Source organism: Gossypium raimondii, chromosome 9 (genome assembly GCF_025698545.1).
Source record: "Gossypium raimondii isolate GPD5lz chromosome 9, ASM2569854v1, whole genome shotgun sequence".
Classification (NCBI taxonomy): Eukaryota; Viridiplantae; Streptophyta; class Magnoliopsida; order Malvales; family Malvaceae; genus Gossypium; species Gossypium raimondii.
In genome coordinates this window covers 29,990,594-30,062,682 of record NC_068573.1, presented here as the reverse complement: position 1 = coordinate 30,062,682, position 72,089 = coordinate 29,990,594, and the positions used below count along the sequence as shown (strand labels likewise).

General features: G+C 33.2%; 2 protein-coding genes and 1 pseudogene across 5 annotated transcripts; all 3 read left to right on the top strand.

Annotated features, from left to right (window-relative positions):
• The first annotated feature begins 5,577 nt into the window (after positions 1 to 5,577).
• Positions 5,578 to 7,559, top strand: LOC105797624 (O-fucosyltransferase 15-like; annotated as a pseudogene).
• A 36,202-nt stretch (positions 7,560 to 43,761) lies between these two features.
• On the top strand, positions 43,762 to 46,655 carry LOC105798922 (solanesyl diphosphate synthase 1, chloroplastic). Of its 2 annotated transcripts, XM_052620749.1 has the most exons (4): positions 43,762 to 43,906; positions 44,045 to 44,395; positions 44,500 to 44,548; positions 45,947 to 46,655. In XM_052620749.1, the coding sequence occupies exons 2-4, from the start codon at positions 44,120 to 44,122 to the stop codon at positions 46,375 to 46,377; spliced, it is 756 nt and encodes a 251-aa protein (XP_052476709.1). In that variant the 5' UTR covers positions 43,762 to 43,906; positions 44,045 to 44,119; the 3' UTR covers positions 46,378 to 46,655. The 2 variants fall into 2 exon arrangements, with proteins under 2 accessions (XP_052476709.1, XP_012484626.1); XM_012629172.2 differs by having other exon boundaries at positions 43,798 to 44,395; positions 45,947 to 46,654.
• Positions 46,656 to 49,075: 2,420 nt separating this feature from the next.
• LOC105798919 (sister chromatid cohesion protein PDS5 homolog A) lies at positions 49,076 to 71,029 on the top strand. 3 transcript variants are annotated; one of them, XM_052621520.1, is made up of 33 exons: positions 49,076 to 49,411; positions 52,180 to 52,383; positions 52,958 to 53,139; positions 53,584 to 53,710; positions 53,813 to 54,031; positions 54,346 to 54,562; positions 54,639 to 54,784; positions 54,891 to 55,036; positions 55,532 to 55,681; positions 55,790 to 55,838; positions 55,938 to 56,129; positions 57,038 to 57,220; positions 57,458 to 57,612; positions 57,691 to 57,817; positions 63,529 to 63,678; positions 63,771 to 63,830; positions 64,015 to 64,151; positions 64,292 to 64,409; positions 64,506 to 64,640; positions 64,758 to 64,954; positions 65,557 to 65,713; positions 65,901 to 66,047; positions 66,414 to 66,494; positions 66,594 to 67,253; positions 67,355 to 67,408; positions 67,633 to 67,712; positions 68,842 to 68,893; positions 68,992 to 69,078; positions 69,170 to 69,213; positions 69,483 to 69,545; positions 69,621 to 69,757; positions 70,054 to 70,478; positions 70,569 to 71,029. In XM_052621520.1, exons 1-33 carry the CDS (start codon positions 49,319 to 49,321, stop codon positions 70,620 to 70,622), a joined length of 5,028 nt encoding a protein of 1,675 aa, XP_052477480.1. In that variant the 5' UTR covers positions 49,076 to 49,318; the 3' UTR covers positions 70,623 to 71,029. The 3 variants fall into 3 exon arrangements, with proteins under 3 accessions (XP_052477480.1, XP_012484620.1, XP_012484621.1); XM_012629166.2 differs by having other exon boundaries at positions 49,078 to 49,411; positions 67,352 to 67,408; XM_012629167.2 differs by lacking the exon at positions 49,076 to 49,411 and having other exon boundaries at positions 52,299 to 52,439; positions 67,352 to 67,408.
• The last annotated feature ends 1,060 nt before the right edge of the window (positions 71,030 to 72,089 follow it).

Genomic DNA, 72,089 nt, shown 5'->3' with positions numbered 1-72,089 from the left:
TAGGATCATATATATCATGGCATAGTATGAAAATGTTTAGTATTGATTGGTTCTAGAAAATAATTGTATAGATCAAGATTTGGATTTAAGTGGAGTTAATAGGGAAAAGTTAAAATTGCAGATTACTCCTTAAAGTATCCACTCTTTTCACATTTTGAACAGTAAGTTCATATAGAATTTACTATCTTACATGAAATTTTGTGTTTGATTTCATATATATATGTTTGAATATAATTGGAACACTAGTGAAATTGGCATATATAGCTAGTGATGGACTGAATTGAAATGTTACGTGGTAATTGACTATTATGTAATTGTACAGGGTACAAATACGAAAGTTTGATTAATTATGGGGCGTGTAAATGAAACATGTGTTCATGTACAAGGTATGATATGAAATATGGATAATTATAGGGGATAATCACGTGAAAACTATTGTTTACAAGGATTGGTAACGTTACGTGTGTAAATGATGCTCGTGTGAACTTAATAAAATGTTAGGATACGATTGACATGCCAATAGGATCATGTGCGCACTTGTACGAGGATTATTACAGAATTTAACATGATCCAACATTCGTTGCGGATTCTCAGGTATTATGTGACATAGGTTTAGATTGCATGAGTAACCTGATATGTAACACCCCTCACCCAACCAGGTCGCCAGACCCGAGTTATGGGATGCTACTACCGGAGCAAAATACATTTAATTCTCAATAACAATTCATTCAATCATGATTACAATCATGAATGCATTCATAATACAATATATAAGCAAAACTGGAATAAATCGAGCTTATGAAAGCTCTTAAGTTGACGTGAGCATGAATAATGACCAAATTGTAACTTTTCAAAGTAAGTGCAATAGGTATTGATACCCAGATAAAGTATCGATACTAACTTTGGCTTTGATATTTCAAAAATTAAGTTAAAGTTTACAAGTATCAATACTATGAAAAAGGTATTGATACTTTTTTCAGGATGTATCGATACCAAATTGAGGATTGATACCATTTTGGCATTCTGCCAATTTCAAAACTTTTGACACAAGTCAAGTTGTATTGGTACCTTTATAAAGTATCGATCCTTAGGATTAAGTATCGATACTTTATACGGGTATCGATACCAAATTGACATTATATCATTTTAAAATACTATTCATTTGGTAAAATACCGATACTTCACTCTATAGTATCGATACTTTTTTCCAGAAGGTAAAAAATCTCACATTTTGGTCCCTTTTCATGCCTAAAACATGATGCATACAATATATACCTAAAAGAACTTATCATGTTTGCATAAAACACTTCAAAATACATGTTATCTCATTACTTAGTCCAAACCAAAGTCATTTAATTCGTTTTTCCTTAAATTGGCATCAATACACTTCAAAATCACCTAACAAAATACTAACTTAACTATCACGCTTCAACCATTCAAAATCAATCTAAAACATATTATATATACCATCTTTCTAAACATCTAACAAATATGCCCACCAATTCATAACAAGGATGCATGAAGCCATTCAACTAAGCTATACCATTTCATGCTGATCATCCATTCCATATGACAAGTTACTATATATATATATACACACATATAACATAGCACCAAAACTATGAACATGATCAAAGTTCCATTACCATAAGAATTTGATCATTTATGGCTCAAACATACTTAACATTGCAATCACTTGACACCCTTAAGTACATGCCACATATAACCGGTTTCAAGAAATAAAAAATCTACCAAATCAGGAGATAGATAGTGTGAGATCCTCGAGGATCCGATTGACACGTTTCGAAAGTCAAAACCTACAGGAGAAAGAAAAGTGACGGGGTAAGCATTACAGAATGCTTAGTAAGCTCGTATGTAATGAACAGTAATCTTACCTCATAAAACAAGTACTTAGGTTAAACTAAAGTATATAACTCAATTACCTAACATAACAAAACACAATCACAACATGGTGAGTTTGATTCATATTCAATCATATAACATTCAAATACTAAACATAACAATTCATAACTTTGAAATTCAATTAATCCAACTTTCAATCACATATGTATATACAATCTTGTCACGAAGTCTTACACTTTGCTACATTTGATCATTAAGCACTTAACTTGTAATTCAAATTTGTATCTCGCATCTTGTGAATTACCCAATGAAACACCGTAAAAGAATTCCAATACACAGGTGCTAATCATATTTGATGCTCGTCCGAGTTAATCATATCCATTTGTGTCAAGTTAGTCATCAGGGCTAAACCTTTTATTGACACATCAAATATCCGTCCAGGTTAAACCTATAAAGCGACATCGTGTTACTCATCCAAGCTAAACCTGTGCCACATGTATCTTCGAGTCCACAACAAATGTTGGATCTCGAAATCATCGAAATCAACTTGTAACCATGTGTGCGATACATTTACGGAGTTTCATCGGGGTACTTTCCATCATGTAGGCTCATATATTTTTTCCTTTCAATTTAATCCCAATCTCATCTCACCCTCTAGTGGTAAATATTGATTTACTTTGATGTTCATCAATGCATACATAAATTCACCATATGGTATACATAGAGATTTAAACATATTTATACCATATCCACTTACCTGATAAAGAAACAACCGATAAAGTGACAAGGACTAATTCATAATTTTTTCTTTTCCATAAATAACCTCTGATTAGTTTAAATCTCGATCTAAATCATAATTCAATACAATTAAAAATTCCAAACATCGTTTAAAAGCATACTATAACTATATATCAATTCAATTTCATTTATCATATAATCTTTCAAGTTTTACATTTTATTCAATTTAGTCCCTAAAATCAAAATTGTCATAACTTTCAAATTTGAGCTTTGATTTCAAAATCGATCTCAAGTCCACCCTTCTACAGCCCTCTAATATCTATAATCATATTGATTTTATGCTAATTTTGAATTACTCACACTTTAGACCCTATGTTCAAAAATAACAATTTTCACTTCACAAATTAGTCCTTTTTCATATCTAAGCTCAAAATCTATCAATTTAGTACCAAAAGCTTTAATATTCAACAATGGGAAATTTTGTAAACTTTAACATTTTTGCAAAATAGTTCCCGGGCTAGCTAAATCAAGCTCTCAGGATCTCAAAAACATAAAATTTACAAGAAAATGACTTAAAATTTACCAAATGAGGGACCAAATTAGAAATGTTAAAACCCAATTTCATTTCCTTCCTTTTTATGAGACAATGGAAAAGACAAGAAAGTGTCTTTATTTTCTTTTATTTTTTCTTTTTATACTTTGATTAGACTTAATAAACTTTAAGTAATTAAACTAAACTTTAATTAATCAAAGAATAATCATATTTAACTTCAAGTGAGTGGAAGATAACATCATTTTCCACTATTCACTATTAAGAAATGGTTTAATTACTCACTTGGTCCTTTAGCTAATTAGAATTCTATAGTGATTAACTTTTACGACTTTTACGATTTAGTCTTTGTACTTTAATTAACTATCTGTTTAATAAAATTACTGGACCAAAAATTTAATATAATACTAAATATGATTCATAAATATTAAATAATCATATTTACTGACTCGATCATCGAAAAATGGGATCCCAAAGCCACTATTCTCGACATCATTGAAAAACGGGTTGTTACATGATGTGTCATGATATAGGTTTACCCCAGACGGGTAACCTGATATATATTCAGCTTAAATGAGCAACTTGGTGTGGTGTAGTTTACTTGTGTATCCGAGTCTATTTTACTAGGGTTCCATCCGGCGAAACGATATAAATGAAATTGGAAAATTGGAAATGTGGTGAAACGGACTTGATAACCAATTTGAAATGTTTTTGAATGGATTGAATTGTAGATGATACATCTTTATAATTTATGATTGAAAAGGTATTGAATTGAATCATATATAATTAGTATAACCTTATGATTTATGGTTCAATATGCCATTGTGATAGGTTATGTGAAAGTAATATGACTTGGTATGTTTAAGTTACTTATAGCATGTAATGATCATTTATATAGATATGTGCTTACCTTGTTGATGTTTTGAATGCCATGTTCTAGCCAACATTATACCAAACTAAGTGTTGCTATTATGCTTATATAAGAACAAGGTAAACATAATATTTTTCCATTTGAACTTGCTAAGCAATTTGAATGCTTACTTTAGTTGTTTCTTTCCCTTGTAGATCGTCACGTTGTGAAACTTGCCGAGTCAGATCAACAGGAAGCACACACTATCGAAAGACGGTAGAATAATGTTCATTTTTAGTCCTAGTGTTGTAGCATGTATATAAGGGCACTTTAGTATGCAATTGAGCATTTTTTTAATGGTTAGTTATGGTTATTGTGATTATGATCGATTTGTGAATTGAAGTTGCTTATGACTTATATAATGTTTGGTGTTGATCATGTCCAATGCTAGCATGAGTAGTGATCTTAATCTTGTGTGTTTTGACATGTTAAAGGTTACAAGGTGAGGTAGTTTGATTAATCAAATGGATGAATGTTTAGGGATTAGTATTTAAAGGTTATGCTTGAAATATAGTTAGCTTATCCATTGTTTTGGTCCATGTCAAAGTTAGGTGAGTTTTTTATGTTCAAATTGCATAAGTAAAAATGACATAAGCTTGAATTAGTATAGGTTGATAGGGAATGATGGTATTTTGTTTGTGGCTATTTGTAAATGGTATTGACCATGTATGAAAATGATGTTGATTGAATTGAATTTGTATAATGAACTATTTTAGGTATGGGAATGGTCAAGTTGGGGCCTTATTTCCAACCAATGTGGTCTTATGTTAGCTTGGATATGTATGGAAATTAGACCTTAGAGGTCTATTGTGAATGTCGCTACTTCACACCTTGAATGTCGCAACACCAAGCTATCTTTTTGCAACATCCCCTGTTTGATGTCACAATGTCGACACTATAATGTTAGAAAGTTTTACAAATTGGTCCTTAGGTTAGAAAGTTGGCTACTGTTTAAAGTTATGACACCACCCATTGGAAGTCGCAACATCACCTGTAACAACCCGGTTTTTAATGATGCCAGAAATAGTGGTTTCAAAATCATATTTTTTGATTAGCGAGTCAGTAAATAATATTATTTAATATTTACGAGTTTATTGCAATGCTATATGAAATTTCAGTCTAGAAATTTTATGGAATGGTTAGTAGTTAAGGTGGAAGTGTTTTGACCTTAAAGTTAGTGGTGTCAGAAAATAAAGTAGACCTCGTTTCTGTAAACTGAAACCCATAAATATTTAAAGTTATTTTATAAGTGAATTAAAATTTGGTTAGGTAATTTTGTTGAATTAGTGGTTAATTAAGGTACAAGGACTAAATCATAAAAATCGTAAAAATTAATCATTATTTATTTTTAATGGCTAAAAAGGCTAAATAGTAATTATTCAAGGTTTGAAATGGAAATTAGTCATCTTTTAACGTTAGTGGATGATTTGTGCTTGTTTGTTATAATTTGTGTTACTTTTTAAAACCGTGTTTGGTTGCCCGACTTCTGAATGTATTACGGCCCAATTCAGCAAGCTCACCACTAAACCATTGTTTGGTTGAGTGGAATGCACTATCGCCCATTTTGAATAAGGGCTTATTCAGGGAATAAACAACAGACCTTTTCCGTGCCCTGAATGGGTGATTCCGTGCCCAAGGTTTCATTTTTACCCTCCTTACTTTTTTACGTCTGAAACCCTTTCACTCACCCTGATAGCCCCTCTCAGTCTCAGCCTCCCTTGCTTGCTTGCTTTGCCTCTGGCCACTAGCATTCCTCCCCGTCATCGCAACCTCCTTCAAGGTAAACCCTTTCTCTCTTTCGTTGTTATTGTTTTTGAAGATCTTGAGATCCGTTTGAGGGATCTAGCAATGTCGAACATTATCTATTTTTCATGGATTTTCTTTGGTGAGTTTTCTTCTCTTGGGTTTTTATTTTTATATTGGATTTTCGCATTCTTCTTGTATTAGCTATGGATTACTGTTTTGAGTTGATTTCTTGCATTGCATGTTCTTTTCTTTGAATGCCATTTAAAATTAGACCTATTTCTAATTTGGGTTTATGTCATTTTGTGTTGTTTAGTTTTCTTAGAATCAAAGTTTTTTTTTTTCAGTTTAAAACAAAAGGGTATTTATTTTTGTGGGAATTCCATGGTTTCTCTTGTTTGGTAGGTCTTGATTATTAATTATGTTTAAGAAAAACTGATCTTTTTGGGTGTTTTATGTTGAAATGAAGTGTTTAATTTGTATACCAGCACTCCATATGGTATATAAATTTAATTTTTTAATGGTTTTCCTTTATTGCTTTTGTAATTTCTTTGTTCATGTTGATTGAATATAATTTGAAAAAGGGAGAATTCCAATGATGAAGTGAAATTTATGCCACATCATTCCTTTTGAATTTGGAGAAGAAGCATGCAAAATATTGCTTTATATCGAAGCCAACTGTTTTACTTGCTTCAGGTTACCTTCTCCTGCCATGCTCAGATCTGAAGGGTTATGTCCATTAACACCAGAAGAAGCTATACTTATGCTTGCTGCTCTAGGTTTCAATCGTAAGACTCAAATATATGTCGCAGGGGCACAAATATCTGGAGGGACATCAATATTAGTTGCTTTGACAAGCTTGTATCCTTAACTAATTTAGTTACCAGAGAGAATTTGCTTTCATCCATCGAACTTGAACCTTTTAAGAATTTCTCATCTCAGGTAACAATGCGGTATATCCACTTCCTGTTTAATGAAAAGTGTAGGTTTTGCTATTGTTGCATTGATGAGTTGTTGGTCCTTCGGCTGTTGGTCTTTTCCAAAATTTGAGCTTTCAAAATTATTTTGGCATTAGCTCTTTTCACTATGTTCAAGCTGCCAATGCTTGTTTTCGGATTGTTTTCATGCAGTCTCCTATCAATGATATAAACTATGAAATAACCAAGTTAAATATTTGGAAATTATTATATTAATACTTTTTATATAGCTTCTCTAACACTAGTAAGATTAGGAAAAATGGTTTTCTATGCTCTTATCAATGTTGGTTACTATTATACTTGGTGCGAGTGCAATGACATATTATGACCTTTCAATTGTAGCTGGCAGCAATGGACTTCTTTGCCTACACTGCAGTTGATACATTTGCCATAACGGACTCTGGTAGCCAATTGTCATCTTTGAAATCTAGGCATCGAATATACTATGGCGGAGGGAGGATGCCTACAATACACCCAAATAAGCGGAGACTGGTTGATATCTTCATAAAGAACAATACTATAGATTGGAAAGTGTTTGAGCAGAGAGTGAGGAAGGCAGTTAAACAAATTAAACATGTCCAGAGTAGGCCTAAGGCTAGAAGTGTTTACTGGGATCCACAGTGTAAAGAGTGTATATGTCGTACATATTGATGTATTTCCTTTTTTAAGATGTTCTAAATAAAACATGTAACATTCTTTGTTGTTTAATTTTATTCTCAAATCAAACTCTGAGATTATTTATACATCGTTGTTTAATGGTAAGGCAGGATTGTTGGAACCTGTTTTGAGTAGAATATTAAAAATGACTTGTAATTATGTTTTTCGATAAAAATGGCCTCCTAATGCTCAAATTCAATTGTAAATTATATGCTAAATTTTGTTGGTTAACCTGGTCAAAGAAACATTGACTTTGGGATTTAAAACTAGTCGGTCAACATTGTTGCATCGATTTCTATAGACAAGTCTTGGGTTTCTTCGGGGGTTTTTAGGAAAACCAAATTGGAAAATATGACACAGGAGATCAAGAAAAGCTCTTGGTAAAATTTGGGTAAATTCATGTTGGTGTTTAACAGTGGCGGGAGGTAGCAGCAATGATGACGATCTACTAGATTCGGGAAAAAAGTTGATATAAAATATTTTATATTTAAATATTATTTTGCTAATAGAAAATATTATTATTTAATATTAAATTGATGTGAAAAATATATTTAAATATAAAAGGGCATTTTCATCATTAAGTTTTTTTTTTTTTTTTGCTATTATATATTTATTCCTCTCAACCAAACACATGAATACTATTATAATATTCATTCCATTCCATACAACCAAACCACTGTTATGCCTATTCAATTCCATTACAACCCTATCCCATTCCCACAGAATGGCTATTTTATTACAGCCTTATTTCAGTCCACTGAACCAAACGCGTCTTTAAGGATTAATTGATTAATATCAAACAAACAAAGGAAAAGAAAGCCAACATTTTTATTTTCTTTCTATCTTCATTGTCTACACTAAAACAAGAAGAGAAGCCTTTGTTAGAAAGTTTTGAACTTTCGGCTAGTGCAAGGTGAGTAATTGGACACCCATTTTTCGTAAATTTTATGTTTTTGAGATCGTTGTAGCTTAATCTAGCTAACTCGGGTACTAAATCATAAAACTGTTAAATTTTTGGAATGTTTCCATTGATTTTTTTATATTAAATGGTATATTTGCAAGCTTATAAATGATTTTGGACTAATTTGTAAAGTGAAAAGTGTTAATTTTGAACATAGGGACTAAAGTGTAAATATTTTGAAAGAGATATTGGATTTCCATAATTATTGATAGTATAGGACTATAGAAGGATGTAATTGAGATCTATTTTGAAATCAAGACCCAAAATTGAAAGTTATACCAATTTCGATTTTGGGGACTAAATTGAATAAAATGCAAAATTTTAGGGCATTCAAATAATAAAATTAATTTGATATAGGCTTATAATAGGATGATATAAGATGTTTGGAATTGATAAATTGAATTGAATTATTCAATAGATCAAAATTGGACCAAATTGAAGATAATCGAGAAAATGGTAAAATTTGTCGATTAGTCCTTAGAGAGTTGCTTGTTTGTTGATTTAACGAGGTAACTACACATAGTATGATTGTCTTTAAGTTGTTTTACATTTTATTTGTGAATTTCTATTTGTTTGGTAGTAGTTTGAATTGTTCACAATTTGGTACAAAAGGTGATGTATGAATTAAATCGTAAGGAAACGATCAATTAATTGATAAATTGAATATGATGAATTAAAATTTGAGATAATTAATGAATTGATAATTGGTTATGATTGATCGAATCATATTGGTGTGAATTTAATAGATTATCGAAATAGAGGATTAAATTGAATAGAATTAAAAAAACATGTAATTTGATAAATTAAGGATGTAACACCCGGTTAACTTTATTGACCTAAAATTTAAGGAAGGTCGGGATTAAATTAAAAGGACTAGCAAATTGTCGACCTCCACCAAGAAATTCAAAAAAATTTAGTGGTTGAATTATAATTGGTTGGATTTTAATTTTGGTTTAGTTAGATTGGAATTGACTGGTTCCACAGAGGGAGAAAAAATGATTAAAGATGAATGGTGGTGGTGGTCGGTGAAGATTATGCCAAAGGAGTATTTATATAGGTGTGTGGAGACAAAATTTTCTCAATTATGTTTACACATTTTCTCTCCATAGCACCATCTTCTTCAATCGTTCCAAAGAAGAAGATGATGAAACTAAAGGAAGATCTGTATGTCGTAGTAGTCGTGTGAATTGAAGTATGGTAGTAAAGAAATTAGGGAATTGGTAAGCTTCCTTACCTCTCCGAACTTGTGGATTGATGAAACAAGTAGAGTAAGACTCTCAAAGCTTCTGTATAATTTAAGATTCTGGGTTTCTAAGGACTTACCACTATTAGATTAACCGATAAATGGTTGTCATGTTGGGAAATGTGTAAATATTGTAGTAAACATGTAGTTATTTTTTTATGTATTTAAACGATAAATAATTAAATTTCACATTTCACTGTTATGTTTTTTTTTGTATTTCTGTCTTTCATATTTTGCATGTATAGCGAAATTGTGACAAACAAATATTAGCTAATTGATTGTTAAAGTTCAAACTGAAGATAAGTAGTATTGTACGAACGCTTACATTGCAAGAAAGACAATTTACTTCAGTAGATAATCTAAATGAGTCATGCGTATGTAACTCATGTGCTTTGATATAAGTGCAAGCTTATGCCCTAAAGATGATTCAGCCAATAGTTGGTATGTTGGGTACATGACTTGTGTATGGCATGACTTTACTAGCAATAGTGGAATTCATAGCTCAATTAAAGAGTTAATGATATCCTGTCATTGGCATTGTGTGGATTGATTAATATGGAATCTGGCCACAGGTTACTTGTTCTCGAATGAGCAATTTATCACAGTTATTTGTAGACAGTGACCATATTAATAATTAAGAAAACACAATGGGGACAATCAGATAAAATAGGATTGTATTGAATGAACGAATTTAACTCAAAGGAATCAAGGATACCATATGAGGGTAACATGCACATGGCGAGGTCATTGGACAAAGCAGTTGGATGAATTTTTTTCGTAAAAAGTATATAATAAGGAGTTTTCAGTCATAGTACTTCTTGTGGACTAACTCCATGATTAAGGAATTGTGAATTATTGGAACGATGATTCTGGACATAATTGCAATTACTAGAGCCTAATTGTATATGTCCGATTTGTAACATCCTGATTTTGGGCCTAGTCGGAACAGTGGTTCTGGGACCACAAATCCGATGAGGAAAAAAATTTATTTTATTATATTTTTATGGTCTACGATTTCACAAAATGATTTCGTAAAAATTTCGTTCGAAAATTTTGATGTTTGGGTACTCAATTTAGTCAAAAGGATAAAATTGTAAAAAGTGCAAAAGTTGAGTTCTACATGTTAGAGGTGTCCAATTGTTATGAAATTTTAAATTGGAGGTCCTTATATGGTAATTAGACCATTGGTTAAGTTGGTAGACAAAAATGGACATGGTTAGATATGTTTCCAAAGTTTTTCATTAAGGGTATTTTGGTCATTTAGTTATTAAAATGAATTAAAAACAAAATTAAAAGCCAATTTTTGTCCTTCTTCAACCCCATGGCCGAATTTCACAAGGGGAAACCATGTCTAGGTTTTTCAAGCTTCCAAGCTCGATTGTAAGTCTGTTCTAGCCCTGTTTTTAATGTTCTTTACGTTTTTGGAGTCCTGATCAAGAAGAACAAAATCCGGAGTTAGACTAGGGAAAGAAAAAAGTTGAGGACTAAAGTGCTAGATTTGATCATATTTTGTACCGAGGTAAGTTTACGGTAAATAAATGCAATATTTCAATAATTATTATTAATGCTGTTATTTTCCATCAATTATGTATTTATTTCATGAAATTATTTAATGTTGACTTAAGTATGAGATGATAGAGAATCAGTGATAAAAGCTCAGTTGAAACATTAGGAATGTATTGGATACAAATGTCATGACATTTGGGTAAATAGATCCCTGTAAGACCATGTCTGGGACATGGCATTGGCATCATTGAGATTATGAGAGGTACCATGTAAGACCATGTCTGGGACATGGCATTGGCACCGAGATGAGAGGTCTCATGTAAGACCTTGTCTGGGACATGGCGTTGGCACCGAGATGAGAGGTCTCATGTAAGACCTTGTCTAGGACATGGCGTTGGCACCGAGATGAGAGGTCCCCCGTAAGACCATGTCTGGGACATGGCATGGGCACCTATATGAGAACTCCCATGTAAGACCATATCTGAGATATGACATTGGTAGTACAAGAAACATCCCATGTAAAACTATGTCTGGGACATAGCTTTGGCATGTTATATTCTGACAGGAGACCCAAGTATCCTTAGTATTCCAAGTGATTCAACGGGCTAATGAATAGACGATGTTACATGAAAGTTCAGGTAAAAGCCTAATAGACAAGTTCAGGTGAGTTATTAAGATTAAGAGTATCTCAGTTATCAATTAAGAAAAGAAATTTCAGCAACGAAGGAGTAAGTTAAGCAAGGAAGTAAGTAAACGAGTAAGAGAGTAAGTAAAGAAGAAAGTAAAGATCTTAATGCTTAATAAAAATTTATGAATATAATTGTTTATGATAAATGTTGTTATTTATTTACTTGTAAACTTACTAAGCTTTATGCTTCCTTCTTTTATTTCTTTTTCTTTCATATAGTATTATCAAGCATAGTCGGGATCTTGAAGACGTCGGAGAGCGTTCACACTATCAACCACCACAATTCGGTATTTTAAGACGATAAATGTTTTGAGCTATGGCATGTATAAGGACTTGGTCATTTCGATTGTATATTCTTAAGATATGACCAAAAGATGATATGTATTTGATGATGAATAGTTATTAAAATGGCTAAGTATGAAGGTGTTTGTTGTTATTAATGTCTAGGTGATAAATTATGCATAGAAATCATGAAAAAGTAAAAAATTGGTAGTGAATCAGTTTTGAGACAGCAGTAGTGACGTGATTTTGAAAAATCACCAAGGATAGTAGAAAATGAATTAGAGGGTGTATGAGATATAGAACTAAAACTTATTGAGTCTATTTTTATAGAAAAATAACGGTGTAGACAAAGGAATTATTTATTCTGAGATATTTGCATTTTAGTTAGACAAGGTCAAAGTGGTTTTCGGAATCCCCTGTTCTGACTTTGTAAAATCATTAAAAATTGTAAAAAAAAATATTTATGAGTTGTAATTGATATGTATAGATTTATTATTGAGTCTATTTTCTGTATAAACAAGTGAGAACACCATATGAAGTCTGTACAATGAGATAATTGAATTTTAGTGACGAGAGGTTAGGACATTCAATCAGTGAAACAGGGGAGAATTCAAATAATAAACTGTACAAATTGGCTTAACCAAAAATTCTAACAAATTTATGGTAAAAATATATATGAGTCTAGTTTCAGGGAAAATTTACGGATCTAAATTTCGAGTTTCGTAGCTCGAGTTATAATAGATTTAGTGACTGCTGCGCAGGTGGACAGCCTTATTATGAACAGTAAAATAACTTTTAAAAGTTAATTTTTATGCCCCGAACTTTTAAGTTAAGTCAAGTAACACCGCATGCACGACTACGGAAACAGTCTCGGGTAAGGGGTGTTACACGATTTGTCTCTTCACTAACTCAACAAAAGCTCGATCAAATTGTTTGAATCAAAAGAAAATTCTATGACTTTGGAAATAATTTAATAGAGTCGATTTATTTGATGTGGAATTAAATTGAGCGCTCGTAAGAATTGTTCAACTAGGGAATTTGATTAAAGAATTTTCTTGAAAAATTAATTTGGAAAATCTAAGTGATATTTGAGAAAATTAATTTTGATCAAGTAAAATTAAATTAATGAAATTAATTAAAATTAATATTAAAAATTTTAAAATTAATTTTCAAGTCAAACAATTGGCTCAATGGATAATTGAACTTGAAAATTAGACCCAAGATCGTAAATTAGGTCCGGGAGCTAAAACCGAGACTAAGACCCAAAAATTGGTCGAACAGAGCTGACAGTCCAACCAGTGATTGGATTGGACCAATTGGGCCGTCACTGGCCCAGACTAAACAGGTAGAAATCAAACCAGCTCGAGCTGTCGACAACTACGACTGTGGCATTCCAGTGGCCGGAAAATGGTCAACGGCGGTAGGTCTTTGGTGATTGAGCAATGGAAGAATTACACTCCTACTGGGACTCTATTAGAGAAGTTGATTTCAGATTAACTATTCCGAAAATAATATTATTTTAATAGGTTTAATATTAAATTAATAAAATACTTAATTTAATACTTACTTAATAGTATTTTATTAATTTACTATTAAAGTGATTAAGTTTAATCATAGTTGAACTCTCTAACACTCCCTATATAAATAGAGTCTTGAGTCATTATTTTACCCACACTTGAATTCAAGAGAAAATTTTAGAGAGAATTTTCTAAAGAAATTATTTTAGAAAATTGTTTGAGATACTTTTCTTATTTAAAACTCTACAAAAATTTAGAGAAATTGCGAAATTATCCTACTAGAAATTTTTGTGAAAAATTTTCTAATTCGAAGCGAGCCCACACTCGACAAACGTGAGCTTGAGTATAGCAAAGAAGACTACTCGGTCGAAACGTTCGTCTAAGATTGATCGAAAATGTAAAATTTTGATCGAGTGTTTATTACTTTAGATATCACAACCAAGTTCTTGTTTTGGAAAAAAAATTTAAATTTATTTTTCGTTGTGTTTTCCAAACCCGATTTTCTAACATTTCATGCTTAGCTGCCAAGCTGGCAAGGAGGCTCTAATGTTACTTTTGGGTGATTTATGGTGCTTTCTTTTAGGCTGAATTACCCTTTTGCCCATTATGTAATGTTCTTAGAACTAGTTTGTGGATGAGTATGCTATGAGTTCATAGATTAGTATAAGCCTACGAATGTTGAAGGAACAATTGTTCTTTTTTTTAATACTTCTCAATGTTTGTATATTTGGTGTACTGTGTGTATATATAGTATCATAATGTGTTGCAGTACATGAATTGCATGTTTATAATGGTGGAGTAAGAAGGGGAAATTTTCGATGGTTTAGATTAAGTTAGGATTTGGGGAATTGGATTTTCATTTATCGCCATACAGACTTTGCTAAGTGCAAACCATTATGTGCGAATCTCTAGGCCTTATGGAAGGGGCACTGTGGTGTTCGAGCATCAAGGCTAGAAATGGCGAAATGAAGGAATGGGCGGATGGATAGGGAAATGGAATTCCTGTTAGAATCCACAATTCGGTGTTGCTAAGTGCAACTGTGATGTATGAAACTCTAGGCCTTGTAAGGGGACCCTTCGGTGTTCAAGCATCAAGGTTAAATAAGAAATTGAATGAAATTGACTGGTCCTACGAGGCAACACTATGACGACTGTAATTAAGTTTAATATGGAAACACTGCGATGGAGATCAGTAGGCTCTATGGAGTGACACTGCGATGGTGGTAAGGTCCTTCGGGCTACACCTCAAAGAGATATAATGTGTAAGACCATAACTCGGCTATGACATCCAATGAAATCTTCTAGAAAAAAACATGGGAAATAATGTGTAAGACCATGGCTTGGCCATGGCAACATAGGTAGTCTGTCGAGACAGTAAACATAGGGTAGTCCCCTAGGACACTAAACACGGGGAAGTCCACCAGGACATAAAACATGGGGTTACACTTGGGAAATTCGCATATCAATATACCATGAGAGATGCCAAGGTTTAAGGTAGAGTTCGCGGTGTGACTAGTGCGATAAGTCAAAAGAAGAATTGAGCTTAGTGCGTCTAAGGGACACAGACCATCAGGATAATAAGAGAATTCGCCAAAGATAAAGATGAGTGAAGTTAAGGTAACATCTCAACCCAGTTAGGGTGAAAAGAGAAATAGACTCCTTGGATAATGAGGTATTCATGATGTGCAACAAAATTAGTCCGCCAAGGAAGCTGCTGATACAACTTTAATTTGTAAGTTGATAAAGAGGTAGCCGAGAGATTGGGTAGACCAATTAGATTCTTCATGAGAGAAAATGCTAGCTTGATGTTGAATGAATAATCAAGTCTACCAGAGAAGGGTGAAGAGTAGAAGTCCATCAGGACTATAAAACACGGAAAATATATTGTGAATCCACCAAAGGTGGAAACCTTCACATAATACCTGAGTAGGATATAATAGGTCAGACACCACCTATCAAATGAAGCTTCTTAAAAGGGACCGGCTGGAAGAGCAGGTACTATGGTACTGCTTTGTGGGCACTAGTTATCTAAGGAAGTGAGGTTATTGTGTTATTGTAAAAACCGCAATTACGGCAATTACTTGGGTAGACACCAAGTGTTGCCATCCAGAAGTAAAGAATACGAATATCAAAAGGTGGAATAATAAGAGATGGGGAGGGGATGAGACCCAATAGAGGACTTCGTCAGAAACAGTCAGGAGTCTAAGTCCACAGTAAACGGCTCAGAGTGCATAATGCATGGGCTTCATCAACTAAGTTCGTGAATTCTCCTTTGAATTTGAAGAAGTTTCATTCTGAGCCAGAAATATCAGTTTCTAAAGACATGTACAGTCTTATACGCATTTTGTCTTATACGCATTTTATGTACAGATCTTACTAAGATCTTTCAAACTTATAAAGTTTGCTGCTTGGATGCAGGATAGATAAATACTTGAAAATCAATAGAAGAGACCAAACCAAACTCCGCTAGAGCGTAAAGTTGGGTGTGGTAGTTGTATCATGGATATAGAGGGGCACCCTTAGAGGCCATGCCTCATGGTTTAATATGACTACATATTACATTCGAAACTTATTTAAAAATTTGTATTTTTTTATTAGAAATCAGAGTTGTAGGTACTTATCTTTAGTCCGGCATGAGTTTTAAAAATTTTATGGTTGAAATTTAAACGTGTAATGAAATCAAAATTAGAAATGCTGCTAAGTGAATTGGGTAATTGTATCATTCGATACCCGAACCTGGTGATCAAGTCGGTTATAGGGTGTTATAAAGGAACTGACCTTGAATTGGACTGAAATAGGATATACTATGTGATAGACTGATGATTTGATCAAATGAGTTGAATTGATTCGATCTGGATATGTTGATAGTAATAAGGACCAAACTGAATATATGTGAAATTATTATATATTGTTATAAGTGTGGAATTGAATCAATATTGTTATGAAATATGCTATCATATTTGAGAATCGATGATTGGTTAATGAAAATATGAAATGAAATTGAGAAACTGTTACCCTATTAATTGTTTGGGCAGAGTCGAATATAGTTGGCACGCCATAGGATAGAAAGAGTTTAAGGTTATTGCACTACGAGTTGAGGAGTTCTAGGCACACCTATATGTCGGCTATACCAACCAGCGCTGGGCGTAACTTACTATTTCAAATTTATCCGATAGGCACTAGGTGCCAAACTAGTGTGATTGGTTGGATTCGTATATCCATTCGAGTCTGAGTCATGTTAACAGAGATATAAAATGTAAATTGGATAAATGATATTAAAGTTGAGTTGATATAGTAATTGGATGATACATATACATATCGTGAACCTATTATATGAGCCCGGAGGGCCAATATGGAAATGTGACAAATCAATTAATACAATTCGAAATTTGTATTATGAAATGAAATAGTAATTGGTATTAAATTGAAATTGGATATATAGTTGATAAATAGATGGAGTTCATGTGATATGAGAATGATGTTCATATGGTTTAATATTGAATTAGGTTGAGATTGGTATTGAATGTGATTTTAAGTAATTTGGCTTATTCATATTTGAATTGCTATATGATGTGGTTAAATGTTAACTCACCTTTTTTATATTTGATTTGCCATGTTAGGAAAATTTTACCAAGCTAAGTAGCATGTAGTGTTTAATTATAAACTGAGGTAAGTTACTTAGTTTAATGCTTATGAACTTGCTAAGCATTCGATATGCTTACCCCATTGTTTCTGTAACGCCCCAAAATTTTAATTTTGGGTATTGTGAATGTGTGACACAAATATCTGTTTGCTTCAGTGGTTAAGTGTTCTAGGTGTGTGTATGAGGCCCCAAGTTCAAGCCATGCCTTTGGCAAAAAATTTTGGATTTTTTTGAGTAAAGCGTTAACTTTGTCCAATAGGCTTTTATTTAAATGTTTGTAAGTATACAACAGAATGGGTCTGCTGGTCTGATGGTTAAATGGTGTGTTATTATGGTGGAGGTCTTGTGTTTGAATCTCTATGTGGGCAAGGGATGCCAGTTTTTCTTTTCTTTTCTCCATCTTTTGTCTCTATAGCCAAATTTTCTTCTCTTTCCCCACTTTTTTGTTTTCTTTATTTTTGCAAATCATCTCTTTGGGTGCAACCATCAATTTCATCTGTTTCGGTAAGTTGGGTAAGCATGTTTTAGTTTTGGTATCCTTGAATCGGTAATTAATGGAATTATTTCGTGTTTAGGAGACCCTTAAGCGGCTGTGGATTCCAATCCGTGCCGAGGAAGTGCGATTTCATTATTGTGCATTCAAGGTATGAGTTGTCAGAAATATTTGGGGATGGTCTATTCTTAATAATGTAGTTTGGTATCGGTTTAAGTAACTGAAATTGGTTTTTAGATGGTCGAAAATAGGTTTTGGAGTGCTTGGGGATCGTTTTAGGTTCAATTGAAACCAGGTGTGTACCCGAAACGCAAACAAAAGAGATTCAGCGAAAAGCTGAAATTGCTTGCTGTTTGGACAGTAGTAATAGGCTAACTTTGAAAAATTGCCATAAATATTGAAAATCAAATTAGAGGATGAAAAAAGATATAGAATTAAATCTTATTGAGTCTAGTTTCTCAGAGAAGAAACGTTGTAAGTAATGGAATTTTAAATCGTGGGATATAATAAACTTTGTGAGACAAGGTCAGAATGAATTCGGGTTTCCCTGTTCTAACTTTGTAAAATCATCAAAAATTGCAGAAAAATAATTAGGGGTTAAAATTTACATGTTTAAATTATTAATAGGTTTATTTTCAATAGAAACAAGTGGAAACATCATCCAAATTTTGTACTAAGAGATAATTAATTTTTAGCAAAGAAAGGTCGAAGTTGTCAGACAGCAAAATAGGGGTAAGTTTGAAGATTTTACTATACTTATTGGCTGAACCAAAAATTCTTAAAATTTTATGGTAGAAAGGTATTCGAGTCTATCTTCAAAAACATCAAGCGGATCTTAATTCGGAATTCTGTAGCTCAAGATATAAATAATTTAGTAACAATGACTCAAGTAGACATCTTTGAAGGAACATATAAGTAAATAGTCAAAACATATATGAATAATTAATTTACATTAAAAATGGATCACGCGACCAAGGCCAATTTGGGTCAAATGGGCTACATGGGCGTGTGAGCCCATTTTTTTGAAAATTTCTGTAAGGTTGCACGGGTCGCCCAAGTCAACTGTGGACCTATTGTAGGGTTGGTAAGCTTTACTTAGACCCCTATATGTGTGATCTGTCTGTCTGATTTCTATACCGAGCATGACTTATGATATCTGAATGTATGTACTATTAATTGCATAATGGCATGACATATTTTGTATATTGCATTGCATCAGGGTGGGTTGATGATATTTAGAGGAAGTTTCTGAAAGGCTATTAATCCTGTTATCTGGCAGCTCAACTGCAACCTTCTGATTGTGTGCCGCATTTCGGTACAGCATGGTGTGTAGGGATAAACGGGTTGATTTAATCCCCACATGGTGTGTAGGGTTGGACGGAGATGGTGTGTAGAGGCTGGTGGGTAGGATTTTGATTTCATCAGATCTGCATTACAGATCTCGATATGGGCCAAGCCCTAATGTATTTTGAGATCAGATCTCGAACGGGCTAAGGCCCAAACTGATTCTATGATGGGCCCAAGCCCCAGACTGTATCTATTTGAATGTTGTTGAATATCTGTATGCATGTTTTCTGTGGGGATTACACACTGAGTTTGCGAAAACTCACCCTTTTTCTGTTTACTCTGTACAAGTAATCCCCAGACTTGATGGGTCGGTACAGCGGAGGACTCGACGGTGGCCACATGTAAATTTTAGACTATTTTCTGTTAATGTCTAGAATTTATTACTTATTTGGGGTTTTTGATGTAACTTTTGGACTATGGACTGGTTGGCTTTAAATTTTGGACTTTATACTATTTTTATAGATTTTTTTAAAAAAAACTGCAACTCAACAAAACACGGTTTTTCTAAAAGCTAAGTTTTTTGTAAATAGAAACGATTTTTCCAAAATTAATTGGTTACAAAAGCTTCTGCTAAGAGACAAGTTTTAAAGCAAATCAACTAGTACTTATTTTTTTCCGAATTAAATAAAAGCTAACTAACTGTAACAATTTTAACTCGACAATCTTGTCTTCAAATCCCATTCCATGTGACATCACCAGATTCGGCCATAACGTCTAGGTCGGGTTTGGGGTGTTAAGTTTCCCTTTCCTTGTAGATCGCCAACTTGCGAAATATGTCTAGCAGATCGTCGAGTAGCTCACACTAACCTATTTTTTGATTTAATAGTCTTTCTACCATTTAAAGCTTAGTTTTGTAGCATGTAAATAAGTGTTATTATATGTGTTTACCTTGTTTGCATAGTTTGGTTTGAACTTGGATAATGCTTGAATTATGGTAAATGTTGATGCAGAATGGTTTCAAAGTATGAAGTATAGACAAAGTTTGAATAAGTGATTTTGATATGTTCTGGTGTCTATTGAGGCATATTGGTTAGTTGATTGGTATAAAATTTAAATGTGTTCAGAATGTCGTAAATTGGTATTTTTTCTATTAAGTTTATGCAGATTTTGAGTTGGTTTAAAATTTCATTTGGGTCATAAAATAGGCTATTGAATTTAGTTTGGTATGAAGTACGCATTAATGACATATATTTTACCACACTGTTCCCGATTGTCACACAGGTTGGTCACATGCCCATGTAAGTACTGTAGATTTGGTCATCTAATTTTCACATCTTCTCAGTTTTTTTACACGTTCTAGTCACATGACCGTGTGACTTTTGATGAATTTTTTCAATTTGATCCAAACGGATTTAGAGAGTTACAAGGTCTAGATACACGGCCGTGTTGTTGGGAAATGTGTCCATATCTTAGTAAACATGTACTTGTTTTCTATGTATTTGAATGATGAACAAATAAAGTTAATTTCACATTTCACTATTATATCTTTTGTGTTTCTGTCTTCACATTTTGCATGCATAGCAAAATTGTGACAATCAAATATTAGTTCATGTAACGACCTGAAAGTCAGTGGTACCGAAAAATCTATTTTTGAGACTTCATTTCTTTAAATCGATGTCATAAATATTTTTCTTAAACATTTAAAAATTTACGTTATAGGTGAATTGAATTTTGGTTAGATAATTTCGTTTATTTAGTGCTCAATTTAAATACAAGGACTAAATCGTGTAAGTGGTAAAAGTGTGATTGTTGTTAAATTAACAGCTAAATTATAAGGGATTTATCTAATAAATAAAACATTATATAAATGGTTACTATAGTGGTCAGTTATGACTTACATATGTGTTTAATATATTATAAAATTTTAGTTAAAAAATTATAGGAATATAATTAATTAATAAATAAGGTAAAAAAATGGGGCCGGGGAGAAAAAAAAGAAGAACGATCTTCCCCAAAAACACCGAAACTCCAGAGTAGAAAAGGGGAGTAAGAAATTTTTAGTTTTCCTTAACTGTGAGAAGGGAAATCAGTGGTGAAAGGAAGGGGAAAACTTCATGTTTTCTTCTATATTATATTTTTCTTTATCTGTACTTTTTACTTTTCTTTTCTTTTGCTAGTCCGAATGGACGAAATAAAAAGATAGGTCGGTTGCATGGAGAAAGAGGCCATGAATTTGGCATATTAAATAGTTGTTTCTTCATATTAAGAAGCTTGAGAGGTGGGAGACGATCAAAGTGGTAAAGGCAAGGAGAAAGTTTGTGCTCGTAATAGCAATTTTGGGAGGAATTTGATAAGTTTCCCTTGAAATTTACACACACTTACTCGTTTAGTTAATTGTCAAGTCAAATTAAACTAGTTGGTGACTTCAACTAAGTCGTCTGAATTTTATGATTAAACTGTCAATTAGCTCTTGTTGATTTTTGGCTAGGAGCAAATAAATCATGTTGGAAATTTGAAGAAATGGTTGAAAATAAAAAAAAATAGTTGTTGTTTAGTTATGGTGTGAGTTTAAGTTATTTCTTGAATGATTGGTTGTACTCTGCTACTGATAAGTGTGATGAAAATTGAGGGAAAAGTCTTGATGATTGTTAGTTATGGAGTGAATTGCCGTGGCATCCAAACTCTATGCATGTTGTCCAAATATGACTTTTTGTAATGAAATTAAGATAACCTACTGCTGGAATTGATTAAATATTAATGTCCTAAGCTACAATTAGAAGATGTCATAGTTATAATTAAGATGTCCCACTATTGTATCGTGATTAAAATGTAAGTATTCATGTTGTAAGTATTTATGTTGTATTAAAACATTATCTGAAGTGGATTAATTGTCGTAATTTAAACAGTCTTATTAATGAAATTATGGCATCTTAAAACAAAAAATTGATAGGAGTTATAGTTGTAATTTATAGTGCTTGGGTTTCGTGGTTAAAATGTATAACTCTGGGATTGATATTGATGATGTGTTGTTAATGAATAAATCGAGTTTTATTTGCCGAATGTCATGTTATTTTAGAAATACAAATTGAGTGTTGCTAATGGTGAGTTTTCTTTAAACTCCTTTATTATTTCCATGCTTGAAATTCTTATCAAATTTTACATGGATGATTCGGCGTTAGTTAAATAGGGAAAAAGTTGTTTTTTACAAATTTCATGGTTGCTACTATTTTGTATTGGTTAAACTCGTTTATTTCAGATTTAGTAGTTGTCCAGTTAGTGCAAAAATTTCCTATTGCTCAAGCAAAGTAGATGTTGTTGCTACTCGTTTTTGTACTTTTAAAGCCCTATTTAAGTACTGCAATTTGAAGTGTTTAGTTGCTGCAAATTGAGATGTTTTATTTCTGTAAATTGAAGTGTATAAACGTTGTTAATTGACATGTTAAAGTGCTGCAAATTGAAGTGTTTAGTTGCTGGAAATTAAGATGTTTTATCGCTGTAATTGAGGTGTATAAATGTTGTTAATTAAGATGTTAAAGTGCTGCAAATTGAAGTGCTTAAATGTTGTAAATTGAAGTGTTAAAGTGTTGCACATTGAAGTACTATTTAAATGTTGTGAATTGAAGTGTTAAAGTGCTGCAAATTGAAGTGTTTAAATGCTGCAAATTGAAGTGTTTTAAGTACTAAAAATTGAATTGTTTAGTTGCTGGAAATTGAGATGTTTTATCGCTATAATTGAGGTGCATAAATGTTGTTAATTGAGATGTTAAAGTTCTGCAAATTGAAGTGTTTAAATGCTGTAAATTGAAGTGTTAAAGTGTTGCAAATTGAGGTGTTTAAATGTTGAGAATTGAAGTTTTAAAGTGCTGCAAATTGAAGTGTTTAAATGTTGTGAATTGAAGTGTTTTAATTACATCAAATTGAATTGTTTAGTTGCAGGAAATTGAGATGTTTTATCTATGTAATTGAGGTGTATAACTGTTGTTAATTGGGATGTTAAAGTGTTGTCAGTTGAGGTGCTTAAATGCTGTAAATTGAAGTGTTTAATTGCTGCAAATTGAGGTGCTCAAATGATGTAAATTGAAGTGTTTAAGTGCTACACATTAAGGTGTACAAATGAGTCTAAAATTAGTTATGGCACTGCATTTTTGGTGATTAAATGTTGTCTAAAATAAGTTAGAAAACAAAATTGCACTTAATGTTATTTTAAAACATGTTATGTTGTCATTGTAAGCTGTCCGAATATTCGTTTACACTGTTCAAATAATCACGAACATAAGTTGTATTATTGATGTAAAATAAGTCATCGTAGTGATGGAATTTAAGTTGCTTGAATGTTATAAATGTAGGTTGGCTAAATATGCAATTGGAACATTTGCGATGTTGTGGACATGGTTTGAGTTGCTAAGAAATGATATGACCATAAATAAAATAGAATGATATGAATTGTTGTAAGCATGATTTATGTGAATGCAAGCGATTATGAAATGATTAATTGAATTTTGGGGTTATAGGTCAGGAATTTGAAGATGAATATTTGACAACTAGTTGGTATGACTATAAATGCAATACGGAAGGATTATGTCCTTATAATATAATTTAACATATTAAGATGCTTACAAACCTTTGTTTATTTTATTTTATTTTATTTTATTTATGTCCTTTTGTAATCTATGTAATGTTAAATATTAGTTGTAGAAATGCCATTGAGTTGATTACTTAGCATTATATTTGATTTCTGTGCATAGGTTGGGTTCAATCGTGTGCACTCATGGTTATCAATATCCAGTAGAAAATCCCACACTTATAGAGTGGGTGAAAATTTTTGTTAGTCTGGTCGGCATGTACCTATAGGATTTTATGTGATATTAAGCTTAGTTGGCGAAATATTGCATACTTTGAAACACTTTATAAATTGTCATATATAATAGTTGTTAATGGTATGTACTATGTATATGTCTTAGTGTTGGTGTTGCTACGTGAGTTTTTAGATGAGGTTATAATGTTTTTAATGTGAATAGGTATATATATATTTAATAAGGATGCATGAAATGAAATGAAATGAATAAACAAGTTAATAGTTGAGATATTGCTATATTGAGCATGACAAGGCTTTGAGTCTAAATGTATGATTTGAATTCATTATGGAGAATGATGTTAGTTGCTTCGACAACGCATGTGATATCTCATTACTCAGACCCGATGATTGGATCGGGTAATGAGGTGTTACAGTTCATTGATTGTCTAAGTTCAAATATTAGCACAAATTGTGACAAGCAAGTATTAGAACATTTATATTGTGAGAAAGACAACTTACTTTAGTAGATAATCTAAACAAGTTCATAATCCCGTAAAAGAATCAAAGTCAGCATCATTGGCAGTCTAAATGATTATTCTGTCGTTTACAATTCCAATTGAAGAGATGGCTAGTCTTGGCTATCGAAGCAGTTGACTCAATGGGTAGAGACATAGATGTATTCATTGGCAAAATGATACATTGGACTGGACCCAAAATGAATTAATTTTAAATCCGTTTATGAATTAATTCACTTGTGACATTCTTGGTGTGATTTGCCTAAATCCCGAGTTAGTCACTGACCATGTGTATGTAACTCATGTGCTTTGATATAAGTGGAGGCTAATGCTCTAAAGATGATCGAGATGATAGCCAGTATGTTGGGTACATGACTTGTGTATGGCATGACTTTACTAGAAACAGTGGAATTCATAACTCAATTAAAAAGTTAATGATATCTTGTCATTGGCATTATGTGGATTGATAAATATGGCCACGGGTTGCTCGTTCTCGAACGAGCAATTTATCACAGTCATTTGTTGATAGTGATCATATAAATCATTAAGATGACACAATGGTGACAATGAGATAAAATAGGATTGTATTAAGTGAACGGATTTAACTCAAAGGAATAAGAGATATCATATGATGGTAACATACACATGGCGAGGTCATTAGACAAAGTAGTTAGATGAATTGCTATCGTAAAGAGTATACAATAATGAGTTTTCAATCGTGGTACTTCGTGTCGATTGACTCCATGATTAAGTAAATTGTGAATTATTGGAACGATGCTTCTGGACATAATTGCAATTAATAGCGCCTAATTGTATATGTCTGATTGGTCCCTTCGCTAGCTCAACAAAACCTCGACCGGACTACTTTTGAATCAAAAGAAAATTTTACGACTTTGGAAATAATTTAATTGAGTCAATTTATTCGATGTGGAATTAAATTAGGCAAATGTGAGAATTATTCAATTAGAGACCTTGATTAAAGAATTTTCTTGAAATTTTATTTTGGAAAATCTTAGTGATTTATGGGAAAACTAATTTTGATCAAGTAAAAAAATTAATCAAATTAATTAAAATTAATATGATATTTTTTAAAATAAATTTTTTAATTCAGACAATTGGCCAAATGGTAATTGGACTTGAAAATTGGACCTGAATTGAAAATTGGGCTCCTAAACCCAAAACCAAGACCAAGACCCAAAACTAGTTGAATCGGTAGCTAGACCGGAGCGATCAAACCATCACTGGCTCGGATCAAATCAACAGCATTCGAAATGGCTCGGGGTACTGTAAGGGTGTCGCACTTGCACCACCAAAAACGATGCCAGCGTCTAAGATGGTAGCATTCTTGTGGTTGGCGGATGGTCGGCGACGGTGGTTCTTCTACAGTTAAGCAGTGGAAGAATCACACTCCTACTGGGACTCTACAGGATAATTTGATTCAAATTAACTATTTAAAAATAATATTATTTTAATAAATTTAATATTTAATTTAATTTAATACTTATCTTAATAGTATTTTATTAATTTAATATTAAAGTAATTATTTTAATATTAAATTTAATCACTTATCCTGATATGTATTATATTAATTTAATATTGAAGTAATTAAATTTAATAATAGTTGAACTCTTTAAACCCTCTCTATATAATGAGAGTTATGGGTCTTTATTTTTCACACACTTGAATTTAAAAGAAAGTTGTAGAGAGAAAATTCCTTGAAGAAATTATTTTAGAAGATTTCTAAAGATATTTTTCTTATTAACAACTTAACTACAGAGTTTAGATAAATTATGAAATTACTCCACTGGTAATTCTGTGGAAAATTTTCTGATTCGAAGCAAGCCCACACTCAACAAACGTGAGCTTGAGGATAATGGAGAAGACTATTCAGTCGAAGCGTTCATCCTAGAAAAAGCTAAAAGGTACAATTTTGATTAAGTGTTTATTACTTTAGATATCACAACCAAGTTCTTGTTTTTAGAACTAAACTTATTTTCCACTTAATTTTCCAAACTCGTTTTTTTCAACACGTGTGACCACTTTTTGCATGATTGCCTTTGTCTTTTGAAAATGTTACATTTTGATCCTTGTTTTTTCTCAGGTTAACTCTAGAGCCCATGTAAGCTCATATAAGACTTAGGAAAAATTTTAAATGGTATTTCATGATTGAATTGATTAAGGTAATTTAATTTTTTACTAATAATTATTTATAATTTTTCATTTTGTATTGTAGCATCCTGTAACTCGATTCTAGAAACAGGGACAGGTGAGTGGATTAATTAGATGTCGTGACACCAACCTTTGAAGTCGCAATGTTGAACCCCAAGGTCATGACATTGAATTCGGAAGTTGTGACATCAACTTGAAAACTTTTATAATGTTACATTTTAGTCCTCCAATGATCTCGGGTTATCAGTAGAGCTTTTGTATGCTCATATACACATCGGTTTGAAATTTGATGTGGCATCATGGTTAGTGATTGTGTATCTAGGATATATGATTGTATTTATGGAATATACGTTTTGTTTGATTGTAATTACTCCAGAAACGGTGGCGGCATCCCTTAGCTTGGACCTAACGACCAAGTCGAGTATGGGGTGTTATTGTTCCTCCATATGCCACCCTTGAATGTCACACCATTGAGCATACTCTCGTCATAAGCTACCTCTACCAGAAATGCCTAAAGCCCTTCAATTGTGATGAGACAATCATTAATTGTTAAGCCACCCTACGACGTAGCATTATTGATCTATAAGGTCACATTATCGCCTCTACAAGGAGACATGATATAATCCTATTACCAACAAGATGTTTACACGTGGCATCACATATCTCATATACAACCTCTCACCTAAATAATGGAGGCATATGCACAACCCTTTCTCTCTCTCTCTCTCTCTCTCTCTCTCTCTCTCTTTGTGTAACACCCTGATACCCAACTTAATTGGCAAGTCTAAGTTACAAGATGTCACATTCATTTTCGAAGAAACTATGATCAATTACGTTTAATTCATAACATTAAACCTTCATTTACGAATATAATAAACACATGATTTGATACACATTCATTATCGGGTCTTATACGAGCTTATGAAAGCTCTAATGTTAACCCCATATTGAATTAAGACCAAATTGTAAATATTTCAAAGTATGGGTAGACGTCGCGACTTCAAGGGTTCCTCATCGTGACACAACTCACTGACTAGGCCAATCATGACCTTGAGCATGCCTCATCGTGACGTACTCTCTGGTTGATCTTATTGTGACATAACTCACTATTTCTAAAAGGACTAGTTTGGAACAAGTTTGAAAGACCTAAAGTATCACCTAAACATCCCAAATACAGCCAATTTAATAGTGTACCAATTGCATTCAAGCCAAAACATGTCAAAAAGTTACTTCAAGATAACACTAATCAATCAAATTTCAAAATCGACTATTTGCGATACAAAATCTACTTAAACCCTAGGTGCATGTCATATACTAGTCAAAAGAGAACTTTACAAACTTTGCTAAGTCAGAGAATCATTTCTAGGATGCTGAAACTACTTATTGTATTCTCGAGGATCACCTACAATTGCGCACATTGAAAACAAATCATATGTTGACCGGCTGTGCACGTGCGCATTAAAACACTAAATTTATGAAACTATTTTTAAAGTCTAGTTTTACTGCAAGCGTACAGGTCAGTTGTAATTTTTATAGTGTTATAATGAAACACCGAAGTATTTCAAGGATCGAACCCACAGAAAGAGGCGATTGAGCAATAACTAGCATACACAATAGAGTCTAAGTGGTTACTAGTATGATTTTATAGTACAACATTTCATAAAAGATGATTTTGCAAGAAAATTAAATATTCTACCCTAAGGACTAAATTTCAAGAAATGTATACTAAATGAGCTATCCAGCAAATAACCAATGGGGTTGGTTGACTTCGATGTGGTTCACGAAATTTTGGACTCTAGACATAAATCACTTGAATTGCTAAGTGGCTCCATTTTATCTTCCGATCTCAATTTTACCGACTTAGAAAAATTAGGTCTGACTTATCTTCCGACCTCATCGGTTAATCCGAGACTAACGAACGGATGCGTAACAATATTACCTTCCAGTCTCACTTTATCTTAATATTCCCTTAGGGGTGTCTCTACCTAAGTTCTTAGTTTTATTCAAATTAGTCCAATTTGTTACGATTTAGTCCTTTGTCCAAAGAGTTTAGTTTATCCATATCTCTATCAACTAACCTTCTTAAAGGCTTAGCTACACATGCTCAAGGTGAAGAAAATGAACATAGTAATGGAAAATAAGGTAGCCATGAAACTAAAGTTAAGGAAAAATGTAAAAGTTGAGATTTTTATGCAAAAAAACTTAAATAACATGAAACCAAAAGCATTTAATCAGAAAACCAAAATTTAACATATTTAAAGTAAAATAAGTTGAAATAAATTAAACTAAAGCTTAAAAAGTCTTCAAAGAGAAATACAAGGACTAGAAATTTAAATAAACCTTAGTTACAATACTAACTAACTTAACTAACATAAAGAACAATAAGATCAATAAGTAAATGCAGAAAAATAAACTCTAATCTAAGGTAGAAGAAGAGAAAAATAAAAACCCCAGAAAGGTGCAAAGAAAACTAGAGAAAACTAAACCTAAAACTAAGCTAATGTGTGTGTCTCTCCTTCTCAGCAATTTTTGGCTATTTTGAAGTGTATTCTGATGACTTTTTGTGCCAAAAATGCCCCTACACAGGCCTTGTGTGATTAGTGGGTAAGGTAGACAAAGGTTGCCCTTTTTTTCAAGTTTTTCCCCTTAAAAAAGGTGATATTACGATACCCAAAAAAGGATATCAGGATATCTCGAACATTGTTGAAACTTGGGGTCTTCCTTGAGAGGTGGATATTGCCATACCCAAAGGGATATCGCGATACCACTAAAGGGAATCCTTGGTCTTTTATACTGTTGGGGGTGTTGTGATTCCAAGGGTTAGATATTACGATACCACTGCCCTTAGTGTCATTCTTGCTTATTTTCGATCTCTGATACGTCCCTACATCACTTAAACACACGTTAAACCTCCCAATGACACTATCAGCCAATTTGGCAGGTCATACGCTGAGAAATAGGCTTAGTGGTGCATTTATGATTCAAGATATATATATACATAAGCATTACCAATATGTTTTAAGGCAAAACATGCATATATGTACCTAATATCCAACCAATTCATGTTCCAAAGTGCTAAACATTTTCCGTCATCAATTTATATATGTAAGCATACTAGAACATTACCAAACAACCTATTCAACGCTGCAACATATATGACTAACTCCAATTTGCTTACTAATTACCAATCATTAAATACATATCAATTCAATATTATTCAAGAATCAAGTACTCGTTTATGTATCTCTACGACATGCTATTAACATTATACCATTCAATTTATTTCTGGAGTCTATCAACTCATCCGCATTCAATTCAACCCCTAGGGATTATTTTCAATTTGTTTCCACATTAGTATAAATTTTCTTTATCAAACTCATATATATACATATATTTAATTGCATATACCATTTTGTTTCAATAGTATTTATCAAGCTTATCATTTACACCCCTATTAACATAACTCAGACTCAGATGGATACAGAAATTGTCCAACCAACACACCAGATTGGCACCGAAGTGCATCATCGGATAAATCGTAGTAGGCTAAACTGACATGTAAAGTGCATACTAGTGTACAAAACATAACCTAGCACACTTGAGGAGCTTATTCTTAAGCAATTTAAGTTTCTTTTATATGTTTTTGACAATTTTTAGTTTTAAGCATTAATAAACATTTATGTTTAGCTTTACACCCTTTTGAGACCCAAATTGGCCAAATGTGTTATGAGGGGACCTAACAATATGATTGAGTGATGTAGGGAGTTGATAATAGCCCGAACTTGAAGAAATCATCATTCAGAATGGAGTATCATGATATTGAACCGTAGAGGTCGTGATATCCTGATAGTGCTGAAGTGAAGGAAATTTAGGCCAACTCCAATGATATCGCAATACCTAGTCTTGGATTGTGATACCGCTATGTCACACCTGGATATGTAGGGTCGTATGTAGCAAAAGATTTTGGCATACTAAATTGAAATGTTCTCTAATCTGACAGGTTCTTTTTGTACATAAGAACAAGTAGCGGACTGATTGAGTAAAAGTTGGATTTCAACCACAGTCCGGTTGGTTATTAACTAGATATTTCATAGTGGGAGACATATTGATTTAGGTATTTTCCAGGTGGTTGTGAATTGGTTTCGATGAAAGGGGTCGGAGGGACTATATATATGTAGGAGAGGCATTCGTATTCAGGGATAATCCTTTTATTTTTATGTTCTTCTTCTTCTTTTTCTTCTTCAGTTGTGAATAGGTTTGCAATAGAAAAGAGAAGATTAAAGAGCGTTTGTGCATGAAGGGGAAAGACTAAGGTCTAAGTCTTAGAAATTGGAAATCTTGTAAGCTAGTAAGCTTTCTAATATCCTTGTATTATCAAAATTAAGGGGAAAATGTAGTTAAAAATTCCAGTTGATTATTGATTCTATTATGTTTTGGGTAAAGTGGTAGGTAACCATTTATATGGCCCCTACATGCAAAAAGATTATGGTTTGTATTATAATGAATGGTCTTAGTAGGATTCTGAAATGATTGTTATGTTGTATTGACCAATGAGGCTCGAGTAACAAAGGAAGAAGGCTTAGTAGATGGATTTGGCGTCAACTTCCAAGTGAGTTCCAGAACTCAACTAGTAAAAGGATGTTTTTGTACAGTTTCATGAGTAGAATATGTTTACTTTAGTGTTATATGAATAATGAACTATCCAATGGTTGAATTATAAGTATGATATGTCGAAGTAATGGTGCATGGTAAGTGTATGCAATAGGGTATGAAAATATAAAAATGGTTGTAAGCTAACTATGTTAAGCAAATGATATGTTTGGAGTAATGCATTATTGCATATTAAAGTGATATGATTGGCTGATAGTAAGTATGATTATGATATTTCAATGGAATGTTTGGTGTGTTATATGTCGTATGATTCGTAGCCTTTATTGGCGGAATAGGTGTATGATATGCATTCTATTTATGTGGCCTTGTGGAGGTTCGGATGGTCATTTGCGGGTTGCATATGCATTTTATATATATAGCTTTAAGGGAGGTTCAGTTGGAGTGAGCTAAGATAGGATATTCGAAATGGTTTGGAGAACAATGCACACCAATATATGAGAGCCCTTGTGTGGGATGTATAAGAGCCCTTAGTGGGATGAATGGAAGACCATAGTCATGGCAATACTGTATATGTGGAAGTCCATAAGGCTTATCTATAATGTGGGAAGTCCGTCAAGACTATCTTTTGTGGAAGTCTGTCAAGACTATTTAAAATGGGGAAAGTCCGCCAGGATTATCATTGTAAGGAATGCCAGAATTATCTTGTAAATATGATTCCACCCTATGTTATTCATATGATTCTGCAGAAAGGTGATCTATTATTTTGAGAAGGCCATTGTGCCTGTGTTAGCGGATAAATCGAAGCGGATACAAGTTATGACAATTCGTCGGCTTACTCTTATAGTCTTGCATCTACTGTAGTTATGGAATTCACTTTGGTGAGAGTTGTAGGTTTGTTGGAAATCCAAACCTAAATTTATAATTCTACCAAGAACAAGTCCACGTACTAGTAGCACATCTCACGTTCGATCCCACTGTACAAGAAAATTATATGGAAGTCATATTATATATGACTATCCACTAGGTCTTTTTGGGAACGATACAAGGGTATTCTATTATACTTCTGAAATAAGGAAATTGTTTATCTAAGTAAGTATTGTGTCTAAAACATTGTGCAAGCTATCTGTTGATACGAAACTATATATAAAAGATATGGTAGTCCACCACAACTGTCTCATAAGTATGATTCTGCAAATAGAGGATTCATTGTTAGAAGTCTGCCTAAAAGTCATTTGTTTCAAAGAGAACCACCAGGAGGATTGTAATACGAGCTTGAGTTTGGTAAGAAAAACTGCTATTAATAGTCTGCGATGGGGACTATTCGCCAAGAATAGTCTTATGGGAATATCGATAGTCATTAGGGAAAGGTGTATCATGGGAATTATTCATGGAGTTAATTAAAGGTAATTAATTAAAAAGGAAATTAGAAGGGAAACCATCAAGGAATCATCTACTGTGACAAAGAGGATGGCATACTATCCTAATACAAGCAAGACAATCATAGAGTCCTAGCCATGAAGTGCATTCGTATTAGCGTTGTGTTAGTAAGGTATGAAGACTCATTAAGTTCTTTAGAACTTACTTGTGTTGTTATGCATTGTAGGCAAATAGGGAATTTTGAAAGTTCAAGAAAGGACCAAACTAGATATTGTCGTGCATCGGCAAATTTTGTTTCTTAGTTGTAATATGCATACAGCGAGGCAACCTAGAGGCGAAGTCTCAGTGTCTTTGTTGTAAATGAAATTAAGTGGTCAAAATATAAATTGTTTTAATACTAACTGATTATTTTAACATGTTAAAGTTACTTTGTGAAACTGTTGTATATTAAATCAAAGTTTTATCATCAACATAGATTTTTGTAAATTCGAAAATCTCTTAATAAAGGTGTTTATGGACCGGGTCAAGCCCAACCAAAATCTTAGGCCCGTTTACTAAGCTCAAGCCCGATCTAGCCCAAAAAAGGGCCTAAATTTTTTTCCAAACCCGGGCCCGGCCCGCCCATATTAATTTTTTTATATATTTTTAAATATATATAATACATTAAAAATCCTAAAAAATTAAAATAAATATTTTCCAACAAATTGAAAATAAATTTTAAAAAATATGCATACTTAAATAACACTAAGATAGATGCAACTTAACAAGCAAATGCCTCTAAAATAATAACAAAATTAACAATAAAACAAATGTTATACAATATCCAAACAATAACAACAAAATAATAGCAACATTATAGTAAAATAGTAGTAAAATAGGGAAAAAAACAAAAAGAAAAAGCATTAAAACAACAAAAAAATAGCATTTTTTTGTCCTTTTGTGAATTCGGGTCGGGCTGAGCCCAAGCCAAAATGCCTTACTTGAGCCCGACTCGTTTTTTAAACAGACCTTATTTTTTACCCAAACCCCTTTTTCGGGCCTATATTTTTGCCTAAACCCTCCCACTTTTTGAGCAAACCTTCAGGCCGAGCCGAGTGAACAGGTCTATCTCTTAGTTGTAGTATCAGATATATTCATTTCTTCATTCTTTTATTAATTGCAAATAATAATGTCGAAAGTCTTAGTTAAAATTTTAAATTAGAGTGTAGCATCCTATAGTCCGAACCCGACGACCGGGTTGAGTATGGGGTGTTACACAATGCTTGACGAGACATAAAAATGACTGCAATGGTAGTTCTTGTCCAACCCCAATCACAATTAGACATTTAAGGGCATTTTGGTCCAATTTTTTGGGTTGTAATTAAATGAAAAGCTATGTTTTGGTTGTGTAGAAAGAGAGACCACTTTAGTTTTAGTTTTATATCATTTTTTTAGCTTAGGTTTTAGTTTTCTTCTCCTCCATTTTTCTAGGGTTTAGTTACTTTTCTGGTTTTTAGTTGTCTTGGTAGTTAGTTAATTCTCACAATAGCTTGGTCATATTTGTTGTTTAGTACTCAAAACTCTCTTGTATTTTCATTTTAATCTGTAGTCTTTAATATAGCATAGCTCTATTTCTCTGATAAAATATTGATATTTAGTGTTATTTTTCATCACCATTGCTGCCATTTTCATATTCCTCAAGCTTCTTGCAAGAAAACTTAAAACTTTTTTTAACCCTCTTCTTGTGCTTGTTTTAATGTATGTTTTTCTTGTATGTTGGGTTATTTCTTGTATGAAAATGAGGATGAGTAGGTAAATCTATGGTGGTTAGTTGATGGAAATGTTGCTTAGTTAGTTGTTGGTATAGGGACTAAATCGTAAAAATTAGACTAAATTGAATAACCTTCAAAACTTAGAATTGGCGCCTCTAAGGGGACATTTAGGTAGGTGAGACAAAAAGGAGAGCCTATTGAGCATAAATTCATTTAGCCCAAGTTAGTTTGGTGAGGTCGAGAGATAAACCGGACTAAATTGTCTAATTTGGTAAAATGTTGACCAAAAGATAAAATAAGCTAATTAGAAGTTTAAACCTTTTAGATCCCTAATTCGAAGACTAATTAGTAACATGGAATTCAACCAACCGATGTTTTTCATTGAATTTTTAATTTTGTAATATTGTCTATTTTGCAATTTAGTCATTTTTAGTGTTAACTAGCCAATTAGTATAATTAACCTTGATCATGATTTGTTGTAATATAAGCTTAGTAAGTAGTTAGCTAGACTTCTTTATTACAAGCTTTTCAATTAGGAATCACTTTGTCCTCGACTCTCCTAGGTTTGATCCTTATAGTACTCAAGTGTTCCATTGTAACACCATAAATATTACAACTGGCCAGTCACATTTGTAGTATACCGTCATATTATTGATTATTTTAGTGTTGATTCTTAGCCCCGGTGTACGTACGTTGGGTGCAGTCAATGGTTGAGTTTGGAGAAGATGATAACATCTCTGCTCAATATTACTTATATAGGTGTATTAAATCATAATTAAGCTTAATTAATCAATTTGATTGTGTTTAATTAACATTAACCTTTAATTAACTTAAACTAATGACCATTAACATCACATCCCACTATCATCCATTTAGTATTGGTTTATTTTTTTATTTTAACCTCTTGGATAATTGATATCTAAGTCCCCAAGCCTTATTCTAGTTAAAAATCTATAATGATTAAACTTTTACAATTTAGTCCTTGGGGATTAATTACTCACAATTTTGGCTAAATCACTTAACCATTTTTCCATTCAGCAATATACTAACTCCATAAATATCTCTATTTAATATTTATAGGCTCAAATTATGGAAACAAAGTCTCGAAACTATATTTTTTGACACTACTGAAAACCGGGTCATTACACACACACACACACTCTCTCTCTCTCTCTCTCTCTCTCTCTCTCTCTCTCTCCATGATGACCCTCCGTCTTTCAAGGGTGAACCATCTTTCACCTCTGCCAATTCCTCTCCATGTTGATTCTTATTGTCAACAAGTGTAATTATTTGTACTTACCCACATAATTACTTCAATTTTCATCCTCTTCCTTATAATAATCAAATAGTATAATTGAGGTGATCTAATTACACTCAAGTCACTATGATCACTAATTATAATGGTTACCAAAGTTGCCTGAACTGCACTAGACCGAAGCAATCGATCAGACTAATGGATCAGAAATTGGCTGGAGTATTGGTTCAGAAAGGAGCTTTGAACTAGTTGAATCAAACGGCTGAATGAAATTTTAATATATTTTTTTCATTTTTAATAAAATTTTTAATTATTTATTTAATCAAACTAGTGGCCTGACCAGTTTGACCACCAATCTAATTTTGAAAACCTTAATAGTTACATAAACATGTCTCACATGTACAATTACATTCAAATTTAATTACTAAGTGTCTTTCTAAACATACTCTTAAAAATAATAACTTTAAAACCTTAATCTAATATTCTAGTTTTTTTCAACCAGATATTATTGTTTTATGTTGAGAATATAACTCTGCATGAATTGTTAAAGTCAATAACTATTCCTTGCCTTGCGAAATCATAGTGTTATAATGTGCAATTTAGTCTCTTATAATTAATACCATCAATTAAGAAAATTTTTCCATGTAAAAACAAAGTTTATGTAACAAGTTTTTTTGTATTATTCATAAATTTAGAATTTAATTCTTATATCTTTAATTTTAGGATTTAGTCTCTTTACTTTTCAAGTTTTAAAATTCAAGTTCAACTATTAAAACTATTAAAATTATTTTGTTAAATTCAAGTTTATTATGCCATTTTTAGTTACATCCTGTTAATATTTTTATTTTAAAAGGTCACATCAATAAATTCTTTAAAAAATTTAACAATATTAACAATCAATTTAAATTTTAAAATCTAAAAGAAAAAAATTAAATTACTAAAAATAAAAATAATAAACCTAAATTCTGAAATTCTGTACAAAAGAGTTATGAGATACTTCAAACTATTCCAATAAACGCAAACAAGTATGATGCTTTCGTTAGGACTTAAATAATGAAGTAGTTTTTTAATTGGTAGGATAATTTATTTAATCTTTAATAATTATATATATTATCAATTTGATTTCAAATACATGTAATTAAATATGAATATATATAATCAAAGTAAAAAAAAACACTCTCTCTCTTTTTATATTTCCAGGGCCTTTGTATTTTTGGGATGGGGTCCAAGAACATGAGTTTGTATTCGATTCTTTTCAATAGTATTAGCTGTTGAATTCAGTTTTCAATTTCTAAATTTGGGTCTCTCTCCTTTTTTTTTTGTTATTTGACCTTATTTGAATTTGGGTTCTTTGATTTTGAGCTTTTGGGGTTTATTGAAATTTTTGTTTTTAGAGAGAGTGAGCGATTTTCAATGGTTGTTTAAGAATATATTTATCAATGGCTGCTGCAGAAAATAGTAGCGAATCCAACAAGGTGTTGGTGATGGGCAAGATTGAGAGGTTGGGAGAGGGAGCGAGCTTGATTTTGGGTTCGAGAAGCGGCAATGAAAGCCGGTTTTTTGTGAAGCTTCCATGTCGCAAAGGCCTAATAAGAAGACTATTCATAGCCCTCAACGTCTAGAATCTGTTTGATCAATTGATTCAATGGAGGATCAGTCGTCTTCCTTACCTTCTAGTTTGCCTTCTTTAGTGCTTTATTTACCTTATTCGTCTTCTTCAAATGCTTCTTTGCTTTCTTTGAGATTGGTTTTCCCTTTCGCTTTCAACGCAACTCAGAATCCGATTTACTATCCTCATCTGACATTCCGGCCTATCACCATAAAGTCGGCAACAAATTATTTCACTTAGTCCTCGATAGTAGCAACATGGTTTTCTTATTCCAGAATGTATTTTTTTATCAGATAATTTTAAAAAACTATTATGTCTTTTTTTAATATTTATTTTTAATAATTTATTATATTCTTTAGAGTACTTGTCAATCTCTAATCTTGTTTGTACAGTTTAAAATCTCCACTAAAATGTATATAAAATATTTATAATTCCTATTCAAATATGAAATATTTTTAATATTTATAATTGATTAATATGTGTTTGAGGATTAAATCGATAAAATTTATAAATGCAAAAGATTAAATGTATTAAATTATTTAGAATTAAAATCGAATTGATAAAATATATAAGTATTGATGACTAAATGTGTTATTATATCTGTTAGAAAAAAATTATGTCATTTGTATAAACCATTTTTAAATTTGAAAAACGGGGGATCGACTTTGAAAATGAAAATTGGGAGTCGCCACCGATATTTTAATGAGGTGTGATCGGATCACATTAAAAATGATTTTAGGTCTACGAATTTTGAGAAAACAGGTTCGGGAGTCGGTTACGCACGAGGAAGGGTTGACACCCTCGTAACGCCCAAAATTGGTACCGAATTGATTGTTTAATGTCTTAGTGTCGAGAATTTGAAAAGATTTTAAAATACGATCCTTTGAAAAGAAAATTTGAATTAAATAAATTAGATGATAAGACTCACTTATTTCAAAGAGATAAATTGTCACACTCAGTAAATTAGAGTACTACATTTTAAATCCTCAAAATTAAGTTTATCTCTTGACTTTTAAAACCTATGTATTTTGAGAAGGATATCTGATTATTTGGGTCAAATGAGAAAATCAAAACCCAATAAGTTAGGGCTCGATTTCACAAAATTCCTAAATATCGAATATTGCATTTATTAGAAAAATCCTCGCCTCGAGAAAGCAACATGTCATATCCAATACGTTAGGACACAACGCGTCGAATTCCCGAGAATGAGCTCTTTATTTATGTTTTAATTTAAAGAGATGTTCTCGATTATTTAGATTCGACGAGGAAAATTGAAACCCAATACGTTAGGGCTCAATTCTTTTGAAGATTCCAAATACCGAACTTTGCGTTATCTTGAAAGTTTTTGAATAAATTGGTTTTGATACTTAAATGATATTAAACATAACTTTCTAGGCAAATAAAGCACGATGGAATGTACAATGCGAAGTGATAATTCGTAGGCCAAAGTGTACACTAATGGACTCATATAACCCTTAAATACAAATGAGCAACATAATATATACATACACAAGCAATAGTTCCATATAATATATCCATACCAATATTAACAATTAAAGGCTAAACGCATTGGAAAATTAAGCTCGAATGAAACATCCCACAAACTAATACAAAAACATAACAAAGAAGAGAATTGAAAATTGTATGAATAAAAGAATTTAAATAAAATACACAAAGGTTTGAAATATAAAATATCAATAAAAGGAAGTAATATGTGAATGAATTTTAAAGTCAATATTATAAAATAAAGACATCAAGAAGTATATACAAACCATGTCAAATTTACATAAGAATATAAAAATATGATAAATTTAAGTAGTGATACATAATAAATTTAAAATAATAATACGTAATAAACTTATAATAAAAATACATTATAATTTTAAAAAAGTAATAATATATAACGTTTGAGAAAAACTTGAAACAATAATACATACAAAACATAAAATGATAATAAAATATTAAGCTTAATCATTAACTAATATTAGATTTTAAAAACAAATAGATCCAAAATAATAAATGGTTAAATAAATTAAATAATCAAGTATTGCTGAATTCAAAAAAGGATTAGAATGAATTTAGAACAAAATTAACAAGAAAAAAAGAAATGTAAAATAAACTAAAAGGGCTGACACATGATATGCAGATAATATGAGGATTAAGTGGGAAATTTCCCTTTCCTTCAAAACGCAACATCTCTGTACGGACCCAATAGGAATAAAATATAAAAGGCATGGCCAAATTTAAGTAAAATATAAAGATTAATTCGAATGCATCATAAAAAGTGGGGGACTAAGTGCCCAAAAATCCCATCGGACCCAAAACGCGGAGTCAGCCACATCTGGGTCGGGTCATCGGGTATAGGCCAATACGGCACCGTTTTGGAGCCATTGAAGCTAGCCCTAAACGGTGTCATTTCTTAAACCCCATATAAACTAAATCAAAACCCTAAAATCCCTAATGTTTGACCACCTCCTTTAAACTATCAGAGAAAAAAAAGAAGGAAAAAACTAAGCCCCCTTTTCTTCTTATGCCGTTTCCTCAAATCCCCTTCCTTCCATCCCTAATTTGAAAGGAAACTGGGAAAGCGGCGATGGCATACTTCGAAGGTATGGTTTCCTTTTTCTTTTTTGTTTTTCCTATCAAAGAAAGAAAGAAGAAAAAATAAAAAAAAGAGAACAGTAGAAAGACGCAGAACAAAAGTGGTAAATCACCTTCTTTGATTTTTTTTGTATTGATTTCGTGTTTTTTTATACAGTAAGCGTGTGAGGGTCCCTACAAACGCTAAAAAATGGCCTTATATAGCCGAATCGAAAAGAAAAGAAAAAAATCAAAATACATCTATTTTTTCTCTGCCTTCTTTTCCTATTTTCTTTTTGTCGCTCTTTTTTTGTTTTTTTTCTTCATTTTGCTGCTTGTTTGTGTGTTTGCGTTCGCAGGTACTGCATAGGGAGGACGTGGCGTGTACGGAGGCGAAGGCGCGCGCGTACGGAGGCTCGTCACGTGTGGAGGGAGAGCGAAGAGATGCTACTGCTGCGGCGCTGGGAACCCTTACTGCTAGGGTTTCTGACTTCTGGTTTAGGCTAGTTGGGCCATATTGATTTTGGGTTTGGTGGATTTTTGTAATTTGGACCGTTTATTGGACTATTTAATTTTGTTTTTTCATTTGGTTTATTTTACTAACAGGCCGGGCAAATTGGGCCTATTACATCATTATTTATGCTATCATTTTAACGATGGGTGATGAAAACAGAAAGGGATACTAATGTTAGTGCCTAAATTGATTTTTTTTTATAATTATGTGACCAAAATAAAAACACACTAATAAGTTGGATGACCATTTGTATAGCTTACATTTTAAAAAAAAAATCAATTGTTTCTTAATCATCGAAATGTGGTTTTTAGAATAAGATGGGTGGTTGAACCGATCAGACTATTAGTTTCCAGTTTGATTGGTTTGTCCAATTCAATTAAATAAATTATTAAAAAAATTAAAAACAAAGAAAATTAATTTAAGAGTCAATTTAATCAATTTGATCCGTTGGTTCAATCGATAGACCAATTCAATTCTAAAAACAATAAATTATGTAAAAGTGAAATTTATGGACAGCTATTGAGACATTAAAATAGTTGGCAAAGGTTCAAGTCTATTTTTTCAGTGTCCAAGTTTGAAAATTTTCCTTGGATAAATTATATAGGGTTTGTGTAAATTTACTTTTACTTAAAATTTATTATGTGAATTTTGTCGATAGTTATTTTATTAGAGTATATTTGATTTGTGCTTTGTATTTTTTAACTTGTTAGAGTTGTGTGAGCCAAATTTCATTAAACAAGAGATTGCTTGCAAGTCAAGTTAAATAAAATATATTTTTTCTAGAAGATTTAATATTATTGGTATAATATATTTAGTATTTATTAGCAATCTACAATTTAGCCTATAAATAGGTTTTTTACAACATTAGAAAACACACCATTAAAATATTAGAACTCATAACACTTTTTGGAGAATTTTGTATTTACATTTTGAGGGTTCTTTGTTTTCGGATTTAAGAATTTAGTTTTTTATCTCAATCTTTTATACTTTTCGTTCTTTTGCCATTATAGTAAAATTATCTTTGCCAGTTGTTTTTTTATCCTCTTTGGAGGAGTTTTTCCATGTTAAATTTGTGTGTTCAATTTCTTAATTTCTTCCACTATTTTTACTTATTTGTTGCTTAATCGGGTCGATTCTCAATAAATGGTATCAGAGCTAGTTCAATTTTTGTACATCAACCTGTTTAGATATGAAAGCAACAAGGTTTGAATTAAGAAGTTCGATGGTGCCACAAATTTCAATCTGTGGCAAGTTCGAATGATGGAAATTCTAATTTAGACCAGCCTAAAAAGGTCTATCGAGAAAAAAACTGAGAATCTAGATCAGACAAAATGGGAAAAGCTTGATGAAAAGACCCTATCTATAATCCAGTTGTGCCTCACGAATAGAGTATTGTAAGAGGTATTGATGGAGAAAACCTCATCCGCCTTATGGAAAAGGTTAGAAACTCTTTGTGCGACTAAGCCTCTGGCTAACCGTTTAGTGTTGAAACAACGTCTATTTATGTTTCACATGAATGAATGTCAACTTCTTAGAGATCACATTAGTCAATTTATTACTCTTTTGAATGATTTAAAGAATGTTGGTGCTAAAATTGACGATGAAGATCGGACTATGCTATAATTGTGCTATTTACCTTCTTCATATAAGTCTTTCAAGGAGACCCTGATTCATGGTAGAGATAAACTATCGTTCGAAGATTTGAATGGTCATTTGTTGAGTAAATACAAACTCGACCATGAGTTTGGTTTAGATAGTAAGGCAGATAGGCAAGCTTCCGTTTTGATAGCATCAAAGAAGCGAGACAAAAGGTGTTGTTATTGTAAGAAGTTAGGTCACATCAAATCAGATTGTTATAAACTACGAAATAAAAGGGCTGTTAAGTGTAACGAGGAAGATGTAGTTGATGCTAATATGGGTGACGAAAGCCATGATGATTTTTTTTAGTGTCAACAAGCGATAGCTCCGAGCTTACATCCGAATGGATCTTAGATTCGAGATGTTCTTTCCACAAGTGACCCAACAGAGAATGGTTCTCTACATACAGTTCGATTGAAGGTGGATTTGTGCATATATGAAACGATTCATCTAGTAAGGTACTTGGTATTGGTATTGTTAAAATTAGAATGCATGATGAGACGATTAGGACACTCTCAAATGTGACGTATGTACTTGATTTACGAAAGAATCTCATCTTCTTGAGTATTTTAGACTCAAAAAGTTGTAGAATCAATATTGATTCGAGCGACATTAAGGTGTTTTGTGGAGCTCTTGTTTTGTTAAAAGGTAAAATGACTGGTAGTATTTCTATTTTGGAAGGTTCTACAGTGATCGGTAAAATTGAACGTCCTTCATATGTTACAGAGTTGAAGTTAACTCGTTTGGAGCGGAGGCAACTTGGTCATAGAAGGGAAAATTGTATGACTATTTCGTTGAAGAAAGGTTCTCTTTTGGATGCAAGTTCTGAAAAATTAGGCATCGTGTTCGTGAAAATCAGACCTAGTTTAGTTTTGATTTGGCAGTACACAAGTCGAAGGCTAGATGTCTTCCAACTTCTAAGCACAGATTCGACTCAGTTAGTTCCCTACATAGTTCAAGATAGGCCCCTGGCAGGCTTTGACAAAGATGGCATTGTGAGAATTTGTGTTAAGGTGGAGATTGTTAGAGTTGTTTAACCCAAATTCCTGTTAAATAAGAGATTGCTTACAAGTCAAGTTAAACAAAATATATTTTATTTCTAGAATATTTAGTATTTATTAGTATAATATATTTAACATTTATTAGCATAATTTATTTGACCTACAAATTTAGCCTATAAATAAGCTCTTTTACAACCTTAGAGAATACACCCATTAAAAGATTAGAACTCATAACACTTTTTGGAGAATTTTGTGTTTACGTTTTGATGGTTATTTATTTTCGAGTTTCGGGGTTTAGTTTTTTTATCTCCATCTTTTGTACTTTTCGTTCTTTTATCATTATAATAAAATTATTTGTGCCCATGATTTTTTTATCCTCTTTGGAGGAGTTTTTCCACGTTAAATTTGTGTACTCAATTTCTTAATTTTTTTGCTATTTTTACTTGTTCGTAGCTTAATCTGGTTGATCCCTAACATAACTTTTAATAAGAAAAGGAGAAAAATTCGATATTTTTAATTATGTTCTGATCTATTTTCATTTTTCATTTTTTAAATATAAAATTTCCTATTTTTTTAATAATTTCTCAATTTTATGAATTTTTAAATTATTGTTAAATTTTGAAACAATTAACTTATAATATCAGTTGTTTTGTAAGTTATTTTGTGCATTTATGGTCCGTTTGTTTGCAAGAAAACATTTTCCGAAAAATGTTTTCTTGATTTTCCAGTGTTTGTTTGACTGAAAACATTTTACATTTGGAAAATATTTTCCAAGACACTGGTAAAATGAATGGGTTTTAGGGGAAAATGTCTTACGGATTTCATTTTTGTAAAACATTTTTCGATTATCCAGGTAAGGCTCATTCTCCTTCTTCCGTTCTTCATTCTTTTTCCTTTTTCTGTTCTTCATCTTCTCTTCCAGGTAAAAGTCTGTCGCATATCTTCTCTTCTCAGCATATTCTGTTTCGTTTCCACTCATTCTCTCTTTCTCAGGTAAATCTACCATGAATTCTTCTCTGGGTCTTGGCTTAAGGTATGGCATAAAGCTCTTTTTTTTCTTGTTCTTTATTTGTCCACACTTTTAACCGATTTTATGCCTAAAATTTGTTGCCTTTCTTTGTTTCTTTGTTGCCTGTAACAAAAAATGTTGATGCTGTGCCTTCAACAACAGCTACACCTATACAAGGTGAAACGAATAGTAATGTTTTACCTTTGAAAAAGAAAAAAATTTAACCAAAAAGATGCTATGGTCAAGCCAAAGCCCATCAGACAGATCATGACCGATCGGGAGAAGCATAAATTGAGCTCAGAATTAGAGTCTTTGTTGGGAGAATTGCCTGAAAACATTGTTGACTTTCTTAAAGAGCAGAGTTCTAGTGATGGTCAAATGGGTGAGGATGAGATTGAGATCGATATTGATGCTCTAAGTCATGAAACATTGTACAAATTGCATAAACTTTTGGATGACTATTTGCTGGAGAAGCAGAAAAACCAGGCAAAAGCTGAATCCTGTGAAATGGAGGTATCCTTATGCATCTATCTCATCATTTGGTGCCTTTCTTTTTCTTTTATCCAAAATGCAACATTGGCATTTATGATATTGCTTTGTCTTTTCCGTTTTTGTAGCTTCTTAATGAGTCAGGGCTTAGCAATTCATCAATGCAGCCGTATAAAGGTAATTTACCAACCTCTGTGCATTTTTGGATTTATTTACAGATAGCAAGGTAGTAGTAAACCAAATCATTGCAGAAACTAATATTTCTTCTCTTTCTTGTTAGGTAATGATCAAGTTGATGAGGTCGTAGATATAGTTGGTAGCAGTTACCCCCTAGTAGCAATAGAGAAGGGGTTAACCCATAGAAATAGCAAATGCAGTAGTTTCAGTGTATCTAGTGGTGAATCAGGCTCTTCTTCTAGTGGCTTGTACAATTATACTGTAGTGAACTTCTCCTTTATTTATTTATTATGCTTAAGAGATCTTGTTTTAAGCAATTGTTGTGTGTTTGAGCATGCTGTTTCTACTTTATTATTGAAGAAAACTTAAAAGGAAATATATGTTTTGGATATGGGAAAATATATGTATGGAAAAAATTCTATGTGAAAGTTATCTCTACTAAGAGTTCTGATTTTTGTTGAGCTTATTCACAGTTTTGTAGATCATAGTTTGTCTAAGTCAAGTTGTTTTCTACCTTGAGATCATTCTTTGATGCTCTTCATTGTTGTTGAGTGGTTGATAAAATATTTCCATGTTGTTGTTGTGTTTTTTTTTTGTGCTATTCCACGCTTTTGTTAGGTTTCTACTCAATTCTGTGTTTTTTTATATCTATCCTAACGTGTAGAGGACTCGGATTAGAACTTAATCTTTAGTTATTTGGCTTTTGGCCTTTTCCTTTTTGAGGATGACTCCAAAATATATCTCTGTGGAAGATGTTCATTGATGGAATTGAATCTATCAATCCTTTTTCAACAGTTAATTCTGCCCATTTGCAAACATATTCTATCATTGTAACATGCTTACCCATCACTGCTGGCTGGTTTATTTTATCTCAGATGTATTTAGATAACTTGATTCCGTTAAATTAGAATAGGGTGAAACTATGGAGATGAGTCCTGAAACTTGGGGATACAAGATTAAAGAAAGGAACGGGAATAGGTCTTGAGTAACAGGTCAGCTTTGTTTATGATAATTTGTTCACAGTGTGGAACTTTTGACTGAAACTCTTGCTATTAATTATGCAATTTGTTATCTTAGGTCTTCATGCGAATAATAATGGTCACCATTTTTCTAATTTTTAGAGTTTCTCTAGTTAGAACCATTTTTGTTAATTTTCTTGCTTGAGATTTGATGCCCGCTGCCTATTTTCTACTTCATGTTAGTGATGCAAGTTAAATTGGAGACCATCTAAAACAAGCTATAAAATCACGTGTTATGAGGATTACGTGGGACATGCTTCACGGCAAATGTAAACTTTGTGCCGTTTCTTAACTGAAAAAGGAAAAATGTAAACTTGTGATGTTAAACTTGAGGACTATTTGCTAAAGAGTTATTACAAAACAACTTCATTGATTGCAGCTAGTACCAAGGGAGCCGTCATTTTCAGTAGAGCTGATCATAGTGTAACAGAGCAAATGTATGAATATGGAAAGAATCTTGGCCTATCATTCCAAGTTGTTGATGACATATTGGATTTTACACAATCAGCAGAGCAGCTAGGGAAACTAGCTAGTAGTGATCTAGCAAAAGGCAACCTCACAGCACCTGTAATTTTTGCGCTCGAAAAAGAGCCAAAACTTAGAGATATCATTGAATCTGAGTTCTGCGAGACTGGTTCCCTTAACGAAGCAATCGAACTAGTAAAGCAATGCGGGGGAATCGAAAGGGCACAAAAGTTGGCAAAAGAGAAAGCTGATATTGCAATCAAGAGTCTCCAATGTCTTCCTCAAAGCGATTTCCGGTTAGGGCTTGAAGATATGGTGATGTTTAATCTAGAAAGGATTGATTAGTTTAACTAATCCAAAACAAGCAGCATGATACATGACAGATAAACATGGCATGAAGTTGAAGCTTGTACCAATATAGAACAACTTTCCTAGGATATTAATTGGTTCCTTGTCACTGGTTGTATATTCATACAAGGCTTTGAGCTTTGACTTGAGCTCCTAGTTTCAATGTCTTCAAATTATACATTTGTCTGAGAAAAATAATTTCTCTGTTTAATTAAATTGATGAACAATAAAATTTTGTGGTCATCAATATTAAGCTAATAAACTTCCATTATTTATACAAGGAAAACCTATGTTATAGGGGTTTCTCTTTTTTCTTAAAGTATTTGTGTTTGACGTTTATTTGAAAAAGTGTGAATAGATTTTGGTTATTTTCAATTTATGACGGGTAATATTCTAGTTTAATAATTGAGTATTATTATATATTTAATTTGATTTATTTATTTATAAATAAATAAATAAATAAATAAAATCATTGCAATATATGAAAAAACAATTTAAAATATAAATTTATTAATATATGTAAAACAGCTTTTCCGGAAAATATTTTCAAGAAATCTGCTAAACAACAGAAAATATTTTACACAGATTCATCCAAACACCAGAAAAGTAAATCATTTTTCAGAAATCATTTTCCGGAAAATATTTTACTGGCAAACAAGCGGAACCTTAATATTTAATTAGTTTTTTCTACCAATAAATATTTAATCAAAATTTTAAATATTATATTTCTAATTACAATTTTAGCATAAATAATATTTCTTATTTGAATTATTGAGTATAATTAAAATATATTAGCTTATCAATTCAAATATTATAATAGAAAATTTTCAAATGATAATTAAAGCATTTTAACATATTCAACATACAATATATTTTTACTTTATGTAATTAAGGTTTGAGTAACATTATTAAAAATAATAATTAATTAACCTAATTAACTTTAATATTAATTAAGTGATATTTAAGATGTTTAGAATTCTAATTAAGTAATAAATCTATTCATATGAATAAAATTAACACAATTTGTGTTTACCTAAAAATTAAACTAATAATTGTAAATTACGATTATAATTATCACAATTTTTTTCCTATATTTTATACTTAGAGTTTCATTTAAATAATAACTCTATTTTAAAATTAGCACAACTCTTTTAACTAATAATTATAATTTAAATTCTAATTATTTTTGAATGTATGATTGCACAACTTCTATTTTGTTTCAACTTTTAAACTAATAGTTCTAAATTAAATATTATAATTATTTTTAAATGTGAATTTAGTAATATGATTGAATTTAGTAATAGATTTAACTTCTAATTCAATTTTTCAACCATAATAGTTAAAAGTAGGGTAAACTACAACTTACTAATACTAAACTATTAGTAAGTTTACCTTTTGGTCACTCAATTTAAAAAAATTATAAGACGGTCACTAAACTATTTTAAAATTTTTATTTAAGTCACTGGACTATTAAAATTGTTGTTGTACGATCTTCTTTGTTCCCACAACTTGTACCAATCGAAAGCTCTCCTTCCCCTTCTCTTCTATAGTTCAATTTTTTTTCATGAAACAACTTTGAACGTCACAAATCTACGAACCAAAATCCATAGGTTTCTTCTTCGATCTCCAGCACTGACTGGTAGATCGATTTGGATTTAATTTATGTTCTACTTGTTGATTGGTACCAATCCATTATATAAATTTTCAAATCGTCGCTTGGAGCTCACTAGTTGAACTTAAAAAAAAAAATTAATAGCCTAGTGACTTGAATAAAACTTTCAAATAGTCCAGTGACTTGCATGAAAACTTTTGAATAATTCGGTGATTATTTTATAACTTTTAAAATTAAGTAAACAAAACATAAATTTACTAATAATTTAGTGACTTTTGAGATAATTTACCGTTAAAAGTAAAATACATTCAAAATTTTAAAACTAAAAATTAATAAGGCAAACCGGAAATAAAAATGTAAAATAAAGAAAAGTGCAAAAACAAAAACCATAAAATATAAAAGAAAAGGTTAAACTCTACCACAGTCCCTATACTTTATGAAAGTTATTGATTTAATCTCTCTACTTCAATTTGGTTATATTTAGTCCCTATACTTTTTAAAATTTAAAATTTTGATCCTTACCATATGGTAATTGTTAATTCATTAAGTTCTACTATTTTCAAAATCGATACACTAAGCATATTATAATATGTGTAATGCTATGCCAACTTGTTATTTTTACATATTACTCACTAAAAATCTTGTTGATGGATTAACAACTATCATTCTACGTCAAGATTGAAATTTTAAAATTAAAAGCATAAGGACTTAGAATGATCTAATTGGAGAATATAGACCAAATCTATAACTATACACATAGTACTAAGCTAATAATTGAGTTTAACCAAAAGTATGAAATTGCTACTGTATGAGTTAGGATGAAAATTTCAAAATTTGAAAAGTATAGGGATTAAAATTGACCAATTAGAAAAATAAAGTGACTAAATCCATAATATGGGGACTAAATCTAAAATTTTCACAAAAATACAGGGCCTAATAGTAAAATTTAACAAAAAAATCAAAGGGCAGAAAAGGAGACGGAGCACGTAAATAAGAATGGAAGTCAGCACGTGGGCGGAATTTAAGTAAGTATTTAGAGCTCATTTTAATTTCATATTTCGCGTCCGTATTCGAAATCGAAAAAAACCACAGACCAGAGTCAGAAGAAAAAAAGAAAAGAAGCGAGGGAGGGAGAAAAATATAAAGGCAAAAGGCCCAAACTATCAAATCTAAAAAAAAAAATTCAATTTTTTTCTTTGTTTCTTCCTTGAATCTCTATGAATGCATGTCAGCTCGGTAATGGTTATCGAGTGTGAGAGTCCATGAGCTTCTGCCTTTTGCTTTTGTAAACAGAAAAAACATAAGAAAAAAAATACGAATTGGAAAATGGCGCAGAAGGTGGAACAGCAGCTCAAGGAGTTGGGATCCAAGCTTCATTCTCCTCCTTCTTCCAAAGACGCTCTTCTCAAGCTCTTAAAGGCACGCATTCTTCTCCTTTTTTCTTAAAAAAGTTCAATTAAATTACTTAATTCGAGTGAGCTTCCTAGTTGCTGTGAGGTTTATTCACGATTAAGTTGTTTATTCTTTTTTGTGTTTCCTTAGTATTTTAGGTTTTAAAAGGGTATCATGAACCTCTTTTCTATGAATTTGCTTTCCCAGAGGAAGTTAGTTCGTAATTAGATGCGAGTTTCCTGAAATTTGGTTGAATTAGGGTATGTGTACAAGAACTTTGTAAGTTTCCGTATTTGTTTTCTGAAAGTTCAATTGAATTACTTAATTTGAGCGAGCTTCCTAGCCTGTGAGGTTTACTTGCACTTAAGCCTTTTCTTTCCTTAGGATTTTGGGTTTTAATTGGGCGTCATAAACCTCTTTCTTGAAATCGCTTTCTTAGAGGAAGTTAGTTCGTAATTAGATGCGAGGTTCTAGAAATTTGGTTGAATTAGGGTATCTGTACAAAAAACTATGCAAGTTTTAGTCTTTTTTTGAAGTTCAATTGAATTACTTAATTCGAGTGAGCTTCCTAGCTGCTGTGAGGTTTATTCACGGTTAAGTTTTTTGTTTACTTAGGATTTAAAAGGTTAATAGGTTATCACGAACCTCTGTGATGAATTCACTTTGTTAGAGGAAGTTGGTTCGTAATGCAAATTTCATGAAAATTGGTTGAATTAGGGTTGTTTTCCAGTTCATAGACGTCTCTCCAACTTACATGTTTTTTCCACATATGGGCTTCTGACATGTTTATTTCCCATAATTTGGTAGATGATATGATGAATGTTCAGGTCTTGCATTTTTTATTAAAAACTCAATCTATTGTAATATGGTTAGGATGTTCTGTTGTTATTGTGTCAAGTAATTGGATCTCCAAACATGTTTTCTGACAAGCCCATGGTTCCTCAAGGCAGTGAATCAGGCCTAAATCAACAGCAGTGTGCTATGCCTGGAGCCTGGACCGTGCTTGGCATTTTACTTTTCAAGTTTGAATCTGAATTGTGCACAATAATAAGAGCAATGAATGCTGTAAATGAGTGATAAAAAGGCACCCATGCATAAGAATGATAAATAACCCGTTCCATAGTTCAAATCTTCAAGTACATTAGTACATCACAAATCTTTGATTTAGGTTGCCCTTCATGGATTGCAACACCCACCCACTATTTTGTATAACAGGGTCAAACAAGCATATCTGGGGCTGGTCTTAGTTTGGAATTTTCATTGTGGTTGGGGTCCTGGGGAAGGCTCTGAGGGGTATTCTGGTACGCGTAATCAACCCCCAAAAGTTTTCCTCTAAGACTCAGAATTATATGGGATTGGCAACAGTAATCAATTTTAGTCATTGTTTTGGTGAAGGCTATATCCTTCAAAAGGGTTATTAAAATCTAACTGATCTTTAATGATATCAACCCATCTAAGATGTTGTTTCACACTCCCTCTCTCTTTCATTTTTTTTTCTGCTTAGATTGAATCACTTTTCCATACTGGACTATCAGTCTTCAGCTTTTCACATGACTAAACAATCATGTTGCCCTTCCTTTAGTTTACAAATGATTGATTAAGCTTCCACTGGTATGCAAACGCCCAATCTACGAAGAAGTGGTTAGGTTTCTCAAGCAGCAATAACTAGTTTGTAAAGGATTTTTTGTCTTAACCAAGCTTAGTCAAAGTGATTTTATTGAATATCCATTGCTTTTATTTTTGTAGTACATAATGTTTGGGACCTCTGATGGTGAGTTTATCACTTTGCCAATGAGCTGAAGAGGCATCTTATTATGCATGAAAGAAATGGCAGTTCTTTTATTTTGGTTGACCTTAATATACTGGTGGTTGAGTGGGATCTCTGATGGTGAATTTATTTGCTAATGGGCTGAAGAGGCATCTTGTTATGCATGAGAGAAATACCAATCTTTCATGTTGGTAGGCCAGAATATACCGGTTGTTGAGTGGAAAACTAATATGAATTTTGTCTTTCAGTCAGTTTGAAATATGGATTCTGCATTTTATTTTCCAAAACTGTTTTAAATGCACGACTACCACAGTGGCAAATATGTATTAGTGAGTAATGATGCTGTAAATAAACCACAGCTGCTGCTTACTTGGGAGTATGTGAAAATAGAGTTCCTCTGATTTTGAACTCTACTATAAGTAAAGACTTGGATCTTATGGGACTGGTCAATTGATTTGTTAGCTTATTATGGTTGTTATATTGCCTTCTGCTGTTGAGTAAAAAATGCACAAATACTTCTATATTTCTTTTTTCTTTCTTCTCTTGTGTTAGGGGTTTGGGTGGGTAAATCCTATGTATGTATATGTATGTGTATTATATATGTATATTTCTGAATCTACCAAATGTTTTAGGTCGATTATAGGTTGCCTATTGAAACTGTGTCACTCATTATCAAATCTAGCCTGTGGCTGTCTTGATTAAACACTTTATACTAATATGTAAAAATTAGAAGCTTCCTTTTACTTAATTCATCCAAATGTTCTCATTATATTGCAAACTTTTTTATATGTTATATTTTATGCTTTTCCTATTTATATTGATAGTTCACCTTTCATTCTTTATCATGTTATTGATGCATATCTGGCATTGGATCTTAGTGACTTGTGGGTATGGTAAAATATACCATTTAATAATGCTTGCATATCTTGTTAGATGCTATTACCTGTGCATTTATGTACTTTATGCCAATCGAAGTCAGGTGTGAACTTTAATTTGGTTGTTCCATGTTTTGTCCTTGAATCTGCAGCAAGCTGCTACATGTCTTTCTGAGCTTGATCAATCTCCTCCATCAACAACAGTGGAATCAATGCAGCCCTTTCTAAATGCAATTGTCAAGCCAGAATTGCTCAAGCATCAAGATAGGGATGCCAAACTTCTAGTTGCAACCTGTATTTGTGAGATAACTCGTATTACTGCTCCAGAAGCGCCATATAACGATGACGTTTTAAAGGTGCATTTCTTTCATGAAGGTTGACTGTTTGTGGTCTGGATTTCTTATGAGTACGGGTGAGCATTCAGTTGGTTTGATGAAAAATTCTGAAAACAGATTAAAATGAATTAACTTATAAAAATGATTGAAACGACCAAGTTAAATTTTTTAACTAAAAAATTGAAACCGACTTGGTTTGGTTGTTTTTAACTATTTAAAAAAAAAGGAAGTTTTATTATTATATAAAAATGATGTATATTATGTTTTATACAATATATTATATAATATCAACGATGTACTTTTTATAATTTTAAATTACTATATATCATATAAAATATATTTAAAATTAAAAATACAAAGGTTGGTTAGTTTGGTCTATTTGGTTATCAATTTTGAAATCCGATAACTGGCTGAACCAACAAATAAATCTATTTTGAAAAGTAATTGATTTTATAACTGAATAAACCTAACAGAATTAACAAAATTTGATAGGTTTAGTCTGTTAAATCTTTTGTAACTGATTAATGCTCACCCTACTTGTAAACTAATAAAATGTCTACTGAACTCCTATGTGATTGATGTGTCATGCTTGCAGGATATATTTCATCTGATTGTTGGTACTTTTAATGGATTGAGTGACACCAATGGCCCATCTTTTGGAAGGAGAGTTGTCATTTTGGAGACTCTTGCGAAATATAGATCATGTGTTGTTATGCTGGATCTTGAGTGTGATGATCTGGTGAATGAAATGTTCAGTACATTTTTTGCTGTTGTCAGGTGTGTTCTATATCCCAGTTTATGTATTTGCTCTTTTCAGCAAGGTGCTTCTATTGAGGGTAACATTTACTCATCACTACTATTTACATAAAATTTTCTGTTGCATGCATATCTGAATGCCTTAATTAACATAGAATGGTAGAAATCTGCTGCTGCTGTTAGTTATATGGAAATCATTCTTAGTGTTTGGCTTCAGTGTGATGGCCAAGTTATGCCTGCAACCCCTTAGTTGTATGCATCTTGACCCTGGAATAATATGTCAAAAAATATACGCCTATCTGTCTTTTGGTTGATTTGGTGTGTTAAAGTTACATTTCCCTTTAAATTGTCTTCACACTGAGAATTTGTGGGAGCCATGCAATGGTGAAAAGTTATCTATAGCTTTTCCAGTTATATTTCATAATTATCTTGGACTCAAGGTATGTGTTTTACTACATATTGCAGAGATGACCATCCTGAAAGTGTTTTAGCATCCATGCTAACAATCATGGTCGTCGTTTTAGAAGAGAGCGAAGATGTTCGAGATGATCTTTTACTTATTATATTGTCTGCTTTAGGTCGCAAGAGAAGTGTAAGAATTTTTTGTTTGCTATCTGCTTTTTCCTTCATGTATTCTGTAGAAGTTATAAATCTTAATTGGAAGGAAATTTACTTCTGGAATCTATAATCTCAGGATGTTACTCCAGCTGCAAGGAGACTTGCTATGAATGTCATAGAGCAGTGCTCAGGAAAACTTGGAGCTGGCATAAAACAATTTCTTATATCATTGATGTCCGGAGATAATCATTTAGTAAATAGTGAATTTGACTACCATGAAGTTATCTATGATGTTTATTGTTGTGCTCCTCAGATACTATCAGGAGTCGTCCCATACCTTACTGGAGAGCTTTTGGTAAGCACATATTAACAATAATTCTTTTCATTTTTGCCAATTTCCTAACCGTTTTAAGATTTTGCTCTTCATGCAAATGCATATTTATTTGTTGTTCTGTGAAAATTTCTATATTCTAAAATAATTCTAATGATGCTTTTGAAGTTGAAATGTTTGTAGTTCTGGACTGTTTGAATTCAACTTTTGTGGTAACGAATGACTTTGTTTTTCTATTGAGGATTTGACAGTTTTAATTCTTATTTTGATAAGTTGTATTCAATGATGATAGAAGTTTCATGAAAATTTCTGAGGTGTCCAAGTTCCAATATCTGCAGACTGATCAATTAGACACTCGTTTGAGAGCTGTGAGATTGGTTGGGGACCTCTTTTCTCTGCCAGGCTCTACTATATGTGAAGCATTTCGGCCAATATTTTCAGAATTTTTGAAAAGGTTGACTGATCGAGTTGTTGATGTTCGAATGTCTGTACTTGAACATGTTAAGAACTGTCTGTTGTCGAATCCCTCCAGATCCGAGGCTGCTGAAATTATCTGTAAGTTTCTTTTGGTCTTCTACATATTCATTTGTGTGGTACTTTGCTGATTTTGATATTGCTCTACGTTTTCTAGCTGCCCTCTGTGATCGGCTGTTAGACTACGATGAAAATGTTCGAAAGCAAGTTGTGGCTGTAATATCTGATGTTGCTTGTCATTCTCTTGCTTCTGTTCCTGTTGAGACTATAAAACTTGTTGCAGAGCGTCTTCGAGACAAATCTGTATGTTCATTTTTCTTGTGTTCATTTGATTGCTTTTGTTACCCATTGTGTACCCAATGATCATTATCCATGGCATTTGACTCTTTCTTTGATTTGGAAATTACAGCTGCTTGTTAAAAAATTTACTTTGGAAAGGCTGGCTGAGATATTCAAAGTTTATTGTACTAGCTGCACTGATGGCTCAATCACTACAAATGAATATGATTGGATACCTGGGAAGATTTTTAGGTGTTTCTATGACAAGGATTTTAGGCAAGTCATTTTAGATATCTTGCAGCCGAGGATTACTTTCACACCTTATCTTTTATTTCATTATTTATCTTTTATTTTTTCTTATTATTTGAAGTTCAATGTCAGGTTAAGTAATAAATTTAGATCTCTGCATTATTAGGAAAGGTGATGCAAGAAGAAATTATATAAATTAGCATCAGAAGTATGCTGAATTTTCTACTCTTCATTAATCTTAATATCTTCAATTGGTGACATTAGAAGAAGTTGAAAATACTTTTTGTATAAGTTGCCTTATCATAATCATTTAGTGTTCTTTTGTGTATGTGCAAGTAGTTATTAGAATGATTAGCAATCCATTAAATTATTTTTATTAGTACCTCAGTGACAATTTTTTTTCCAATTAGTGAAGTACTTGAAACAATGTGGTGCAAAGTTGAAGCATTTTCTGCTATGACTCCTTGTCGCTGTGTGTCTGGCACAATCATAGGATTTGTAACATGTACATCTGCCCTGCAGGTCAGATACGATCGAGTCTATTTTATGTGGGTTTCTCTTTCCAACTGGGTTCTCAACCAAAGATAAAGTTAAATGTTGGATACGAGTTTTCTCAGGATTCGACAAAATTGAGGTGAAAGCACTTGAGAGGATGCTGGAGCAGAAGCAGAGGTATCTTGTGAATGCTTTAATATATGACCGTTGAGTAGCTTTCCCTTTTCCGTTATGTATTTAATGGATTGTAAACTGATTTCCAGGGGATTTCCTGTCGGATTGCAGGTTACAGCAAGAGATGCAGAGGTATCTCTCTCTAAGGCAGATGCATCAGGTTTGAAGTTCTGAATGATGAAATAGTATCCTAAGGAGCAGAATTTAAACTTCTATGAAATTTGTCAAACTTTAATAACTCATTCTTACTCCCATGCAGGATACTGATTCTCCTGATTTACAGAAGAAAGTTTTGTTTGGCTTCCGAATCATGTCACGCTGTTTTTCTGATCCCGTGAAGGCTGAAGAGAGTTTTCAGATTCTTGATCAGTTGAAAGATGCTAACATATGGAGGATTTTAGTGAATCTACTCGATCCAAATACCAGCTTCCACCAAGCTTCTAGTGGTCGGGTAGGTTGTAAGATATTGATGATACAAATTAAATGGGATTTTGCTGAGAATGTATTTGGATTTTGGACCATTTAAGTAGGGATGATATATCACACCAAAGCCACCTATGGAAAATTGAATATTAGTCATTAAGGGGTCACTAGAAAAGTTTATAGGATTTTCTACCTAGGACATCTAACTAACGGTCTTGAGAGAATAAAATTTAAAGCCAACTAATTAGTTCACCTTGGCTGCTTTTTTTTGTTCAAGTGTCTGTATCAGCTGTTCTGGCCATCCCTTTAGCATCATTGTTATTTATGCTAGGACTGCCATAATATTCCTGGAGTGGCGACAAACTGATGATGCTGTCTGTTATGATCCTCAATATCCTTCTGGTGCTATAATTGCTATCATCACTAATTGACAACAACATTAGTAACCTTGTCATGGCGACCTGCAATGTTCACATCTCCTTAATGTGGCTGGTCACAAAAGGTTATCTCTACCATGGTTGCCTTTTGTATTTTCTCATAACAGGAAAAAGAAAAAAAAGGAAGAACAATGAAGTCTACTGCTTCTTCCTCTGGTAAAGGTTTTCAGTAAAGTATAGTGCTGAGCCTCTTGGTTTTAATACTGTGGTTAAGTGGTGGCTTGGCTTCTACCCTAGTTTCTTTTGACAATTGCCTCGACTATTACTTTAATAAAGTCAACCTTATGCAACTTTTGCTGCCACCAAATAATGATGGCTACCCGTTCTCATATCTTAACTTGTAGTTTATGTTTTTGGCAGCAGTGTATCTTGTAAGTGAACTTGGCTTTGGTTTTAGGGAAAAAATGAATGTGGTGAATGTTTTTACCCATGAGTCTAATTTTGTACTTTTTATTTTTTATTGTCCAGTTTATCCATTATATATTTTCTTTATTTGCAGGATGATTTGCTTAAAATACTTGGTGAGAAGCATCGTCTCTACGATTTCCTAAGTACTCTCTCTCTGAAGTGTTCGTATCTACTTTTTAACAAGGAGCATGTTAAAGAAATCTTTCTGGAGGCTACCGTACAGAAGTCTACTGGAAATATACAATACACTCATTCTTGCATGAATATACTTGTGGTAACAATTGATCTTTCTATGAAACTTGTTTTTCTGGGTGTGAGTGAGTGCAATTGTGCATGTTTCTATGGTCTTTCGCTTTTGTGTCTTGTCTTTTCTACTTTTCAGTTACAATGTTATTAAGAGTCTGCAATGTTAGTGTCTTCATATATAGGTCATTTGATGTTGTTTATGTTCTTTTTTCTGTTAGAAACAGATTCATGTGATGTTTTTAAGTTTCTTTTGGTGGCTTTTCAGATTCTGGCTCGCTTTAGTCCATTGCTTCTGGGTGGAGCTGAAGAAGAATTGGTTAAATTTTTGAAAGATGACAATGAAATAATAAAAGAAGGCATTTTGCATGTTTTGGCTAAGGCTGGTGGTACCATTCGAGAACAACTTGCGATGTCATCAAGGTGCAACTTTTGAATGAGAGTTGTCAAGGTTTTGTTCTTCATTCATATTCTTACTTTCCACCTAATGATTGTTTGCAGGTCAATTGATCTTATATTGGAGAGACTCTGTTTAGAAGGAAGTCGAAGACAAGCGAAGTATGCAGTGCATGCACTAGCAGCAATAACTAAGGATGATGGGCTCAAGTCCCTCTCTGTGCTATATAAGGTCACAAAGTACTTCATGCATCATAGTTTAGTTTATATATATGCAAAAATGTGTTAACTGATAAAATCAGGCTTATTTTTATTCACAAGAAATTACACAGATATATATACACATAGTGAGCCTAATAGGAAACTCTATACTAGGAAACAAACTAATTCTAGGAGTTGACCCTAAAAATCAGCCTTAAAGTTAGGGATAACAATCATTGAAATATTTACAGAATCCTAGCTAATACACACACAATATTTCCTTATTTAGGAAATTGTAATCTGACATTCCCCCTCAAGCTGGGAAGTGGATATTATCCATTCTCAGCTTGCTTACTAGTTTCTGAAAGAACTTCCCAGACAATTCTTTGGTAAGTATATCGCCAATTGACCATCGATGGACACAAGCGAGTGCAAATTAAGCCACCGTCAAGCTTTTCTTTTATAAAATGTCATCAACCTCAACGTGCTTCGATGCGATCATGTTGAACTGGATTATGTGCAATATTGATAGCAGACTTATTATCACAATACAACTTTATTGGACCTTCCCACTTGATCTTCAAATCTCCCAAAATGATTTTCAGCCATAATAGCTCACAAATCCCGATTGCCATTGCCCTAAATTCAACTTCTGCACTAGATCTAGCCACAACATTTTGTTTTTTACTCCTCCAAGTCACAAGGTTTCCTCCTAGGAAAGTGTAATAGCCCGAGGTTGATCTTCTATCAACAATAGACCCTGCATAATCTGCATTAGTATAGGCTTCAAGGGTTAACTTCTCCCCTTTCTTAAATAAAATTTCTCTGCCTGGCGTGTCTTTCAAGTACTGTAGAATCTGATACACAGCTCTAAGATGTGATTCTTTGGGGTTGTGCCTGAATTGGTTTACAACACCGACTGCATAGGCAATATTCGGTCTAGTATGTAACAAGTAGATGAGCTTTCCCACAAGTCTTTGATATGAACATTTATCAACTACTGCATCTTCTAGTGTCACGGGGCTAGACCTTTCGTCTCGCAAACCGTGCGGCCTTAGGCGATCCGTTTGCTCCAAACTTGCCTAAGTCAGCCTTTACGCCCAAAAGTGAGGATTCCTTACAACTCCTCCAAGGCACCAATTTGTATAGCGGAAGCGATTGTGCCAAAAGAAGCTACAAAAGAACAACAGAAAGAGCGCTCGCAAAGTGTTTGAGTAAATGCTCTCAATTCTTATTCACAAAGAATAATGAAACAATTCAGGAGTGAGTACAAATGAGGGGAGGCTCTCTATTTATAGTTGAGCTCCCTCAAAATCGGCGGTTAAGATACAATTATATCAACGGATGAGATTTAACCATATCCCTTAATTTTAGGGATTTACAAGATAAGCCTTATCAAATCTAATCTAATCTTTACAAGATAAGATTCCCTCTGTCTTCTAAGATTAGTTACCATATCAGCCTGAATCTCTTCGTTATCGGGCCAACCAGGCTTCAATCTGACAGGCTTCTCCAATTGCTCATTGAATCGGGCCAGTTCTCGTGGGCCAAATGATCCCCATCTAAGCAATAGACCTCCATTGGATGCATTTGGTGCGATGGTCACGGACTTTGAACTGCGGCCCGTGACACTAGTGCATCTCCAAGTCCGTGGTTAACCTCTATGGGCGTCTCTGCTGGTTTGCATCCCAACTTACCCGTCTTGTCAGCAAATCAATTATGTATTTTGGCTGAGATATGAAGATTCCTTCCCAAGAATGTGCCACTTCAATATCGAGAAAATATTTTAACTTACCGAGCTCTTTGACTTCAAATTCTTTTACTAGGCATTTCTTTAAATTCTCCATTCCTTCCAGATCATCACCACTCATCTACATAGACTAATAAAGCAGTCACTCCCCCTGAAGATGAGTGCTTTACAAATAGAGTGTGATCTCCTTGGCTCTATTTATACCCCAACTTGACATTACTTTGGTAAACCTTCCAAACCAAGCTCTCAGAGACTGTTTTAGTCCATACAAAGCCTTTTTTAGTCTGCAAACTACTTGTCCTGTGTTTGGACCAAATCCTGGTGGAACATTTGTATAGACTTCCTCCTCAAGATCACCATGTAAAAAGACGTTTTTGATGTCAAATTGCTGTAATTTTCAGCCTTGATTGGCAGCTAGTGACAACAACACTCTCACAGTGTTCATCTTTGCAACAGGAGCAAATGCCTCAAGGTAGTCTATTCCATACATTTGAGTGTACCCTTTAGCAACCAATCTTGCTTTGTATCTCTCCAAAAAACTATCTGACTTATATTTCACTGTGAACACCCATCGACATCCCATTGGTTTCTTTCCTCTCGGTAATTTCACCAAGTCCCATGCCTTATTTTTTTAAGGGCTTCCATTTCAACCTTCACGGCATTTTTCCAATTCTCATCATCTAATGCCTAGGATACGATTTTGGGAATGAAGATGGAATTTAGGCTAGTAAGGAAGGCTTTGTGCTTATACAAGGGATGTCTTGTGTAGGCTCTAGTCCCTTTTCTAATAGCAATGGGTAAATCATAGTCTCTTTGATCTGAATTTTCAGTAGTTTTAGTATTAGTATTCAAAGTAGGTTTAGCAATTACCTCGGGTTGTATAGTAGCAGGTTGTATAGAAGAAGATGATTGAACTTGCACCGGTGGCTTCTTCCTTGAGTAAACCAGTAAAGAACAAGTAGTGTCCTGAATCCCTTCTTGTGATTTGGGTGTATTAGGCTCTGTTTCGGGTTGCATAGTTTCGAGTTCGGCAGGCTGGTTGGCAGGTAAGGACTGAGTGTTTGGTTGGGCAGGAGCTGGAAAATCAAGGAGAAATAATTCTCTGTCCTTATCTTCTATGAATGAGATCTCCCCCCGAAGATAAGGACTAGTAAAGTAATTCTCTTGTTCTGCAAAAGTAACATCAGCTGATACATAATATTTTTTTTGTGGTTGGATGATAGCATTTGTACTCCTTTTGAGTGGAAGAATAACCGAGAAAGTCACATTTGACAGCTCGTGGATTAAGTTTTCCCCTGTTTTGAGAATGTACATGTACAAAGGCAACATAACCAAATATTTTGGGAGTAAGGTTATTTGAAGTATTGAATTTAGAAAAGAATTTTGCTAGAACTTGCATAGGACTTTGAGATTCAAGAACTTTTGTAGGCAATCTATTTATCATATGAGTAGCAGTTAAAACAACCTCCCCCAGTATTGTTTAGGGACATTCTTTTGGAACAAGAGGGCTCTTATAATAGCTAAAATGTGACCATTCATTCTTTCGGCAACACCATTTTGTTGGGGTGTGCTAACACAAGATGACTCATGTATAATGCCTCTTTCTTGGAAATATGGTGAGAGAAATTGATTGAAATAGTCCTAGGCATTGTTTGACCTAAACCTTTTTATTTCAGCACCAAAATGTGTTTTGATTATATTGTAAAAGGTTGGAAAGACAGACCTTACATCAGATTTCTGTTTTAAAAGGAATATCCAAGGCACACGGGTACAATCATCAATAAATGATACAAACCACCGAGCCCTAGAATGTTTGAAAATGTGGATGGTCCCCAAACATCATTATGAATAAGAGTAAAAGGAGCGGATGTTCTTTTATTGCTTACCGGAAAAGAGGTATGTTTATGTTTTGCAAGTTCATAGACATCACAATGGAATTTTTCAATAGTTAACCCTTTGAACAATGAAGGAAACATAACTTTAAGGACTCTAAATGATGGATGACCAAGGTTGAGGTGATGGAGCCCAATTTGGTCTTTATTGGTTTTAACAAATTCTGAGATGAATGATAAAGGTGAGGAATTCAGAGCACTAACTTGTCTACTGGATTCTTCAAGATAGTATAAGCCATTTACTTCCTTAGCATGTCCAATCATCCTCCTCGTATTCTGTTCTTGAAAACCACATCGATTAAGATAGAAAACCACACTATAATTAGAGTCTTTGGTAATTTATTGGATGGATAGAAGATTGGTAAACATTTTTGGAACATGGAGGACATTTCTAAGAGTAAGAGTTTTGTTTATAACAATATCACCCTGACCATCCACTGTGATCACAGAACCATCAGCTACTGTTATCTTTCTATTACTAGGGCAAGGTGTATATGAAACAAATTTTTGTGGGTAATGGGTCATGTGGTCTGTAGCTCCTGAGCCAATGACACAAGAACTTTTGGTGGGTATATTCGAGACTTTAGAATCTTGAGAAAAGGATATACCTGAAAAAGCCAAACTACAAGTATTTGTTGAAGAAGATTTTTCCAATGATCCCAGCAGATTCTTCAACTTCTCAATTTCTTCTTTATTGAACTCAACAGATGATTCTTGAGAATTTCCTTTTCCAGCCAATTGTCTTGCTGTACGTGCTTGCCCTTGTCCCTTTGGTTGTCCACTTTTTTCTGGCAAATTTTTGTTCGTTGTTTGTGGCTTCCCATGGAGTTTCCAGCATCTTTTTTTAGTGTGACGGGGTTTTTTGCAAAAGGTGCACTATAAGGAATCCCTGTTAATAGGCCTTGTAAGTTCTGTCTGGCGACTATCTTTGCTAGTTAGCTGCTCCAGGCCAAATCTCCTCTCATTTACTTCTTTTGTAACCAAGGCTGAACTATCCACCTGACTATTCTCAACCATAACTCCTCTTCTTCCTTCCTCAGCACGAACAATCGCAATTGTCTCATTTAGTGATGGTAGAACCTCTTTTCCAAGTATTTGAACTCTTACTGCATCAAACTCAACATTTAATTCAGCAAGAAAATCATAAATTTGATCCTTTTCAACGAACCTTTTCAGGAGTGCTGCATCTTCACTGCACTTCATTTGAATGCATTGGTAGTGATCCATCTCTTGCCATAAGCTTTGCAACAGATTTGAATACTCCGTGATTGACAGACTTCTTTGCTTGGTAGATGAAATCTTAGTCTTGATTTCATAAATTTGGGCAGCATCTCGAACTTTAGAATAAGTCTGCTTCACAGCTTCCCATATATTTTTGGCTGTGTTAAGAAACATGCATGTATCACTGATTTCTGGCATCATAAGAGTTCCATAACCAAGACATTACCATAGAGTCTTGTTCATCCCAAGCATCAAACTTAGGATCTCTTTTAGGTCCAGTTCCGAGTAGGTGACTCAACTTTTCTCTTCCCTTCAAGAACGTACGAACCAGTTGAGACCACTTCAGGTAATTCTTCCCATTTAACCTGTAGGCTGCTTGGATGTTTTGCAACTCACTTGTTGGGTTTGAGTTGTTCACAGAGACTTCTGAGATATCCCTAGTGTTGTTGGTTTTGACAGTTTCAGCCATGTTTCTTTTGAACAAATTCTACAGTCTTGAGGGTTGATCGAGAATGAGAAGAAGTTGCCAGGCAAAGAATAAAAAAAAAATCTCAGAAATTGAGCTAAAAAAAGGGCTCTGATACCATAATAAAATCAGGCTTATTTTTATTCACAAGAAATTACACTGATATATATACACATAGTGAGCCTAATAGGAAACTCTATACTAGGAAACAGACTAATTCTAGGAATGTTGACCCTAAAAAACAGCCTTAAATTTAGGGATAACAATCATTGAAATATTTACAGAATCGTAGCTAATACACACAATAGTCCTTATTCAGGAAACTGTAATCTGACATTAGCTTTAAAAATAAATTGTATAAATAGTTTCTTTATATATTTGCCTAACATGCAACGTCTTTATTCAATTTGCAGAGGCTTGTGGACATGCTGGAGGAAAAAACGCATTTGCCAGCTGTGCTACAGTCTTTGGGATGTATAGCTCAGATTGCGATGCCTGTTTTTGAAACTAGAGAGAGTGATATTGAAGAATTTATTAAAAGCAAAATTCTGAGATGCAGTAATGTATGTCTTGTGAGATATTTTTATTCTTCTATTATTTTCTGTATGTAACTCATGTATTGTTGCTCATCCGTAAGCCTTCTTTATTACTTCAGAAAGCAGATACCAGTGCAAAAGAATGTTGGGATGACAAAAGCGAACTTTGTCTGTTGAAGGTTGTGGATTGTTGTAAAATTTTTTTGTTATTATTATTATTTCCATTTAAGATTAAAGCAAATTCATATTATCAGTATCTCACAGAAACTAAGTTCAGGTTTCTGTTTTCTCATTTTGTAGCCTTTTCTTCTTATTAAAATTTTTATGATGGGTCTCTCCTCCCGCAACTTTTTCATGCCACAGGTATTTGGGTTAAAGACATTGGTCAAAAGCTATTTGCCTGTTAAAGATGCTCATCTTCGTCTGGGTATCTCTAATCTTCTAGAACTCCTTAGAAACATACTTTCTTTCGGTGAAATATCAAAAGAGATAGAATCAAGGTACTGTAGCTGACATTGGCAGATTTCTTTCTTTTTAATATTTTATGTCGCCATCAAATGTCTTTGTGATCTTGCCCAATTGGTTAGAATATGATGCTTGTTGAAGCAAATTTCATGCACAAGTGTTTTCTGTCTTACAGTTCAGTTGATAAGGCCCATTTACGGCTTGCTGCGGCCAAGGCAGTTCTTCGTCTGTCACGGTACTGGGATCATAAGATTCCTCTTGATGTCTTCCAGTTAACCTTGAGGACCCCTGAGGTGAAGTCATTTGTGAAATATAAATTATCCCTCCTGTTTTCTTTAAACCTTTCTTGTTCACATTTTTTTCTTTTATATTCTTTTCTGGTCTTGTAGATGATCTCTTTCCCTCAGGCTGGGAAACTGTTCCTCAGAAAAGTTCATCAATATATAAAGGATCGGCTCTTGGATGCAAAATATGCTTGTGCTTTCTTATTTAACATAACTGGATCCAAATTGCTTGACGAGGAGGTTTTCATGCTGAACTTGAAAATTTTTAGTGTAGTTCTGTTTCCAATTTACTTTGTGGTTTCATTGTGGCAAATTTGTGAAATTTTCTGTTAATTTCCGTTGTGCTTGAAATAACAGGAAAAACAGAATTTAGCCGACATCTTTCAAATGTATCAGCAGGCTAAAGCACGTCTGGTTTCTGTACAATCTGATTCAAATTCCTCAACGGCATATCCAGAATACATCCTGCCTTATTTGGTCTATGTTCTTGCTCATCATTCATGTCCCAAGACAGATGAATGCAAGGATGTTAAAGCATTTGAGCTAATATACCGGTATTTGGATTTTCTTTTGTCTTTCTTGAATATGCTCTGAATATAAGCTCAGATGTTATGGTTTAAGTGGTGTTATCTTACACCAGTTAAGTTTGGTGGTTTATTTGGCTTTGTGTTGAAATGAGGCATCTTCAACAGACAAATCTAACTTTGAACCAATTGATAACGAAGAACTTGATATCAGTACCAGCCAAAGGGATCCCTATTTAGCTAATTGGCAACAGTTTGAGGCCCAACATTAATATAAGGTCATAGAAAACCTCAAATTTATTTGCTGTGGTTGTAGACTTTTGAATTGAGCTAACAAGATCAAAAAAAGGCAACCGACATTTTATATCTATATTTTGATGGATTAGCCGACTTTATATTGCTCATTGCTGTGAATCATCAATACTAAAATTTATCTTTTGTCAGTTGCTGCTGTTTAGTTGAACTTTTGTTATTGTTTTTCATCACTGCAATTTAGAATCATAAATTTTACATTGAAGAGGTTGGACTGTTCTTAAATGATTGGATTTTTGCTCTAGGTTGAAGAATTACTTGGTAATTTGTATCTATTCAGAGTTTTTATACATTGAACTTGCCTTTTCTGTAATTTTCAGGCAGTTGTTTGTGGCTATTTCTATGTTGGTGAATAGAGATGAAGATACAAAGTCAGAAGTCGGAGTCAACAAGGAGAAGCAGAGCATTTCTGTGATATTTTCTATCTTTAAGAGTATCAAGTGTTCTGAAGACAATGTTGATGCAACAAAATCAGAGGTTCAATGAGATGCTTAATTTTGTATAATACTTACTATTATCCTGTTATTATTCTATAGTATAACGAGTTGATAGGCTAGAAGTCACAAGTCTCTCCTGATATTGAGAAAAGTAGAGCCCCCTCTTAGGGGGAAAAAGAGAAGAAAAAAGAACAGAATCTAATTTGAATAATGTCGACTTTTTTCAGAATTCACATGCTATCTGTGACCTTGGACTTTCCATCATGAAACGCCTGGCTTATAAGGAGGAGGATTTGCAAGGGCTTATGCAGTCTGTTTCTCTGCCTTCTCTCTTGTACAAACCATATGAAAGAAAAGAAGGTGAAGGTTCACAGGTAAGACTTCAAACGTATTTGTCTTATTTTCTTGCATTTTTGCTGCTTCCTCAAACAGGAATATGCAGTGTCAGACTATCTGAAGCTCTCTCATTGCAATTGGCAGTGACAGGAAAAACTGTGCCTGTGGGGCTTTTACATGTATAATTATTAACTTGAGACACTGGACTTATTAAGCAATGTATTAAGATCCAGATTTATATGCAGTTAACCTGATTGCAAATAACATGAATCCAGTGCAAAAAAAGTTTTATGCTTCAACCATGTGATTATATGGTGCCAGTGACATTTATTTGGTTCATTATTTGCTGTATATTTCCACTATTTGTACAAAATTGTTATTATGCTCTTGCATGTTTTTGACAGGCTGGTGAAAGGAGGACATGGTTAGCTGATGAGACTGTCCTATCTCACTTTGAATCTCTAAAGTTGGAATCTGATGGAATGGTATAATATGCTCCCTTTCTTTCATGTATAGGGTAGTATGTGGTGTATTTGGTGTTTCATTGTTCATTAACCTTTCTGCTCCTCTGTTGTTCGTGTTAGGTTCAGCAAGAGATTTCTGAGGGTGAGGCTCTGAAAGACAGTGAAATAGAAGGGAATGACATGCCTCTTAGAAAAATGATTAAGCTACTAAAATCTAAAGGAGCCGAGGATGGAAAGGCAAAAAGGAAAAAATCTCTCTTAGCAGAAGCAAAAGATGCTAAAAATGATACTGATATTTTGAAATTGGCAAGGGAAATAAATTTGAGCAGTCGAGAAATGTCCAGTAAGTTTGAATCAAGCAACGGTCATAATCATTCTCCTACCAAGAAAGAAAAATTGGGGCAGGAGCATCAGAAAGGTAAAAAGAGAAAAACCAGTGGTGCAGCTTCTGTCCAAGTGCCTAAACACAGTAGGTCATTGTCTGCTTATACTGCTTTCAAAATTTCAAAAAGTGTTACTAAGGTCCCTTCAAGAGATTCAGGAGATGACTGGCATGAAGCTAAAGATGCCTCATTTCAATCTACTGAAATGGACATGGACAAAATTCACGACTCAAAAGATCAACTGCGTACACAAAAAACATTTAATAAGAACAATGGGTCAGATTATTTGGTGTCATGTATTCGGAAGAAAAGAAGCATCTCCTCGAAAGGTGAAGGCAAAGGCTATGATTGGGGTCATAGTGATGTGTCAGATGAAGATGATGATGAAAATCTGGAGGTATGTTTCTCTTGTTGGTTGATTTTGCTGTAAAGGATTCTACATTTAATGTTCTCATGGTTGTCACTGTTTTAATATCTGTTTTGCATCTCATTCAGAAGTCTGCAGCTGGATCTAGAGTCAAGTCTAAGAGGAGCATTGCAGGATTAGCAAAGGTCTTTGTTTTCACCTCTTTAATTAACAATAGGTCTTTCTAATTGCTGTTGTATGAATAATGCAAAGTGGAAAATGCGATTGTCTTCACTGTAAGTGAGGACTGAGGATGAGAATTTGAATCCCTAGCATGTCTCTGTAATTCCCACCCACCTGCCCCCCTTTTCTTCTTTTAATGTTGAGCGTTTTGTTCATTATCTGGTCTTTGTTTTTTTCCCTTGTTCAGTGCACAACAAAGGAAGATGGAATTGATATTGCAGACTTGATTGGTTACAGAATAAAAGTATGGTGGCCCATGGATAAGAAGTGAGTCCCCAAAACTTTCGCTATTCCATGCATTTTAGTCCGAAGTATTATTGTGAAAATTTCTGTGAAACAAATTGATTCTCAGTCTCAATCTCCAATGTTATTCCCACTTTATGCATGTTTCGTGTGTTTGGGAGTTTACACGAGGCTTCATTTTGTTATGCTTTATGGTTATGAAAATGAGTCTGGGCTATTTGGTGCGTTTCAATTTTCTCCTTTTTTGAGTTTGCAAATGCATCCTCTTTCTAGTTGTTTTACTGACAGCCTAAATTCTATTTGAAGCAGCATTCTGGTCTCGTGGCAGGTTAAGGTTTTAATTTCATTTCTTTTATTGTACTTGCATCATTGTGCTTATCTGGCCTGTCAACTTGACTGTTTCCTTGTGAGTATTAATTATATGGTCTGCATGATTGTATTTGTCGAGTTTCATGTTCCATTCAAATGCAGTCCACATTGTTACATGTGTTAGCATTATTCAATTTGAACTGGTCTAATCAGGGATTTGAGGTATGCAAGTAGGCATGCCCATGTCTTAGTGCTAGACAACAAAAGCACCTCAAACCCTTTAGGGCAAGATGCATTTTAATCAAGTGCTGAAGTGCATGCTTGATGTGCGTAGCCACATTTTTTTTTGTAGCGGTAGCCGATAGGCATGTAAGGCCATCTAATTGAAGTTCTCTTTGACTTCTACTTTGATTATTGATTATTCGGCAACATTCATTGGACCATAGGGAAATATAGATATTGACTAAAAGAATTGCATGTTTTGTAGATAAATTTGACCACTTTTTGGAGTACATATATCACCATAATTACATATGTAGGCACAAATGCAAAAACACACTTATAGACGTATTGCTCCCTGCTTCACTTAGGTGCATGCTTTTTTCGCACATTATGCCCGAGAAAATATAAGGGGTTCTAGCGCCAACAGTGTTCCTGGCACTCTTGACAACATTGGGTGTAGTAATATCATTTTTGCATGACATCAGTCTAAATGACTATGCTTGTACAGAGATGTAGACTATCTTTCCTCTTGTTTGAACCTATTAAGGTTTTAATTTTGTTTAAAGAAGAAGGATCCAGTTATGAAGGTACTCTTCTGATTTTATCTTGCTGCACATGACAGGTTTTATGAAGGTACCGTCAAGTCTTATGACCCTATAAAAAGGAAGCATGTCGTAAGCTACACCTTCCTTCTTGAATGACTCTATGTGCACATTTGTACCACATGGAACCAAATATTAATCATATATCTGAATATATGTGTTCTTTTTAGGTATTATACGATGATGGAGATGTGGAAGTACTCCGTTTGGAAAGAGAGCGCTGGGAGCTTGTTAATGCAGGCTGCAAGTCTGTAAAGGTTAAGACTTAACGTTTTTCATTTTCTCTCAAGCTAAAATCAGTTACTTTTCATTTGAGCGTAACTCTCTTCCACTTGCACTTTTTTATAGAAGGCAAAGTCACCAAAAGGCAGCAAGGGCCCTTTGAAGGAAAGGTATGTTCTAGCAACTAATGCAGTATTAGATAATTCCCTTGGTGTGTAGGTGTGTGTGTTTCATTTCCACTTGATTAAAAAATATAAATAAATAACAAGAAGAAGAAGAAGAAAGGAAGGAAGAAAGAAAGAAGGAAAAAAGATAGGCTACTTATATATGGAGAGAATTTCTTGTCTACGTTAATTGCATTTTGTTTGAGGATGATTTGTTCTCACATTTAGCAATTAACTCGTGTTACTTCATAACTTAATTGCTTTACTGTTTACAGGTCTCCTGGGCAGAAAAGTAAGAGTTTAGGTGGTTCACGTCAGAATAAGAGTTCAGTAAAGATGTGAGTACCAGAATCCAATATGAAGCTATTTTCCTTTCATTTAATTATGAACTTAATTTGATATCGGGTATGCAGGGTTCAGAGGAAAAGAACTCCAAAGAGAAACTTGAAGCATACTCAAAAGAGCACATTGAAAAGCAATGCTGATGATGAAGAGGCAGCTGACCTGTCAAAATCCACTGCTGCTCTTAAGAATGATAAGATGAACTCAGGTATTGTTAGTGATTTTCGTAATCTAGTCTGCTTTGATTCTGCAGAATATGCATTGAATTTCTCTAGGAAGTTAGCCTGCTTTATTATCTTCTTCTAGAACTGTGATGTTACCAGATTAAATGTCATGTATTTAGATTGAGTTTTGCTCCATGAACTTTTTTTTAATGGTCCAAAAGCAACATCAATTCTGGTAACATGTTGAAAACTTCAGGAACAAATTGTAAGATGGTGGATCCTTATTTCTCTTTCCCCTTTCATTGGTTTCTTTGAATATATATTGCTGTCGTTTTCCTAGATCAATCGGAAGGAGAGGACACTGAAATGGTGGATGAGAACCTAACAGATAGGGAAGAATCTGATAAAGAAGTGGGTTCAGTTTCCCAGGAGAGGTGTTCAGAGGATACAAAGGGAAGCCCAAACCATAGTGAGGAGGCAAATGAAGTAAAATCTGATGCTGATAGCTATCTTTCTGAAGAGGCAGATAGCATTTCGAAAAATGCTGAAAAGGAGGATGAAGAAGAGAAAGCAGCTAATGAATTAGCAAGTGAAGTCTCAAGAGAAAGAGATCCTACTGCTAGTAAAGCAACTGAACGTGAAGTCAAAGAGACTGAAGAAAGTGACCAAATTGAGACCAAATCTCGAGTTTCAAAGAAATCCTCGAAAGGATTGATGTCATTTTCAGTAGATGTGGATTCTGGGATTTCTGATGATGAGCCCCTTGTAATTACTTCTACCGATTGCTTTTTCTTTGAAAAATATAAATATTTTATTAAGTTTGTTGAATGTTTTCGTTTTGGGGTTGAAATGCAGTGTAAGTGGAAGCGTAAAGTTGGGAAATCAAGTTCTAAGAAGCCAGTGCAGTAGGCAAATGCAAAGTGCAGAGAAGAAAGGTAACAGTGGGCATCTATCTGACTCTATGTAAACAAACACATATATATGGAAATAAATGTATGACTAACTCTAGAGTCTAGACTAGAGAATGTTACTGTATTATTTAATGACAGTGTTAGGGAGAAGTGAAATGAAATGAAATGTTAGTGGTTGGCACTTGGCACACACACACAGAGTTGGGATAAAGATTTTGGATGGATGGGATGGTGTAGGAGACTCGGGCTGGGGATCTGAGAGATCTTCAAATGAAATCTAGCCTTAGACATATATGGATAGATAATAGGTTTCATTATGTGTACAGCTACTTATATTTTGGGGATAGCTTTATTTTGTTTATTTCATCCAACACCTAAACAAAACAATCCATATCGCATTCATCATCGTCGTCGTCATCACCATCATCATCATTATTATTATTATTATTATTATTATTATTATTATTATTATTATTATTAATTCCATTTGTAGATAAACATGTTAATTTGTTAGCATTAGAAATTATTATTCTCACTATTTTAATGTCGGAATGTTGTCCTTGTAATTTATGAAAACCGAGAAGTTAGATCATTTGTTGACTAACATGTTAATTTGAGTTGTTTTTGCTAATTTGTTAATTTTTCTTAATTTTTGCATCTAAATTGTTGAAGTAGTAATTATAAGTTATTCAATTGAATCACTTTTCAATTTTCATAAAGTACAAAAATCAAATTATGAAAATTAAAGGATTAATTTTCAGATCAAAGTTATTATTATTGTTGTTCTTGTAAGTGCAAATGCAAGATATATGATAAATAAGTAAAACTTTTAGTAATGTATAATAATTTGAATATGCTGTACTTACCGAAGAGATACTAATCGACAGATTAAATAGTTACTCATGATTTTTAAATTTGCATAAAGCTTCAATTTTAATATTTGTATTATATTAAAATATTTTAATTTAAGACCAATTATGGATAATGATCTAATTGAAAAGCAAAATCAAGAGATTGATGATTAAAAAAGAAGTCTGGAGATTACGCATTGAAAATTAAAGTTACATTATTCATTTTCACTTTACATAATTGCTTTCTTAGGTGCGTTAAAATTTCTTTGCTTAAGAAAAACGTCAGTAGTTAAAAAGAAAGTAAAATATATAAATATTTGTTGATTCACTCGTTACAATTGATATTATTACTATTAATATATGATTAAGTGTGTATTATTTTACTATTTAAGAGTGACAACAATCGTAAAATTATACACATTAAGTATGGGTTTTACCGATAATATTTATCAAAAGTTTCTCTTGGAGAATGAATCAGCTGTCATATTTCCATCCCTGCAAGTGTGCACAAACTTTATCTGCCATTGTCTTCTGTATAGTCCCATGATGCTTCTGACCAGAGATCTCCTATTATCCTTCTCCAAAGCATTGTTTAACATCCTCACCACATTAAC

What these genes read in the sequence shown, in the direction of transcription:
- LOC105798919 (XM_012629166.2), top strand. Translation starts at nt 49,319, where the DNA reads ATGGCGCAGAAGGTGGAACAGCAGCTCAAGGAGTTGGGATCCAAGCTT. An exon ending in ACCTTACTGGAGAGCTTTTG is followed by an intron (nt 54,032 to 54,345) that starts GTAAGCACATAT and finishes CAATATCTGCAG; the next exon opens with ACTGATCAATTAGACACTCG. An exon ending in CAACTTGCGATGTCATCAAG is followed by an intron (nt 57,613 to 57,690) that starts GTGCAACTTTTG and finishes GATTGTTTGCAG; the next exon opens with GTCAATTGATCTTATATTGG.
- LOC105798922 (XM_052620749.1), top strand. Translation starts at nt 44,120, where the DNA reads ATGGTCAAGCCAAAGCCCATCAGACAGATCATGACCGATCGGGAGAAG. An exon ending in CTGAATCCTGTGAAATGGAG is followed by an intron (nt 44,396 to 44,499) that starts GTATCCTTATGC and finishes CCGTTTTTGTAG; the next exon opens with CTTCTTAATGAGTCAGGGCT. An exon ending in ATCAATGCAGCCGTATAAAG is followed by an intron (nt 44,549 to 45,946) that starts GTAATTTACCAA and finishes CATTGATTGCAG; the next exon opens with CTAGTACCAAGGGAGCCGTC.